The 62,572-nt window shown below is 38.8% G+C and overlaps 5 protein-coding genes across 7 annotated transcripts; 2 read left to right on the forward strand and 3 right to left on the reverse strand.

Moving 5' to 3' along the window:
• Positions 1-16,122: 16,122 nt before the first annotated feature.
• LOC148997311 (uncharacterized) lies at positions 16,123-17,266 on the forward strand. The gene is given in 4 exon segments (XM_089119761.1): positions 16,123-16,340; positions 16,510-16,576; positions 16,810-16,987; positions 16,989-17,266. Coding segments are annotated over 4 exon segments (741 nt in total).
• An 85-nt stretch (positions 17,267-17,351) lies between these two features.
• Positions 17,352-19,469, reverse strand: LOC148997312 (uncharacterized). The gene is made up of 5 exons (XM_089119018.1): positions 19,376-19,469; positions 18,873-19,122; positions 18,536-18,707; positions 18,230-18,378; positions 17,352-18,158 (listed from the first exon to the last, which is right to left on the reverse strand). The coding sequence occupies exons 2-5, from the start codon at positions 19,105-19,107 to the stop codon at positions 17,983-17,985; spliced, it is 732 nt and encodes a 243-aa protein (XP_088975144.1). The 5' UTR covers positions 19,108-19,122; positions 19,376-19,469; the 3' UTR covers positions 17,352-17,982.
• A 638-nt stretch (positions 19,470-20,107) lies between these two features.
• On the reverse strand, positions 20,108-23,282 carry LOC148997313 (uncharacterized). Its single transcript, XM_089119016.1, has 4 exons — positions 22,333-23,282; positions 20,850-20,946; positions 20,556-20,733; positions 20,108-20,377 (listed from the first exon to the last, which is right to left on the reverse strand). Coding segments are annotated over exons 1-4 (375 nt in total). The 5' UTR covers positions 22,432-23,282; the 3' UTR covers positions 20,108-20,376.
• A 19-nt stretch (positions 23,283-23,301) lies between these two features.
• Positions 23,302-31,233, forward strand: LOC120487703 (uncharacterized). Of its 3 annotated transcripts, XM_089118975.1 has the most exons (7): positions 23,302-23,650; positions 25,451-25,499; positions 28,345-29,137; positions 29,282-29,431; positions 29,706-29,867; positions 29,950-30,039; positions 30,460-31,233. In XM_089118975.1, exons 3-7 carry the CDS (start codon positions 28,361-28,363, stop codon positions 30,787-30,789), a joined length of 1,509 nt encoding a protein of 502 aa, XP_088975101.1. In that variant the 5' UTR covers positions 23,302-23,650; positions 25,451-25,499; positions 28,345-28,360; the 3' UTR covers positions 30,790-31,233. The 3 variants fall into 3 exon arrangements, with proteins under 3 accessions (XP_088975101.1, XP_088975106.1, XP_088975095.1); XM_089118980.1 differs by lacking the exon at positions 23,302-23,650 and having other exon boundaries at positions 23,992-25,499; XM_089118969.1 differs by lacking the exons at positions 23,302-23,650; positions 25,451-25,499 and adding an exon at positions 26,627-28,119.
• A 14,246-nt stretch (positions 31,234-45,479) lies between these two features.
• Positions 45,480-60,721, reverse strand: LOC120463009 (GTPase IMAP family member 8). The gene is made up of 3 exons (XM_089119765.1): positions 60,454-60,721; positions 47,056-47,649; positions 45,480-46,720 (listed from the first exon to the last, which is right to left on the reverse strand). The coding sequence occupies exons 1-3, from the start codon at positions 60,719-60,721 to the stop codon at positions 45,480-45,482; spliced, it is 2,103 nt and encodes a 700-aa protein (XP_088975891.1).
• Between the last annotated feature and the right edge of the window lie 1,851 nt (positions 60,722-62,572).

Here is a 62,572-nt window from a genome sequence, read left to right on the forward strand (position 1 = left end):
ACATAACCGTGACGTAACTGTGACGTCGGCGCAAAAGGGGTCTATAGACGAATCCGGCGAAACTACCGGAAGTAAGCGGGGCGCCATTGCTGAGCTGTTGCTGGGTAGCGTTGCGCCATTGCCTCCTATTGTTTTAGTTGCAACTTGCGTCCACTGGAATAAACAGCTCGCGATTTACGACTGTCACTAACGTTACAACGTCACCCCTTGTATAATGTCGAGTGGGTAAACAGTTTCCGTTATAAATTGTTTTAATGGTGGCAGTAAAATTTCAATTTTCAAGAGAAAACACTGTGAATACCCCGGGTCGACTGCCCCTGTCTGGTGCCGTACGGTTTACAGATTTCCTGGGCGAGTACAAGACGCGGACATTCGCGTATAATAACAATTATTTAATGACATAAGTAAAAAAATATAATAAATATGTGATATAGTGATCAGCAAAATCTCCTCTCTTGTTATTTTTTCTATTCAATTAACATGCTATGGTCATTAAATGGCTTTCCTGAGCTGAATGTAACGTTATGTGACATAATTGTTCTCCTGCTGTTATATTGACCTCTTTCCATGGTTTAAGTTTAAAAACAGTAGTTGGTCGATATTATGTATACTTTCTAGCTGTAACGTTACCTTACCCATGCCCGTTGCAATGTAAAAATGAGATAAATAATGGACACAAATGAAAAACATGAAATTGTTTATTTGATTTCATTTATTTATTTATTGTTGCCAAATGGACAGATCTTTTTTTAGTTTCCTCGGTAGCAAACGTTAGCCTAGCTAGCTTGCCAAGCTATTTTCATAAATAATCTGTAAGATCGTTTGTACCTTCATCTGTGACTGGAGGCCAATGTCTAACATCATCAACCCAACAAGTCTGCCTGGCTGTAGCTGTCATCAAGGGTGCGTTATCACCTTATCTCCGAGGTTTGTTTACATACCGGTGCATATGTCTATGCCGGTGTAACAGCTCAGTAATGGCGTCGCCACAAGATGGCAGCCTACACAAGAACGCTCGTCGGATTCGTCTATACCCAGACAGCAAACTGACATTGAATCAACGTGGAAACGACGTCTCTCATGACATTGAAACAACGTTGATTTGCTCATCGAATTAACGTTGAACCAACGTCAGACGCGGCATTCTTCAAAGCTAAATGAAATCGAAAATTGGTTTGCTTTCATAACGTTGAAACAACGCGTTGATTTCAAGTTGATTTTCCGTTAGTTTTGAAAGAATGACGCATCTGACGTTGGTTCAACGTTAATTCGATGAGCAAAACAATGTCAGATCAACGTTGTTTCGATGTCATTTTCCACGTTGATTCAATGTCAGTTTGCTATCTGGGTAGAGTTCAAGTACCACTTGACAAACAGTCTCTCCATTCTACTGTTTATTATTCTAAAGACTGATCCATCACCATATGCCGAACCTTCACGTTACAATAGCTTCATCTAAAATGCTAAATACAACATATTTCAAAATCTTTATTTGCCTTGAAAACATTTTAAACCACGTTTGGAATATGATGCAAATAGTGGATGGTGTTTCAAAGTTTATATAAAAATGTAATATTAATAAATTAAATGGTGTCATCTACGTTGAGAGTACTTGTTATGCTAATGCACCTGCTGCAGGAGCTTTCTGTTCAAAAATAGATATTTTTTTAAATAATTCACATGTAAAGTTCCAATAATAGTTTTTTTTTCTTTCTAACAAGACTTAATGCGTGTATATCGGGGATAACTTAGGCGTCACTGACTAAGCATTTTGCCTAAAGAAAGGCTATGGTTCAATTCAAACAAAAGAATAACGATAAAAGAATATTGAAGATTGGGTCTCACCATGTGTAAGGTTGGTCGATTTAAATGAATAGAACATGAGTGGGCCAGTTCTCCTCACCAAACATTAGTCAGAGACTGTAAATATGTATTTAGGGCAATAAAATATTTGATGAGAAACTTGTTTGCGTTTTCTAAAACTTCTCGAAATCCTCCACTGACATAAACTAAAAGACATAAATCTCACAATGACTTCATAAAATGCATAATTTTAGAGATATCATTCTCAGATTCAAAATGAAGTATGACAACAAGTCTGGCTACACTTTAGTTGTGGTTATAAGTTGATATCCTAAATTCAAATAATATTTTTATACATTTAATAAATATATTCTTAATATTTGTTGGTTTTGTTTTTATGTTTGAGCTTATATATCTTAATATTAATAACAGTCTGGTTAATTTTGAGTCTTAAAATGTAAACTCTAAAGGTTTGGCTTTCTAGTGTGTGTTATGTTTCTATTCAGAATGACTTATGAGAAGCTTGCAGAAATTGGGGCCGATGAGCTGCATTTTCTAAATAAATATAAATCTCACAATTTTAAAATAAATCAAATATTTTAATAACCATTTTGCATTACAGTTAAAATTTGTACATCAATGTTACTTTAAAAATGAAACACAATAAACATTCACACAAGTAAAGGGCAAAATACAATATATAAAATTAGATATAAAAATTTGTAACATTTTTGCATTAAAATATCCCCAAATCACAACGGCAATGTAATATATTTTGTTAAATTGGTTACTTACAATATCCCAAATGTTTCCAACAACTATTTGTAAACCTACCCCGGGTACCCCGCCCTTTAATTTCTTTCAGGGCTTTTCAGTCTAAGGCGCGGGCCAGATATTATTGCTAGCGGGCCAGTTTTGGATGTATTTAAGTTGATATTACTTGCCAAGCTCTGATTTGTGAGAGACGCACGCATAGACGGATTTGTGCTCATTTTTATTTGGACTCTCACTCTTTCACATCATTAATTTTTGCATAGAGATTAGTAGTGCTGTGTTTCGATTCAAATTCTCAAGTTCCAATTCTCAAGATCTTGAATCGATTATCATTATTCGATTCGATCCGATCTGATCCGATCTTCGAAATTTAGGTATTTGTTTTTGAAAAAAGCATTTTTTCCCACCTGTTACCTGAATTACAGGTCTGTAGTTATGCAACATATTGATACTATATATGTTGCATAACTACAGTGGTGTAATAATTTATTATAGACATTCAACTGCAAATTAATGTAGTAGCCTATTGATTGTTGTAAAGAACAATACTCCTTCCGTGTTGATACAACTGCTTTCACTAACTTGCACTGGTGTAGACGACAGAGGACGCAGAGGTATAGGCTATCAGCAGGAGGATTTCAACCGCAGGAACCGTGATATTAACGTTTTTTATAAGGCTATACCCTTCTTGTTTTGAACTTCATGCATGTGTATTGAATGTTAGACAAGTTCATAATGATAACCAGACTGTTTATCGTGGTGATGTGTAGCCTAGGCTTCGCACAGAGAGTGAATGAGAGAGATCGGCAGAGCGCGTGCGATTACCTGCGTCTGTCTCTGAAGTCGTATTCGTGGAAAGCTTGCCGTGCCGTGTCAAAGAAACGCGAAATAGTTGTCGAGTCATCCTTTTAACGTTCACGTTACGGGTATTTACCATAAATGCGCGTCAGCAGCAGCGCTGATCAGCATCCCACAGCACGAGGAAACCGCGGGGAAATAAAATCAGTAAGTCACGCATTGAATTAATGCCATTTGCCCTTACGACGTATTGCTGCTCAGCTGAGCCTTAAGTGGAACTCAAAGTTAAAAATTAACACATTGAAATTGTTTCATTACATCTATTTTAATGAATCTGCTTTTTTGAACGTGTTCGTTGAATGAACAGTTTAATGAATCAAAGTCCATTGTCGTAACAATGTGCGTGCTGAGTGAAAGCTTTCAATTCGCACATAGGGATCACTCGCGGCAAGTTTATAGCTGTGTCCCAATGTGAAGGCTGCATCCTCCGAAGTCCGTATTTGAAGGACGGTTGGCCGTATTTGAAAACCGATTGCGTCACAGCCGCGCGACGAAGTACGTCCCAATTCAAAGGCTGCATCCGCGTAGTCCGCATTTAAAGGCCGATTGCGTCATCTCGGTGGGATGAAGGCTGTCCCAATTCAGTTATGCATCCTCCGAAGGCCGTATTCGAAGGCCGGTTGCGTCATTGCAGCGCGACGAAGGCTTACCTAATTCAAAAGCGACGCCAAATGCACCCTTCATTTCCCCGTGAAAGGAACGATACTTAAAGGGCATATTGCAGGTAGATAGCAGACGGGTGTGGGCCACTTCAGGCAATGATTCGGCACTGGTGGCCTTCTTATGGCCCGGACCAAATGTGTCTGAGCCTGAAGTGGCCCACATGTAAAATGGCAAATATGGGCCAAAAAATGTAAATCACATGTGGGCCATTTTAGGCAAAGATGCGGCACTCGTGGCAATGTGTAATCTGAATCTTAGCCTAAAGTGGCCCATTTGATAGATAATAAATATGGCCCAAATATGACAAACCAAATGCGGGCCACTTATGGCAAAAATGTGGCACAAATGACTATGACTAATCTGGATGTAAACCAAATATGGCCCACAGATGTTTCAGCAAATGTGGCCCACTTATCTTAAAACATATCTGGGCCTGGTTTGGCAAATATATGGCTCAGTGGCACTGGCTCATCTATATGTTAGCCAAAAGTGGCCCACATATAATGTTGTAAATGTGGCCCAGTTATTTAAAACATATCTGGGCCAGTTTTGGCAAAGATATGGAACAGTGGCAGTGGCTCATCTTGAAGTGAGCCAAAACTGGCCCACATTTGACGTTGCAAATGTGGCCCAGTTATGTTGTAGCACATCTAGATCAGGTTTGGCAAAGATATGGCTGAGTGACCACTGGCTCAACGCGATGTGAGCCAAAAGTGGCCCACATATAGGGTTGCAAATGTGGCCCAATTATCTTGTAACATATCTGGGCCAGTTTTGGCAAATATATGGCACAGTGGCACCAGCTCATCTGGATGTGAGCCAAAAGTGGCCCACATGTATTGTGGCAAATGTGGCCCAATTATCTTATAACACATCTGGGCCAGATTTGGCAAAGATATGACTCATCGAGAACTGACTCATCTGGATGCAAGCCAAACGTGGCCCACATATAATGTTGCAAATGTGGCCCAGTAATCTCAAAACATATCTGGGCCGGATTTGGCAAAGGTATGGCTGAGTGACCACTGGCTCATCTGGATGTGAGCCAAAAGTGGCCCACATATAAAGTGGAAAATGTGGCCCAACTATCTTATAACACATCTGGGCCAGATTTGGCAAATGTATGGCTCATCGAGAACTGGCTCATCTGAATGTAAGCCAAAAGTGGCCCACATATGATGTTGCAAATCTGGCCCAGTTATCTCAAAACATATCTGGGCCAGATTTGGCAACGATATGGCTGAGTGACCACTGGCTCATCTGGATGTGAGCCAAAAGTGGCCCACATATAATGTGGAAAATGTGGCCCAATTATTTTATAACACATCTGGGCCACGTTTGGCAAAGATATGGCTCATCGAGAACTGGCTCCTCTGAATGTAAGCCAAAAGTGGCCCACATATAAATGTTGCAAATGTGGCCCAGTTATCTCAAAACATATCTGGGCCAGATTTGGCAAAGATATGGCTAAGTGACCACTGGCTTATCTGGATGTGAGCCAAAAGTGGCCCACATATAATGTGGAAAATGTGGCCCAGTTATCTTATAACACATCTGGGCCACGTTTGACAAAGATATGGCTCACCGAGCACTGGTACATCCTGAAGTAAGCCAAAAGTGGCCCACATATAATATTGCAAATGTGGCCCTGTTATTTCAAAACATATCTGAGCCAGGTTTGGCAAAGATATGGCTGAGTGACCACTGGCTCATCTGGATGTGAGCCAAAAGTGGCCCACATATAATGTTGCAAATGTGGCCCCGTTATCTCAAAACATATCTGGGCCAGATTTGGCAAAGGTATGGCTGAGTGACCACTGGCTTATCTGGATGTGAGCCAAAAGTGGCCCACATATAATGTGGAAAATGTGGCCCAGTTATCTTATAACACATCTGGGCCACGTTTGACAAAGATATGGCTCATCAAGCACTGGTACATCCTGAAGTAAGCCAAAAGTGGGCCACATATAATATTGCAAATGTGGCCCTGTTATTTCAAAACATATCTGAGCCAGGTTTGGCAAAGATATGGCTGAGTGAACACTGGCTTATCTGAATGTGAGCCAAAAGTGGCCCACATATAATGTGGAAAATGTGACCCAGTTATCTTATAACACATCTGGGCCACGTTTGACAAAGATATGGCTCATCGAGCACTGGTACATCCTGAAGTAAGCCAAAAGTGGCCCACATATAATATTGCAAATGTGGCCCAGTTATTTCAAAACATATCTGGGCCAGGTTTGGCAAAGATATGGCTGAGTGACCACTGGCTCATCTGGATGTGAGCCAAAAGTGGCCCACATATAATGTTGCAAATGTGGCCCCGTTATCTCAAAACATATCTGGGCCAGATTTGGCAAAGGTATGGCTGAGTGATCACTGGCTTATCTGGATGTGAGCCAAAAGTGGCCCACATATAATGTGGAAAATGTGGCCCAGTTATCTTATAACACATCTGGGCCACGTTTGACAAAGATATGGCTCATCGAGCACTGGTACATCCTGAAGTAAGCCAAAAGTGGCCCACATACAATATTGCAAATGTGGCCCAGTTATTTCAAAACATATCTGGGCCAGGTTTGGCAAAGGTATGGCTGAGTGACCACTGGCTCATCTGGATGTGAGCCAAAAGTGGCCCACATATAATGTTGCAAATGTGGCCCCAATATCTCAAAACATATCTGGGCCAGATTTGGCAAAGGTATGGCTGAGTGAACACTGGCTTATCTGGATGTGAGCCAAAAGTGGCCCACATATAATGTGGAAAATGTGGCCCAGTTATCTTATAACACATCTGGGCCACGTTTGACAAAGATATGGCTCATCGAGCACTGGTACATCCTGAAGTAAGCCAAAAGTGGCCCACATATAATATTGCAAATGTGGCCCAGTTATTTCAAAACATATCTGGGCCAGGTTTGGCAAAGATATGGCTGAGTGACCACTGGCTCATCTGGATGTGAGCCAAAAGTGGCCCACATATAATATTGCAAATGTGGCCCTGTTATTTCAAAACATATCTGAGCCTAGTTTGGCAAAGATATGGCTGAGTGACCACTGGCTCATCTGAATGTGAGCCAAAAGTGGCCCACATATAATGTGGAAAATGGGACCCAGTTATCTTATAACACATCTGGGCCACGTTTGACAAAGATATGGCTCATCGAGCACTGGTGCATCCTGAAGTAAGCCAAAAGTGGCCCACATATAATATTGCAAATGTGGCCCAGTTATTTCAAAACATATCTGGGCCAGGTTTGGCAAAGATATGGCTGAGTGACCACTGGCTCATCTGGATGTGAGCCAAAAGTGGCCAACATATAATGTTGCAAATGTGGCCCAGTTATCCCAAAACATATCTGGGCCGGATTTGGCAAAGATATGGCTAAGTGACCATTGGCTCATCTGGATGTGAGCCAAAAGTGGCCCACATATAATGTGGCAAATGTGGCCCAATTATCTTCTAACACATCTGGGCCACGTTTGGCAAAAATATGGTTAAGTGACCATTGTCTCATCTGGATGTGAGCCAAAAGTGGCCCAGATACAATACTGAAAATGTGGCCCAGTTATCTTAAAACAATTCTGGGCCTGTTTTGGCAAAGATATGGCACAGTTGGCACTGGCTCACCTAGAAGTGATTCAAAAGTGGCCCACATATAATGTTGCAAATGTGCCCCAGTTATCTCATAACACATCAGGGCCAGGTTTGGCAAATATATGGCTCAGTGACCACTGGCTCATATGGATGTGAGCCAAAAGTGGCCCACATGTAATGTTAAAAATGTGGCCCATTTATCTTAAAATGTATTTGGGCCAGTTTTGGCAAAAGTATGGTTTTTGCCCCCCAAAAACCTACGTAAACCGACATGTAAACCTACGTGACAAGTCTGGCTTTTCAACACTTCTGACAATGGCTAATTTAGCTTCAAAGGGCAGAATTTTAAACTGCCTTGAAATTTTTTTAACAACAATTAACAATATTTTTTGGTATAGATGCAGCAGACACGGCTGTGTCTCGTGTTAACCAATGCATTTTTTTTTTATGTGACCGGTGTGTTTATTAAATTGTTTTTAATGGGAGTGCTGCATTTTTAAAACGCCGTAACGACTTGCTGAGTGTTTTTAATTCTTTTTATTTGGCTATAAAGTGCTGAACACATTTTTTTTTACAGATTTACGAGAGTCATCAACGGTCATCACTGTCACTTGTTACCAGACTGTCCAATCACAATGGACCACACATACCACACTGACCAACTGTCAAAACATTCTTTCTGTACAACATCAAATAGCAGAGTAGATGGAAAAATAATATTTCTGGTCTCCGAACATACGTGTCTATATGACATTCATACTATACAAACATTTTTAGCATTATACAAATTATCAGGGAAATCAGTAAAAAGTAAACTGTGCCACGGATATTCTGTATAGCAACAAAGTGTCTCAACAAAACAACATGACATCATGACTTCTGCACTGCCAAAACATAATCGCTTACAGCTAGGCCTTTTCAGATTGCCATAGCATTTTCAGCTAGCTAAAAACGCTTTGGTGGACACATGGCCTTAGATAGGCTGGATGTAAGGCCACATAAATGACAATTGCTCACATATGTTTTGGAGGTAGAGTGTTTAGAAAATTGTGTAAGTTCAAACTTATAAAGAGCTGTTTATGGTTTTGGGATGTGCAAGAAGATACTTAATTGCTATTTGTGCAAAGCTTAGGGCACAATGATTTTGCCAAGTACATGTCCCTGTATCAACATAATTTTGTTGATCAAGGCACATAATTCCTGTTCATAAAAATAGTCCTATCCCTAACCCTATCCCTAAAGTAGGAGGGACATTTTAATAACACTTATCTAGAAGCATGGTTGGCATAACTTCAAACTTCAATTCTAATTTGTCGATATGAATGCTGTTCCAGGATCAATAAAGATGCTGAGCCAGGAACATGTTGTAGCCTACTTTGGCTATTTTTATAACAAACGTACAGGACTTGTACAATATTCAAATATTTAAAATAGCTATAATCAAATAAAATAAAAATTCAGTATTGAAAATATAAAAAAAATATTGTAATATTTTAAAACAAAATAAACGTATTTAAATACATAAATGAAAATTTAATTACATTTTTGGCTTAATATAAATTTATACAAAAGTCATTTTTAGTCTATAAATGATCTTTCTTAAAGATAAAACAATATCTATAATTTTAACATTATAATTAATGAAATACAATTAAATGACTGACAATTAGTGAAGCTCTTATAAGAAAATATTATTATTTTGACAATAAACTTTTTCAATTTTTATTTTTATTTTTTATTTTTTTTTGCTTCAGCTTAGGCCTACTTATTTATTAGAGATAAGATCTCTATTTTCTTTGTAACAAAATATTTACTGCATGTGAAGTTGTCTTTGAAAAAAAAAATCAAACTGACGATTCGGGGCTTTAAATTTAAACGTAGCTGTAAAATTTGAAAAAGGCGCTGGAAACCAACGTCAGTTAGAGGGAGAAAAAAAAAATCAAACCGACGATTGGGCCTTTAAATTTAAACCTAGCCGTGAAGCGCGAAAAAGGAGCTCGAAACCAAGCCAGAGGATTGTTGTCAGTTTGAGGGAGGACGAATACTGCAAACAATCACCAAGGTAAGATATAATCGATACATTTATATTTTCTAGGGCTAGGCGATTGCTTCATACCTATTGTTGTATGAGTTAATGGAATAACTTCTATACTTGAAGTAAGACCATTTTGGCAGTATAACTCTAAGCTAGAACTATTATGGTTCTCGAATGCGAAATGAACAAGTATCGATTGAATAGGGGCGCCAAAAGTATTTACATTTGCTATAGGCTACACTACCGGTCAAATGTTTTAGATCGGTAATGTTTTTAAAAGAAGTCTTTTCTGCTTACCAAGGCTGCAATTATTTGATAAAAAAAATACAACCCCCCCCCAAAAAAAATCAGTAATATTATGAAATATTATTACAATTTAAAACAGCGGTTTTCTATGTGAATATATATTGAAGTGTAATTTATTATCGAAGCTGAATTTACAGCATCATTACTCCAGTCTTCAGTATCACATGATCCTACAAAAATTATTATAATATGATGCTCAAGAAACATTTATGATTATTATCCATGTTGAAAACAGTTTTTTACATTTTTATTTCAGGATTCTTTGATGAATAGAAAGTTCAAAAGAACAGAATTATTCTGAAATGGAAAGCTTTTGTAACATATCACTACCATTCAAAAGTATGGGGTCAGTAAGATTTTATTTTTTTTATTTTTTGGGGGAAAGAAATTTAAAAAATACTATTATTCATCAAGGATGAGTTAAATTGATCTAAAGTTACAGTAAAGACATTTCTAATGTTAGAAAAGATTATATTTTAAATAAATCATAGAAGTCATCATAGAAGTTTGGGGGGGAAATGATACACGACTGTTTTCAACATTGAAAATAATCATTTATGTTTTTTGAGCATAAATCAGCATATTAGAATGATTTCTGAAGGATCATGTGTGATGTGACACTGAAAACTGATCTGTAATCAGCGACAGTAATGATGTTGAAAATTCAGCTTTCAAATTATATTTTAATATATATTAAAATAGAAAACAGTCATTTCAAAATTGTCATTATATTTCACAATATTTCTGTTTGTCATTTTGTTTTTTCATCAAATGAAGCAGCCTTGGTGAGCAGAAGAGACTTCATTTAACTGATCTAAAACTTTTGACCGGTAGTGTCTGTGCTAAAATGAGTTTTTCTGCTTTGTTTTTATTTATTTATTTTTTATTTACTGTTTTGAGTCAGGATGCTTTTCACCTTAATAACATATGTCGATGTGATTTGCTACAGAAAATTGCTGGTGGTATATTTAAACTCCTCTGAAACAAGAAAACAAATACATGTTCCTAGTCACCCTGGTTTGCTAAAAAAAGGTTAAACTTGTGCCTTTTTGGCAAAAACAAACAAAAGAAACAAAAAGTGTCCTTGTCCGAAATGTGTCCTTGTTGCCTTGGGCCAAAATGTTCTTTAGAGTGGCACTGGCAAAGTATGCACTTGGTCAATGCTTGTATTCCTGCTAATTGTGTCCTAAGATCTTAAAAGTTGTCATCCTTGCATTTACAATGTTATATATTTTTAGGAACTGTCAGAACCAATAGACTGACAGCTACGGCCACCGATCAAGAAATTGAAACATTTATTAAAAAATGGCTTCATCTGTCAAGTGACCGAGACGGAGGGAGAAGAGAAAGCAAGAAACGAAGGAGGTCCCAAGACACCTGTAAGTCAGCTACATTGTGTTTTTGCCATGTGTATAATACCATGGTCTGTCTGAATACTTGATTATGGCCCTAGAATATTTTAGTTTTATTTTTTTCCCAAATTCTGTTTTTTCCATTTTCATTTTTGCTAATTCCGTTTTTCATTTTCCATGTTTGAGAATTCAGTTTTTTTTTACCCTTACCTGTTATTTTAGTCATAAAAAGAGGGTGCTTGTAATGTTAATAATTAAAATGTACACAAATAAAATAGGAATGACCTTTTAACATTTATTGAGGTAACAGACATTGACTCTTACTCTTCAGCAGAAATACTTCATGATGCAACATAACACTAAACTCTAAGTTTAAGTAACAATAAAATATGGTTATGAGCTTTAAAATGTCCAGTAAAAAAATTATATATAATATAATTATACAAATCAAAAGTTGTAATTGTTAACATTAGTTAATGCACTGTGAACTAACATGAACAAACAGTGAATGACTGAAACATTAAAAAAGGGGTAACACTTTACAATAAGGTTCATTAGTTAACAATAGTTAATGTATTAACTAACATGAACTAATCATGAGCAATACATTTGTAACAGTATTTGTTAATCTTCGTTGATGTTAGTTAATAAAAAATAAAGCTGTTCATTCTTTGTTCATGTTAGTTCACAGCACATTAACTAATGTTAACAAGATTTTAATAAAGTATTAGTAAATATTGAAATTAACGTTTACAAACATTAATAAATGCTGTATAAGCGATGTTCATCATTAGTTCATTAGTTAACTAATGTAGTTAACTAATATTAACTAATGAACCTTATTGTAAAGTGTTACCAAAAATGGTTAATAAATAATGCACTTCATGTTAGTTAATACTAGTTAATACATTAATTAATGTTCACAATTAAGGCCTTGAGTAGGGTTAGGTATCGATAATCGAGTATCGATTGGAACCGAGACTAACTTTTCATTTTTCCCGGAGTTGTTCAAAAGTTAAAATTTCGATTCCTACTTTCGATATTCACAGTCCGCCGAGCGGAAGAAGAAACCGCTGAACAACATCAACGAAGAAGCGTCTACCGGAAGTGTTGGCATAACCACGCGAGTCGAACATGAGTACCTTACGTCGGCGATCCAACTTTTTTGACCCTGCCTCTTAAAAGAATCGAGAATCGTTAGGAACCGGAATCTAAACAAGGAATCGGAATCAGAATCGTTCAAATTCAAACGATACCCAACCCTAGCCTTGAGGCCTCATTATACTTCTGCGTCAGACCTACGCCGAAGCTTCTATGCTGTAGGCAACGCATTGGTTTTCATTTATACTTTAGCGTCATTGTCCGCGTTGACGTGCAATTACTCTTGTAGAGGGAGCATGTGAAATCCGAGGTAGCAGTCCTGGCAGACAAATCACAGCTCTTGCATTTCTTTAGAGTTGACACGTTGTTACACTTCATTTGTTTTTTTTATGGCTGACATGCGGCATTGCTATGGCTTAATTGTGGCCCAAATCTGGCAAACAGGAGCGGACCGCCCAAGTGCCATCATTCCATGCGGTATGTGGGCCAGATGAAAGTCTCAACTGTGGGCCGGATCTGGGCCACAGCAATTTTGGTGCGTGGGCCAGATTTGGGCCAGTTCTGCTTCATTCATTTTTTTTATGGCTGACATGTGGCATTGCTATGGCTTAATTGTGGCCCAAATCTGGCAAACAGGAGCGGTCCGCCCAAGTGCCATCATTCCACGCGGTATGTGGGCCAGATGAAAGTGTCAACTGTGGGCCGGATCTGGGCCACAGCAATTTTGCTATCTGGGGAGGACCCAACGAGTCAATGCATAGAAAAACAATGTAGGAACTAGATTTTCTTTAAAATATATGTATAAACACGCTACAGAAGCTTCTGCAGTCGTTTTTGTGAGAAAATTTTACTTCCGCGTCTGAAAATGGGCGTGGCGGGCGTGACGCAATGAGCGGGAGAGCGGTCGATTCACACAACAGGAAAACAATGGATCGCATGACATTTCGGACGCTGAGGAAATACTCGTATGACGGATCAAGCCATAAAGTTATGAGCCTGCTATGCTAAAGAGATCAGGGACAGGCCAGGATAATGTCAGACAGAATGGTCAGAGAAAAATTGAGCTGTGTTGTGAGGAGAACCAGTGGAGAACAGGACAGGTGCCTTTTAGGTGAGAGACGTGCTTATAGGCTATACACGTTTGCTAACGATACACTGTGCTCACAATATTGTACAGATTCTATAACAGGCCAGCAGACATTAGTATGTTTAGGGTAGATTTATATACTATTAAATGTATAAAAACTTTACTTGAGTATATTTCTATACTAAAAGCATAGCCTATACTCGGGTAAATTTTTAATACATATTTTTCACCTTGGTTATAACATAAACAGAACATTAAAGGTTTGAGTATTTAAACAACCAATTTTGTTTTTCAATTACAAGTTTTATTTAGGGCATGACATGACTAGTTACCTATATAACACTATTTGATGCCATTGGTAGTATACCACGATCAATATTCTTGCTTCGGCATAACGTTACCATGTTGAACTCCATCATATCGCCGGGATGCTAATCATTTGATCTGAAGTGAACGCTACACACGACCGCGTTTCCCGAGCCGATGCAGAAGAGAAATCCCGTCTCTTCACCTGCTCAACCCGCACCAGGATGAAAGAAAGCCTATAGCACCGTCCCTTTTCTTGTAATGTAAACTTGTGGACTCAACCTTGAAGTCCTGACAGGCTGGAGTTTTTGCAATCTCCACAAACACAATAATTTACCATGACGATGATAAATTAAAATGCAAAAACTAACGATAGCACACTGACTGACGAGCGCTCTCACTGAACACCAGCCTGCTCTCACTGAGCCGAGGCTGCGGCTCCCTGCTATGACGTCAAATGACGCGATGTTGAAAAAAAAGCCGTTTTTACTAGCAGTCCAAGAAACGCTCACTTTATCTTCTAAATTAGTGTCCTTATGTTGTTTTAAAACATTTTAAATCCTGCATTAACTTTTCATATGGTATTTTCATACAAGGTTATCTATAAATTTCGATTTTTTTTTTTACCTGCAATATGCTCTTTAAATGGACACTTCGCGGACTATCCTACCCGATCCTACCCCATAAATCATTGCGCGGGTGACGACAGCATTTTTATTTAAAAAAAGGGTGGCCGAGAGTTCAGTGGTGGACGGCAAATTCACATTTAAATGTAAAAGTATTATGTTTTTATTTACTCAAATAGCCAGAGAAACCAGTGTTAAGAGCCAAAAGTTTTTTTTTTTTTTTTTTTGTTTTTTTTTCTTATTATTATTCATCTTAACTCATTCGTCAGCATTGCATGGTTTTGTCAAGTGGAAATGCGAAAACGGCTTTTATAGCCTTGTATTGCATTTCTTGTACATTGTATTTCTTTATTATTCATTATTTCATTATTTTATGCAACTTTAAATGTGTACACAAAAGAGAATTCATGGCTCTGGATATTTGTTTATTTTTGTAAGGGTCTGTGAGTGTTTGCAAGGTTGATACATTTAAACTATAAAATACTTTTGTTTTGTGTCGTTTAATGTAAAATGTGTAGTGTTGTGGTCCTGTGAGGGAAAAGGTTAGGCTACTTCACATTTGTACATGAATACTATCGCAGTATGAAGTTCCTTACATTCTCCCACTGGTTATTTTAAAAATTAAAGTAACAAATTGTTGGTCCATTGTCACAATATTAACAAATTGTTGCTAACTTCAACTTCGTCCCATATCAAAGTGCGCACCTGAAGCGCTCGGACCGCTCTAGCCTGCGGAGGATTGTTCTTGTCGCCTAGCAACTGTGACTGACAGCTGACGACGACGAGCGGGAGTACGTTTGCACTGGACTTTTTATATTTGGTTTAAAATATTCAAATAGGATTGACAGCCTGTATAAATATATTCACCATGGTCCATTTAGACAATAAAAAGAAAACCCTACAAAATCGTATGGTACGATTAACATTTGAATAGGCTATTGGCTATATATGTGCCTATGTTTTATCATTATTATTTTTTAGGCTATTTCATTACAATATTTACGTAGGTTAACACCCAATATTTGAACAGTTTACAGTGTAATCTGGCTATTCAGGACGCAGCCTCTAGCATTAAACCAGCTCTGGCCAACTCTTGAGCCGAAAATACATGACTCGAAATATTTTTTTAGTGGTTATGTGAATTGAAATTATGTGATTTTATATATATTGCCCCTCATTTAAAGACAGGACAATATAAAACATAAAATTTCCAGTAAAATATAAAACAACAAAATGACAATAGCCTTTCTCCATAGCTGTTTACTCAGTTTCATTAAATGAATGATCAGGGTGGCAGCTGTACTCTCGCTCCGTTGCTTGGCGCCAGGAGCAGTAATAGGGAACACCTGGTTGCGCAATTAGGAAATCCCACGAAGGCTACATGAAGCGTCCTTCGAAGGCCAAATAGACTGCATCCTTCGAAGTCTACAGCCTTCGAAGTACGCAGCCAAAGGGTAACTAAACCCCTGGTCAAAGCCTGACTCCACCCACTGGCAAAATTTGAAAAATGCTGAAAAAGTGGGGGACGAGCCGAGGGCGGGGCTGAGCGGGGGGCGTGCACATGAGACCCGCAGTGACGGATTAATTGACAGCTGCTGTCAGACTCTAAAATGGAGAGTCACTGGAGTGACGCAAGTAGCTTTGCCACGGAGCAATCATTTGAAGTTGAGGACTTTTCTCCCCCACCTTCACCTGAAGTGGAGGAGGGTGAATTGTCTGTGGACACAGGTCCGGAGCCATATCAATTCGAGCCGCTGGCTCAAACTGCGGTCTTAACTCCCGCATCGCGATCGGCATCCGAAGCAGGAATGGGGCCAGTGTCTGAATGGTAAAAATTAGCATTAGGGCTATATTAGGCTAATGCTCATTACAAATGCTAACGGAACTATCAAAAAATTAAAACCAATTCATTTAGGTATGATGTAGTGTTAATAATTAAGTGAAAAACATATATTGCAAGTCTCCCTCTACAATTACAAATGATGCTGTCTCAACAGGTGCACCTGTGGGCACTGCAGCTCACTGTCCCTGGTAGAGAATGTCTGTTGTCGGGAAATACCCCAGGTATAGCTATGTAAGCTGTATCATATACTTGATTATTTATGGTTTGCTTTATCAATAAAATGAAACACTATAATTTCACATATTGTCTTTCAATATTTTAAGTTCAATGTCATACATTTCAAGTTCAAGCATTTTAAGGACCTTGTACGAACCCTGGAAAAAAATACAACCTCCACATAAATAGTAAATAAATCATCCTAACAAAGTAGTAATAAACAATTCTCATGTTGTAGGTAGTACACAGGTGTGACCAGATTGGTGGAGTGGGCTGTGTAACGGCACATCCAGGCTTTGAGCCTGTAGCTCTGAACCCATATGTGTTACAAGCTGTATATGGCACTTACGTACAGTTATATGGTGAGATGGAAGAGACAGTTACAAACAGGTTAGTTCCAGGAATAAAGGTTAAATTTTATATAAAAAAATAAATGTATATATAAATATATATATATATATATAAAAATTGAATACTTAATTAAAAACCAATGTATCCTCCACTTCAACATACATGTGCACTACCTGTCTTTCAGCGCTTATAGACACCTTGCATATCGTAATGTCGTTAGGTGGTGTTGGGGGTACCTTGGCCAACACATTCGGGTGGTCATACCTTCTTGCGTTGTGACACGGATCAGGGAAGAGTTTCCTGAAGAAGGACCATACAGAGGTTTCCTTCCCCCACTGCATTGAATTATTTATATATATATATATATATATATATATATATATACAGTAAAAAATGAATTCTAAAGAAGCATTTTTAACTGGAGTAACACACTACACACACACACACACACAAAAAACAAAAACAAAAAAAAACTCAAAATGAATATGTAATGTAAGGGGTATACAGTCAAAGACCCAGAACCAGATATGAAGACCCGGAGTCAGAATTATAATTAAAGAAATAATACTGAAGATAGTTTGCAGTTTCATTCATCAAGGCAAGGCAAGCTTATTTATATAGCACATTTCATACACAATGGTCATTCAAAGTGCTTTACATAGAGGGAATTAAAATAATCAAAATAAATAAGAAAAATTAAAACAGTTTAGAATAAAAATAAACCGTTATCTGAGAATTGTTTTCATGATTATCGAATGTAAATAGTTTTATCTCTAAAAACAGTTTAGCCTATAACGCTAGTATATCGGGCATAGAGTAATGACTAGGGGTGTAACGGTACACAAAAACCACGGTTCGGTATGTACCTCGGTTTTAAAGTCACGGTTCGGAACGTTTTCGATACAGCAGAAAGAAAGAAAGAAATACCAAGAAATTTCCTATTTCTTAAAAGAAAAAATATTTTTTTCTTAACCTTAACAAAGTAAAATCTCAGAGTGCTTTTTCTTGAATGTTGTAGATGACAGACAGGTGTGTCCAAGCTGTCAGAGTGGGTATAACCTCATGTGTTCTTAAAGAACCTTGACCTGTGTCTGCTCACTGCCTCCTCCTTGTCGGGCCGAATAAACTGAGCACACAGCTTTTCTGGTACAGCCATTTGTCCAGAGAAGTCCAGGTACGGCTGAGGGTCTTCCACCACATGGTGGAACAGCAGCTCCATTAATTTGTCAATGTAGCCTTCAGAAAGAGAATTATTATAATATATATTATATTTTTTTTCTGAGATAACTCAGACAAGTATAAGTTACCTGTGGTAGGATTGCTCTTCAGAGCTCTCACTGTAAATTCTCCATGCTTGAATTTCGAGAAAACTATTGAGTATCGCAGATCACCAGCTGCAGTGGATGCCTGTGATCTGCCTGCATTTTCATTATAATGCATCGCAGCAAGCTGTAGTCTGAAAGGGAAAAAATACATTAATCAATATTATAATGAAACGATCTCTAACATGACTTAAGTTGACTATAATAAGGTACAAATGTTTTTTTACAGGTTACAAAATTTTAGTGTATTTAGTAAGCAGCACTAAATGCATAATCCATTATCTTGTTTACCTGCACAACATTCCTTTGAAGGAGAACACCACATTTTTAGGTGAGAACTTCAGAATGAGGCTGTGGAAACACTCGATTCCAGAGGTGTGGTATTCCGGACTAATTTTGAGCATGTCTTTAAGAAGACGTGGTGACAACAAAATTGCTGTGAATTTTTCACATGCTGCTGTGCCTAAACAAAAGACTTAAAGTTCTTAATACAACAGTTGATCACAGTGTTTTATCATTTGGATTAACTTTGACTTGATGTAATGAAGATAGTTCAATATAAATCTAGAGAGTGAGTGACGCAACTACAAAATAAAATACATTAGTGTTACAGCTTATCTGTACTTACTTGGTTTGAGCCAGTGTCTTGTCTGATCACCAACCAGAGGCTCGTAAAGACAGGAAGGAAACAGGGTGTTTTCGTGGCAGTGGATGTTCTGAATATGGTTTGCTACAGAGCTCCACTTGGCCACTACCTCCTCCCCAGATGTTGATGTGGTCGCAGACCAATAAAGGTGATTGACCACACTCTTTCTCCACAGCCCCACGTCCTGCAGTCCCTTACCCTTACTAAGGGCATCCATTTTTTTGACCAAGCCCTGAACACAAACAATAATAAAAACAATTACTGTAATCAGTGGTTTCCCACTGCACTTTATAGACCAAGGTGGTGGACTAACATTTAGTATAGGCTATATGATAAATATAAAAGGTTGTGATATATTAACCTTTTTGGGGCATCTTAAAAAGTTCACTTTGTGCAATCTTCCAGCGTAATTGTCTACCACTTTAACTGAAAAATGTTCTGTTAAAAAATACTGGTACTGTTTTCGTTCTATTCAAAATACTAACCTTTTCCCATATGCCAAGGGTCAAAGTAGTGTCTAATGTCCTTTTTTCGCTCCCTCATGAACTTCTGTACCCCTGTGTGACGATCAGTCACCAAAGACTGGACCACAACACCTCTTTCCTCAAGAAGAGACAGGCTTCTTTCAAATCCCTCCTTCTCCATTCTCTGGCTGTTTCCTACTTCATTGCTCTGCAAACACAAATACTTAAATCAATGCACAGTATGTAGTAAACCACATAATAAAATGTTTTCATTGTGTAGTTGTTTACCTGGACTAGTTGGATGTCTATAACCCTATTGGCTTTGAGGTCCATCATGGTGTAGCTGCCGTATTTTGCTGAATGTCCTACAATTGTGTTATTTGCACAAAGCCAACATCAATATATATATAAATTCATCGTTATTTGCACAAAGCCAACATCAATATATATATATATAATATTATATAATATAATTAAAGAGTTATTTATTACCAGGTGAATCAGCTCTCATGTCCCCACCAAGAGTCACAGCCCCATCAGCAATGGCATTTTCAATAATGCTATCCTGCTCAATCTTCCACTGCCAGTTTATGGTTGGGATAAGGAGTTTGGCCTGCTTGTGGAAGCACGGCTCAGAGATCCCCTGGATTTTGAAGGCATCCAAGAACTAAAAGAAAAAATACATCTTCATATAATAACCTGAGGGGTGACATGCAAATATGACAGCGCTATGTTATTATCTCTCACCTTCGATATCTGGCAAAACGATGAGCCAGTGAACAGAAAAGCTGCACAGAGCTGTAGGTTTCCCGCTGGTATATTGTTTACCATTGGCTGGCTCGACCAATCACTGGAGTACTCACAGTAATCGCATTGCTGTTTGACACGGAGAAGTGTCCCAATGGTTGTTTGTGAAACAACAAACTCCGGGTGCAGACAGGGCATCTTCTAAAAAGCTCCAACAGTTTATCTTCATAAACGATGTACTTAGTCACTTTGTGGGGTAATACTTCATTAAAGACTCTGTAAAAAAAAAAAGTTAAAACAAATTTAAATAAAAGCATAAATAATCATAATTTGGTTATGTAATGTGTATCACAAATAACTTAATGACAATCAATCAAAAGTATTTAAAAAATAGCTAAATTAGACCATTTAAATATAGCCTAACTGAAAAACCTAACGGGACTAAACACATTACCATGTACAGTTTATGGTGCTCTCACTTCCATCTTGATGGTAGCTGGAGTCATCAGTGGACACCTCACATCTTTTCCTCTTTATTGGTGTCGAGGTTGCCCCGGGACACTCTGTGAAAGGCTCCATCAGTGTGCCTGTGTCACACGACACACTCCTGTTAGGCATTCTGGCCTGGGTGGCTGCACAAATTAATAATAGATTTATTATCAATAAGCAGCAAAAATACAAAACAAAATTATATAATCTTGACTATATGATGAGACATACAAAAGCTCCATATAGTATTCAAAATCACCTTTGCTTCTCCTCATGGGCTTCACGTTAGCCTGCACACCTGCAGATCTGGAGATGACTGGTTCAGTCTGGCACCCAATTTCTCTGGTCATTTTATGCTAAAAAAATGTTTTTTATATTCAGTCATTTTGAGGTAATTTTTCCAGGATTATTATTACTATTACGTTCAGTATATTTTGCTGCTATGTGGAAAAAAATATCCAGTAAATTGTGATTAAAAATATATGCTCACTCAGGGTTTCTGCAGGTATCTTCAAATGAAATTTAATGCCTTTTTAATGCCTTTTTAATGCCATTTAAAAAAAAATAATGCCATACACGACCCATGACTAACCACGGATATTTATATATATATATATATATATACACTCACACACAATTGTTTTTTTTTATTATTGCTCCACAAACGTTGGTGACTACAGCATCTGTTGTCGTCGTAACGTTACTTGTAGATTTGTCGGTCACACCAAAGTAATTAGGCATTGTTGATTGCTGTTTGACTCTTAGCGCCGATTTGTGGCCGTCACACTGCATGTATGATTTTACGGCGCCGACGCCCATTCTCCCCATCTTAAATCCTTTTTTTGCAAACGCGGCAAAATCCTTCATAATGTTTACCAGCAACGGGCTGCAACCATGTCTTGAAATCTTCATTTTCCAGCCACTTCATTATAGCTATATCTATCGGTTCATCCTACCTCGTCGTAAAATCCTACTGAGCGTTTCTGCTTCGCGTCTGTGACTAAGTTACATAAAATATTTCTGTGTAACTTTGCCGAATTTTCTTATTAGGCCATGTTACGGTGATTTTACAGTGCAAAGTAACGTTACCTCTTCAGATTGTCCTATGAAATAAACGATAGGATGATTTTACGTTGCAAAATGCCTTATCAGATTGTCCTACCAGTATGAAATAAACGAGTAGAATGATTTTACGTTAATGTTTTCATGAAAAAAATGCTAATATGAATTTGCTTTTTATGAATGTGAGAGTAAACAGTTCTCATTACTGCTATATATCTTTGTATAGTAATAATTGACAAAAATAGTGAAAAACTTACCTCACATGAAGAAGATCTCGCGCAAGTAGTAAAATATTATGGGCGTGTTCAGCGTGACAAAAATGACGTATTTTTGATATGCGCATGCGCAGTAAGCCTTGGTAGGACAATCTGACGGGTAGGATGGAATGTCAGAACACCTGTTGGAAGCAATTACCAAAATGGTTCCGCGTGTTTATCATACTAACCTATTTTTTACATTCGATACTAACGTACATTTTGCGAGCGCAAATACAAATTATTAATTATGAAGGCTATATTCAAATAAATTTGTATAAAATTCTCTTTAAAACTATAAAAAAAATAATGCCTGTAAGAATCAAATTTAATGCTTTTTAATGCCTTTTAAGGCCTTAATTTTCGCAAAATCCATTTAATGACTTTTAATGCTTTTTAATGCCCCGCGGAAACCCTGTCACTCACATCATGACGCCGCTGCGGTGGTGGAGTCCATGCAGGACGAGCAGCGTTTGGCACTGCGTCGCTTCTCAGCGCGAGCTGTGTGGAGAAGCCCACCTCCATTGCGTTGGAGAAGCAATCCCGCGTAAAATGCAGGTCGTAAAATGCAGGTTGCACACTCGAGCGATAGGCGGGAACTCCCGGTCTTCCAGGCCAAGTGCATGCAACCACTGGCGCCTAATTTCCAAGTCTAGAGGAAAGTTATGCAGTCCAGAGGTGCTGTTGCAACCAGCAACACAACACCTACGTACCATCCTGACCACTGTACTAAATACAGATAAAGCTAATGCTAAAAATCTATGCTATTCTAACTGATGCAATACTCTGCTACTAACTAACTATGCTTCTAACAATATACTAACAACTATGCTAATTAACTACCTGGCTATACGAAATAATCTAAATAACTATATAAATGCTATGCTAACTAGATGCTAATATATGCTATCCTGATCATTCTCAATACTCATAAATCCAACTCCTGACTCGCTACAGTAGTTTTCTTCTTCTTCTTCTTTCGTTTTTTGGCGCGTTGCAATCTTAGTGCATATCGCCACCTACCTTTGCTGTTATGCAGTCACGATTTCTTATGATCAGACTTTTCTTATTTTATTATTTCTTTACTTCTTCCTCAAATATCCATCCTTATTTAATCATTTGATGCTTCATCTCATTCCATTTCCCATAGCCCACCTGTCGCTGCGTGTTCAGCTCCTACAGACAGGACTATAAAATCTGGAAAAGATCAAAGCATCCTTATTCTATATTTAAATCCTTTCACTTAATCCAGTACTATATATATATTCTATTAGTATTCTATATCCTACTCTATCTTTATTAAACTCATAACCCAACAAATATGCCAAATCCTTATTAACTTTCCCTCTTCCATTTAAATAGGTTATCAAATCCTTTCTTTCCTCTTCATACACTATAAAAAATGATCTGATGAAAAAGTTATGATAACTTATATATGTCATTCAATCAGACATAAAATAATGTGTCATGAAATTTCAACTCAGTTGTTTGAGTTTTCAATCTTCCAATTTAGTTTCATAAGTTACTTCAATGAATCACAAATTCCAGGTGCCTGAATGAACTTATCATTTTAATTTGAGTGGGGTACAAGTCTTTGCGCATGTGTGGGGGTGGGGGAAGGGACTACCGACGAAGCCACGAGACGAACTTTACGCGCCGAGCAATCAAACTTAAACAACCACCAGGTTCCTCATTTCTGTCAGACAAGACGACGAATCGGTTGGAGTGAACAAGTGCATTATTGGTAAGTGTTCGTGTTTTTTATTTATTAAGAATATGTGTTGATGAAGCCAATAACATTAGATACCTTTTAATATGTAAAAACTGCGATGTCATTTAAGCGAGGCACATTTCAGCGACTGTTAACGGTAGAACACATTTGCTAGCAGTTCAGTATTTTCGTTTAGTCAGAGACGGTTTATAGTTTTATCTGAGACAATAAACGTTACCAGTTTTCATTGTAAACTTCGTAAAATGTTGTAGAAAATGCCATTTCTGATATAAGTTAACGCATCTGCTCACCAAGGCCGCATATATTTGATTAAAAATACCAACACAAACAGTGATATTGTAAAATATTTTACCGCTATTTTCAATTTAAATACATTTTAAAATTTGTTCCTGAGGTCAAACAAGCTTTAGATTTCAGAACCTAGATCTTTTAGATTTTTAGAACAACTTTGATAATAATAAAAGAATATTTCTTGAGCATCAAATCGTCATATTATACTGATAGTGCTGGGTGGTATACCGGTTCATACTGAAAGCCGGTGTATATTTTTATGATATTCATTTTTTAATAAACCGCCATACCGATGTATTTATTTACACAACTTTCGGAACCTACGTTGCCCTGCGCGACACTATTTCAGAAGGACCCTTTATCAATGTTGCATTTCTGAGCAGCGACGGTGAGGAGGGGGTAAATCAAAAATCTGTGCTCTGGTAACTGTCTACGGTGTTACGTTACAGGTAAGGGGGATGCTGCAGAACTATGGCGTTATTTTCCTGTTAAATGTCGAGAGAGCACTATTTTAGCGCGAAAGTAAATTAATATAATGCGCGAATCTGTCTGCTTGCACGTGGAATATCGCGCCCATGCTCTCAGATACACGCTGCTCTGGTTAGAATGTCAGTTTTCTCTGGGCTCGCTTAAAGAATCCTGCACTTAAAACGTGTTCAGTGCAATCGCGAATCTCTCCTCTTCCCCAGATAACAATTTTAGGGTTCGTAACGTTCCCATTAAGTTATTAAAACGTTTTTTCTGAATGTTCTAAGAATATTCAAAACGTCCATTTTTTAAAACATTGTATTAACTATATTTCTTGGTTATTATAACGTTCAATATAAACGTTGTATTAACGTTCTTGCTTGGTTATACGATTAGGTTGTACTGGGTGCTATTCTATTCTACAATATTAAATAATGACTGTAAAATAAGACAATTTATTGCAGTAATTCCCTTGAAAATCCTTTAAAAACCAGATTATGCATGGAAAAAAGTCATAAACTGGAAAACTGTCTTCATTTTGAGAGAAAAAAACAACAAAAAACGTGATCTTAATTTTGTCAAACCGCCATGTGACACTGAAGACTAATGATGCACAAAATTCAGCTCTGATCACAGGAATAAATTACTGTTTAAAATATATTGAAATAGAAAACAGCTGTTTTAAATTGGAATAATATTTCACAGTATTACTGTTTTGTTTGTATTTTTAATCAAATAAATGCAGCCTTTGGTGAGCAGAAGATAATTCTTTTAAAAACCTAAAAAAATTTACTGACCCCAAACCTTTGAATGGTTGTGTATGTTCATGGCCAGTGCTGCAAAATAATTTTAGATTATTAGCAGCCGCTCGTTTGCTGCAAGCTCATTATTGTTTCTTATTACAGAACATTGTTTGTGCTAGCTAGTGGTAAACAGCAATGCAACAATTCATACATCCAATTTGTTAGACTTGACTAGAAATGTGCTATTGTTCATTTTTGCAATTCACATCACTTAGCAGCTAAAACTTTTCTTCTGTTTTGTGTGTTTCAGGTGTTTTATGAATTCACAGGCTCAGCTACTCATTTGATGAAGTGGACTTGTAAGTTTTGCAATTTTGCCTCGTACATTCAAAAGACTATAGTGAATCATTACAAAGGAAAAGCATGGACGTGGAAGAACAGGTTTTAGTTGTATTTACCCAAATTGTCTTACCGTCTTTCAATCCCATGTGGAACTTTTAAAACATTTGACGGAACACAAACAAGGAACCAGTCCTGTTGTTAAACTTCGTTGTGAACTTTGTACTTTTTCAGCGCCAAGCAATATCAAACATTATTTTCTTCATTTAAAGAGACATTTGATAAAAAGAGAGACTGTGAATTGCCCATTTGTGGGGTGCTGTTTTACATCTAGAGTAGCCTCGACCTTTACTGCTCACAGAAGCCGATATCATCAGTCTTCTACATTCAATAATTTCAAACCTGAACTTATTATTCATTGTCAAAGTCAAGCTTCTGTCAATGATGAACAGGATAACTTTGATTTAGAGTCACCAGATGTTTCAGTGACTGAACCTGACTCTCAGCCTACACAGAAGTCAGTTGAGCGCAGATTTGCATCCCTTTTCCTTCGACTGCAAGCCGTCCTTCATGTGTCAAAGTCTGCGATTCAAGAAATTGTGGATGATTTGTTTGATATTGGAAAATGTGCTGGACAAATAACCAGGGAGTCAATTGAGAATGTTTTGGGGAAGCATAATTGCACATCTGAGGAATGTTTGACATCCTTGACTGAACTATTTCAAAGTGCTAACCCACTTAATTTCCTTTCAAGAGAAGGATCTTTAGGCACAGACTACAAAAGACAGTTATTTTTTAAAAAGAACTTTTGTGTCATTGAACCTGTCGAATATCTTTTGAACAGACAAGAAAAGTTTCATACTGTTGTCTATATTCCTATTCTAAAGTTACTTTCAGATCTTCTTAAAAAAGAAGAGGTACTGCAAGCACTGGGGAAAAACAAACCTGTTGAACAGTCTGGCATCTACAAGTCTTTTCTGGATGGTGACTTGTATAAATCGAACGGAATCCTCTCAGGTCAAGAACTAAGTGTTGCTATTACTTTGTATATTGATTACTTTGAAATCTGCAATCCCTTGGGCACATCAAAAAAAAAAAAAACATAAGGTCTGTGGTGTGTATTGGGTTATTGGCAATTTACCATCTCAGCATTGTCCTCAATCTACCTAGCTTTACTGTGCAAGGCAGAGCATGTCAGGATTTATGGTTATGATCGTGTTTTGAATCCTCTGATTGAAGATATTAAATCTCTTGAAACAGTAGGTGTGTTTGTAGAGAAACTAGGGTGTAATGTTAAAGGCACCATCTTGTTCGTTGCTGCTGACAACTTGGCAGCACATTCCTTAGGTGGATTCCAAGAGTCTTTTAATGTAGAAAAGTTTTGTAGGTTTTGTCTAGCCAATCGTCAAGACATACAAACGTGTGATGTTAGAACTGGGAACTTTGTTTTAAGGTCACCAGAATCATTTGATGAAGCTGTAAATGTCTTGAAGCAGAGGGACCTTGCATCTGTTGATGGTGTGAAACGAGACTGCCCTCTCAACAGCCTGACAGGTTTTCATGCATGCAAAGGCTTTCCACCTGATTTTTTGCACGATGTTCTGGAAGGGATTGTGCCTGTAGAACTAAGTCTGTGCCTTGCAGATTTGATTTCAAAGAAGTATTTCACATTAGAAGAACTTAATAGTGAAATACAGAGCTTCCCTTTTAAATTCTCGGATAAGAAAAATTGTCCTCAGAAAATTCCTTCAACTTTTCAAAAGAGTGGAACTGTAGGTGGAAACGGCCACGAAAGTTGGAGTCTTGTGCGTTTCCTTTCCCTCATCATCGGCCACCGTGTTCCAGAAGGGGATCCAACATGGGAAGTAATCCTTGAGTTGAAAGACTTGGTTGAGCTCTTAGTAACTCCATATCACACTGAAGACTCACTGTGTTATTTGCAGTCCAAAATATCGGATCATAGACAGTTACTACTGACAGTTTTCCCGGATTACAAATTGCGCCCCAAACATCACTTTATTGAACATTATCCTTGCCTTATTCAAAGATTTGGACCCTTAATAGAGTGTTGGACAATCAGGTTTGAGGCTAAGCATTCTTTCTTTAAGAAGGTAGTGCATGATGCCAATAACTTTAAAAACATTCTGCTTACCCTTGCCTCAAGACACCAACTTATGCTGGCATATTATTTTGAAATGCCCAGCATTTTCAAGCCTGAGATTGAGACAGCAAAAGTGACTGATGTGTGCCTGGGAGTCTTAGATGGTGGTCTTAGATTAGCAATCTTGAATAGATTCAATGATATTGACACAGTTGGACTGACCCCTAATGTCTTCTTAAACGGAACACAGTATTCAAAGGGAATGATACTTTCTGTTGGAAGTACAAGTGGACTACCGAACTTCGCAAGGATTTTGGAAATATGCATTGTGCAGCCTGGTCATGTTTGTTTCTTCGTTGAACCTTATTCGACTTACTATGTGGAGCATTTGAGGAGTTACCATCTTGTGAAGAAAAGTCCTGCCGAGTGTCTCTTGGTGAAACCAGAGGATCTCAATGACTACATGCCACTTGTGTCATACCCTGTCCAGGGTCGCCTGTTAACCACTCCTAGAACATTCTTGCTGAATTAAGGCTGCTGTAAGTTTGTGTTTTTCTACTCTGATGTAAAAGTATTAACCCTCTTGCAATGTTTCCCAAATCTTTCAAGGAACAACTCAGGTGTTTGTTGTCCTGCAAAATATAATTTAACAGCCTGATACAAAAGAATTTACCCTCTTTGAGGTGTTTTCCAAATCTTTTCATTATTAACCATTTGTTTCTATGTATACAATGAATTAAACATTTTTTCTTCTCCAATTTCAGGCCGAAGTGATCCACGATGCTGCTGCGAGTTGTCCTCTCGGAGATGGATATCAGACGCCTTTCCATCGAAATCACCCCCCCTAGTGTTGATGCACTGTGCCAGGTGTTGCGTGCAAACCTTGGCCTGAGAGGTGGATTTATTTTACAATTTGAGGACCCTGCGTTCAAGGATCAGCTGACCAATTTGACCGACATCCGAGACCTTCCTGAGGATAGAGCAACATTGAAAGTGTTGTTCACAACTGATGCAGCTTGCTCGGATTCCACATTGGATACAGCCAGCCTTCCATCTCTCAGTAGTGGGGAATCTGACTCTCAGCTCTGGCCTGAGCCCTTCCCAATTCCAGAGTTCTCGCATGATGTTGAACTCACACTGCAAGAAGCAAATGGAAGATATGCAAAAGATGGATCTGTGCTGATGATTCCTAAAGGTATGAAAACTGATATCCTGGACACACTTGCAGACAGCATGTCAAAGATTAGTCCTTATCCTGAGAGGCAACACTATGAAAATGTTGCCAAAGCGCTTGTGGAGAAGCATCCCAGTCTAAAAGAGCCAGGGTCTGGAAAAGGTTGGTACGGCTGGTTCCACAGCCTGAAGTTTAAGCTCGGAAACTATAGACAAAAGTTAAGTGCAGCTGGATGCCCGGAGGTGAGGGTCAACAAAAGAAAAGGAGAAGAAGCCAAGGGACCACGGATGAAGAAGTCAAAGAAGGGCGAGGTCCACTACTGTCCAGATCCCCCTGAAGGACTGAGTGATGAAGACATGGAAGAAAAGCGGAGGATGATGGAGGTACATCATACACGCACATCATACCTGTTTATTACTGCATACATACCTGCCTATATAATACTAACTACCTACACTTTGCTTTTGTTTCTGTGAAGCCTAATATTTTGTCTTAGTATGTGTCCTTTCTGCTTGTGTAATCTGCAGGTGGAAGTGCTGAAAAAAGACCTAGATCATCAGCAGATAGATAACCTGATGTCTGACACGTTCTCCAAGCGCAGAAAGGAGATCGTAGGGGATCAACCTCTCATTGGGGATGTCATGGCTAGATGGCCGGCCATGTTCTGTGAGAGACAGGTATAACAATAGAAAACACTCAGCCTAAGATTAATCACTTAATCCAATGACTGGATATCAATGTATGAGCTTCTCTCCAGGAAGTAAAAGGGCAATTTCAGCTTTTTTTTTTTTGTCCGAAAGGTGGCATGAATGAACATACAGATAAGTGAGAGGATTGTGTTTAGTATTACTGAGTGGATGACAGTCTTTGACAACAAGACAACCTTAGCTTACTAAATTTTGACTTTGAATTTTTTTCCCTGTAATTTCTTAACTTTTTTTGTCTCCTCAGGTTCGGGCAGAGTTCAAAAGAGTCGTAAGCACAGACCTTCTCGAATCGTTTCTCGACGGACTTGATGACCTGGCACCAAGACTGCTGGAAGTGTACGAAGCTGCGACAAAGTCGGCAAAGAAGCCTGCACTGAAAGCCATTTTGGACTGTCTGAAGAAAGACGTGAGTAGACCAGCTGAGAATTGTAAAATTGGGCACCAAATGTTTGCAATAAAATCTCACTGCTTAGTGTTTTTTATTGTAGGACACAAACGAAAGGAGAAGGACTGCTGCTCTGCTGGGTCTGCCACACTACCTAAGAGAAGAGCCATCAGACATCATCAGGATGTGTGATGTAAGACATTTTTCTGTCATCCATAACAGCCCATATACGAACCCACCCACCTACATATAAACTTACACACACACACACCCTTTAACACAGAGATTGGATTAGATGCACTCATAGGTGTTGGTAAAGTCCTGTTACAGCAAAATAGTGATGATGCAGGGAGAAAGGAGGGGTAGAATAGTGATGGGCAGAGGACCAAATGCAACATACACTTCCCCAGATCTGAGAGGACACTGAAGTTTTCACCCTGGCAGTAACCTTCCAACATTGCACCTATAAACATGCACACTCACAACTGAAAGCCCAAGAAGACTATTTTATTTGCCTGAAAACAAGGTTTATGATCACTGAGACTTGAGTAGCTTTGCAGAGCATCTACATCTTGACCCAAACATTCACAGTATTTTTTTTCTGCTTTTCAAGGCCCATGGTGAGACTCTTGCTGAAGCCATGGAGGGGATGCAACTTGGCCTGTTGATAGGCTACGAAGGTGACAACCAGGATGCCTTTCCACATGAGATCTTCAATGTGGCTGTTGTGGTTGAGGAGACTGTTGTGCTTCACAACTTCAAGGATGTGCCATCGAGCTTTGCCATGCTTTTGGGGATTATCTACTGTGTGAACCTTGAGTATCCACAAGCCATGAAGTATTCTTTTGAATTCCTTCAGAGGGTAGTGATGAAGATCAAACCAGATCAAGCTTCTGCCAGAGTCCACGGCATTCGAAACAAGCTCCTGAGGTATAATTTGTAAACAATGCTACACCTGAGAATGGTTTGGAATTCTTTTCTTTTTTTCTTCTTTTTCCATTTGTTTCTGTTGAAATGCAAGCCAAAGTTGAAGGCAAAAGCAAGCAAACAGGAGAGGAGCCCTGTTTTTTGTTGTTGTTGTTTTTTTTGGACTTGATCCATTTGCTTTTGTTGGACTGAATACAATTAATGCTGAATATTGTTCAAATAATATACTAAGTATACTGTATTCAGGATTCAAATATTTGAAAACAACCAGCTGAAGTTGGCAGTCTGAAGTTTTAGTTTGTTTGTGTTTGGGGTTCAGGACCGCTTTTGGTATAATTCAGCTGGATCTGTGAGATTGTTAAAGGATTGGTTCACTTAAAAAAAAAAACTTTTGGTGATAATTTACTCAACCCCATGTCATCCAAGGTGTCCTTGTCTTTCTTTCTTTAGCCGAAAATAAATGAAGACATAGACATCTTAGATGACATGGGGGTGAGTAAATTATCAGCAAAAGTTTTTTTTTTTTTTAAGTGAACTAGAAAAAAGGTTTATTTAAATGGATACTCCACTTTTTTTGGAAATAGGCTCATTTTACAACTCCCCCAGAGTTAAACAGTTGAGTTTTACCGTTTTTGAATCCATTCAGCCAATTTTCTGATTTTTAGAAGAATATCAGTAACCAGACAGTTTCTGGTCTAATTGACTTTCATAGTATATTTTTTTCCTACTATGGAAGTCAATGAGACCAGAAACTGTCTGGTTACTGATATTCTTCTAAATATCAGAAAATCATCTGAATGGATTCGAAAACGGTGAAACTCAACTGTTTAACTCTGGGGGAGTTGTAAAATGAGCCTATTTCCAAAAAAAGTGGAGTATCCATTTAAATGTTAACATTCAAAACCTGTTCAGTATTTTCGTGTTGTGTAAGGAAAAAAAGCTAATGCTTTCAAAGTAATGTATTTTCTATTGGGTGACTATAAATAGTGTTTAGTACATCTTTGGGTGACCTAATGGGGATATGACAAGCAGAGGTTTGTGCTCGCACTTGTAGAAGATGATCTTCTATTCATCTTAGCCTCATGTTACCCACACCCAACTGAAATTTGGTACCTAAAAAGTTGTTGATTGCATATTGAAAATGTTTGAGATGAAGTGTTTGTATAGCTTTTATTGGCTTAACATTGGTTTTAATAAAAAAAATGTTTTGTACTCAAATTTGTGTGTTTTATATTAATTATTAAGTTAAAACAAGGCATTCTTTTAGATTATCTTAACTTGATACCCTAATTCAAATAAATTACTAAGTTCAACCCACTAATGGGGATAAGTGAACAGAATGCTCATTAATGAGTTCACTTTATTTTGAACTTGCATAGCAAAGTTGAAATAACAATAAATGTTAAGTCATGTTGACTCGCAGAAGGCAATTCACAGCTTAACAAGAATCAAAATAATGAGTTAAAACAATTTATTAATCCATTTTGTTTTTACTTGAAATTTTGAGGCAGCTGCTTAACTTATGATTTTAAGTAGAACCAAGTAGATATTTTTTACAGTGTACCTTTTACAATCATATAACACATGCTCCACTGTTTTTTTCTCCCCACAATTCTCACATAAACCAGTCTCATGAGCTCCAATTATAAAGAGTGTTGCGTTCGATCTTGAGTGACCAAGTCTCATCCTAGTCAATATGACTTCTTCGTTTCTATTTCTTCCTTTTATACTTTTCTTAGATTCTACCATTTTTTTAATATTATATAAATACCGCCCTTTATTATCTGTATTCCAGTTTTCCTGCCACTCTTTGATAATATTTTCCTAAATAATAGTTTTAACTTCACTTTTACTTAATGGAATATTAAAATCTATTTCTTCCCTTTTTAAAGCATTTTTTGCTAATTCATCAGCAAATTCATTACCAGCTATGCGCTGGTACCCAACAGAACCCAATTTCTACCCCTTTTCTTTGTATTCGCCATAATAATGATAATATTTCACTCATCAAATCTTCTCTGGCCGTACAATGAGTAACTAGTGATGTTAATACAGAAGCAGAATCAGAGCATATTCTGTCTGGTCTTACCTCCTCTACCCATGTTAATCCTATTATAATAGCAACCATTTCCACCGTATATATTGACAGTTTAGATGTTAGTCGTTTCGATATCGGTATTTTAAACTCTGAAATATACACTCCTATTCCCGTAATTCCTGTTCTTGGATCTTTAGATCCATCAGTGTAAATGTGCATACTTGCATAGAATCTTTCCTGTATGTACTTTTTAACTTTATATTCCAACATACCCATTTCCTCCCATTCCCGTTTCTTATCTAATATTCCTAAATCAATTCTAACCTCAGGTATAATCCATTTCGGAACCTCTCCCCATATAGGAGACATACTACATTCAATATTTGCAATCTTATATTTCTCTGTTAACTTATTTATCTTCCATCCATATCCTCCTCTCTCGGTATTACAGTATTCCCAACAATTATTTAAAATATCTTTAGCTATATTTTCTCCAGTGTAACTCTTTAAAGATGTCCAAAATACCAAAGCCAATTTCTCTCTCCTTAATTTCAATGGCATTTCATTCGCTTCTACTAATAATGCATTAACCGGTGTTGTTTTAATTGCTCCTAAACATATTCTAAGTGCTCTATATTGAATTCTATCTATACTTTTTAATAATGTTTCTGAAGCTGACCCATAAATTATGCTACCATAATCAATTGTTGATCTGATCAAGGCTTGATATATTGTTAGCATTGAGTCTCTTTCTGCTCCCCATTCTTTCCCAGCTATTGCCCTCATCACATTTAAGATCCTCCTGCATTTTTTATCAATTTCCTCAATATGTTTTTTCCATGTATATCTCCCATAACCACATTCCCAAATATTTAAATGTTTTAACTTGTTCTAAAGGTTTCCCATATAAAACTAATTCAATTTCCTTAAAATCTTTTTTCCTGCTAAATATCATGAAACATGATTTACTAGTAGACATTTTAAAACTCCATTCTATACTCCAATCTTCCACCTTTTTAATAGCCATTTGAATCCCTGAAATCACTTGTTTTGTATTTCTTCCTCTCTTCCAAATAGCCCCATCATCAGCATACAATGCACATCCCACACCATATCCCAAATTATCAAAAATATCATTAATCATAATGTTAAAAAGAATTGGACTTATAACACTCCCTTGAGGAATGCCATTTTCTGCCGTATAATTTAATGATTGACAGGCTCCCACTTGAACTACAAATGTTCTTTCATACAAAAATTGACATAACCAATTATACATATTTCCATCTATTCCTATCCTTGATGCTTTAATTAACAACCCTTCTCTCCATACCGTATCATACGCTTTTTCTATATCAAAATACACTACTGCCATGATTTCTTTCATAGTTATCGTCTTCTCTACTTCATTACTGAACTTGATTAATGCATCCATTGTTGATCTCTTGCCTCTAAATCCACATTGGAACTTACTAAATGTGTCCGTGTCGTATTATATTTTTCCAGCTTAAAATGGCGACAGGAGAACTAACTTTCACTTTCTGTGTCGTCTTCTCCTTCTCTTTCTATGGCGGTTGGCAACCAGCTTTTTGGTGCATTACCGCCACCATCTGGACTGGAGTGTGGATCAATGGGTCAAACTCATACTCTGCAACCTGGTCTGACTCTGACTACACTTTTTTAAATTATTTTAATTAACCCAGTTATCTTTAAAAAAGAAAACAAAAAATAAAAACAAATTTCACCAGACCCTCTTTGCATTGTTTCCTGTAAGTTTAGGGTAATCCCATTCTCACCTGATTGTGATATCAGCCTTTGCCTATAGCTTGATGTTATTTAGGACAATTCATAATTACATGTTCTACTGTCTCTTGACTATCGCAGTAATCACATTTTCCATCAACATGCTTATTCATTATAAATAACGTTCGTTTTAACCCTGTATGTCCTAATCTCATTCTAGACACCACATCTTCTTCTTGCCTTCTCCTGTATGTATTCCTGCTCTTTCCCACTTTTCCTTGGATTCTATACAAGTATCTCCCAATCTGTTCATTGTCCCAAAGAAACTGCCATTTTTCATTAATTTTAGTTTTAATTATACTTTTAACTTCAGCTTTGCTGTATTTGATATCCATCTCTGTATAATCCTTCTCTGCTGCTTTCTTCGCACATTTGTCTGCCAACTCATTACCTCCTACACCTATATGAGCTGGCACCCATATAAATGTAGTACTAATACCAGACTTCCGCAGATTGTTAGCTAAATGGATTATTTCAAACACTAAATCCTGTCTAGACTCCGAGTGAAGATGCTTGAGACTTAACAATACTGAACTGGAGTCTGACGCAATCACAGCTTGCTTAGGTTTATTGCTCTCTATCCACATCATTTCTGCTGTATATACTGCTAAATCATCATTAATTCTTTTAGCATATTCAATATTTAGTTGAGGGATAACATAAGCAATTCCCATTTTCTTATCTTTCAGCTTTGATGCATCAGTATATAAAATAAGTCCTTCTTTATATTTGCTATCTATGTAATTCTGAGCCCTGTAATGATCCAACCCCAATAATCCTAAATCAACTGGAACTTCTGACAACAGCCAAGGAGGAACAGTTGGAAATAATGAAGCATGATGCACCTGTCATTCTAGGACGATCTGCATGTCAAAAATGGGCATGATTAAAAGACTGTCTGAAACTGAAAAGAGCAAAGACATTCTCCAGGATTGTGGCGATCTATATGAAGGACTAGGCTGTTGACCAGGAGAACACCACATACAAACTGATCCAAATGTCAGAGCAGTTGTGCATGCGCCAAGAAGGAGACCTGTAGCTCTGCGAGAGAAAGTGCTTGAACAACTACAGAGAATGGAGCAGATGGGGGTCATCGTAAAGCAAACTAAGCCGACTGAATGGGTCGACAGCATTGAACCTGTAGTTATCCAAGAAAACGCACATTTGTGTGGATCCTAAAGATCTGAATCTGGCAATAAAAAGACAGCATTATCCAGTGCTGACAGCAGAATAATGTGCCCTTTAAAGGTTCCCTGTGAAATAGCGACCCCTGCTGACCGGTTACTCCCAAATGAAAACCATATATTTTTCCCCCATTGACTCTTCCAAAAAGAAATATACGAATTAGAAGCATGAGTACGGAAGCCTGAACCGCAACCTAAAAAAAAAAAAAGTCAGTAAAAAAAAAAAATCTTAAAAAAAAAAAAAAAAAATCTGTAAAAAATTTGAAAATAATTGTCAAATGTACGGCAAGAGGAGAGACATTTTGTCCTGGCCAGGTGTGTCGACACACACTGAGATCAGTCTCCAGATGTCTACAAGACTCATCCTGTGACATACATTCTCCAACTCATCTGAAGAACTGTTTCTTGAGGCCGTCTATCCAGATTTCCATCCATAACTGTATTAAAATCACCTCCACATATAATCTTGGCACTAGGAAAAGTTGTAATCAGCTGGCTAATTTTATCCTCTACTGTTGTAAATAATAACTTGTTGTCTTTTTTGTTGTTACACGCATAAATGTTAATAATAATGAATTGGGAATGATCTGCATCACCAACCAGTATTACCCATCTCCCACTTGAATCTGATAAATGTTTAAAGTTTCCCTGTAAAATAGCGACCCCTGCTGACCGGTTACTCCCAAATGAAAACGTCTCGGGTTATGACTATAACCCTTGTTCCCTGAGAAGGGAACGAGACACTGCGTCGATAAAATCGACTCTTTGGGGACGCTCCCTAAGCGTGCGCCTCTGAAGTATGAATGAAACTAATCCAATCCTGATTGGTGTTGCGTCGTGACGTAACATGTGACGGCATACCCGGAAGTATAAAAGTGACGCTGTCACAACACACACTAGCCTCGAGATGAAGCAAGACGCTCAAGGGTCTGAAAAGGGGGCGTGGCAACACGACGCAGTGTCTCGTTCCCTTCTCAGGGAACAAGGGTTATAGTCATAACCCGAGACGTTCCCTATCGAGGGAACTCAACACTGCGTCGATAAAATCGACTCTTTGGGGAACGAGTACCCACTAGGCCACGCACCGAACAGACCCGCCCCAGAGTGAAACTGATTAGGCACTCAGCAAGGGCCGAGTACGTGTGCACCGGGCGTACTGGGAAGGCTGAGACTGTAAAACCTGATGAAAGTATGCGGGGTAGCCCAGCCGGCTGCCTCACAAATCTCCTGCAGAGGTACTCCCGACAGAAGGGCCCTAGAGGAAGCCATGCCTCTAGTCGAGTGAGCCCTTAAGGCCAAAGGTGAAGGAACCCCACGCACCTTGTAAGCCTCAGTAATAGCCTGGACAATCCAGTTACTTATAGTTTGTTTGGTCGCCGGGAGCCCCCTCTTAGGTGACCCAAAGCATACTAACAACTGGTCAGATCTTCTCCAAGAAGCAGACTTTTCCAAGTATACACTCAAAGCTCTGACGGGGCAGAGCAAGTGAAGCCTCTCTTCTCCCGCCGACACATGAGGTGGAGGATGGAATGCCTGAAGGACTACAGAGCGAGCCGTACTCGAAGGAACTTTAGGCACGTAGCCCGGACTCGGGTGCAAAAAGGCCTTTACTTTGCCAGGGGCAAACTCCAAGCAAGCTGGCGTTACCGCCAGGGCCTGGAGATCTCCCACCCTCTTAAGAGAGGTAATCGCTAAGAGAAAGACCATTTTCAACGTTAAGTCCTTAGGCGAAGCCGACTCTAAAGGTTCGAAGGGAGCGAGGGACAACCCTTCCAGAACTATTGCCAGATCCCAGGCAGGCACCCTGGACCTGATCGCCGGCCTCATCCTCCAAGCACCACGGAGAAACCTAATGACCAACTGGTGCCTCCCCAGAGGTCCACCATCTACTGGCGCGTGGAAAGCCGAAACGGCAGCCACGTACACCTTAAGAGTGGACGGGGAGAGACCCGCAGAGAAACGATCCTGAAGGAATTCCAGAACTGAAGCCACTGGGCAGTTTACTGGATCCAACCTTCGTTCTCCACACCAAGTGTGAAACACCTTCCACTTGAGGCCATATAATCTCCTGGTAGATGGGGCCCTAGAGCTAAGTATGGTTTCAACCACCTCAGCTGATAAGCCAGCATTTAGGTACTGAACCCCCTCAGAGGCCAGACCCACAGCTTCCACAACTCTGGGCGAGGGTGGAAGATTGTGCCCTCCGCCTGAGACAATAGATCCCTCCTCAGAGGAATCGGCCATGGCGGAGCTATGAGGAGTGATATTATATCCGAGAACCATACTCGTGTCGGCCATCTCGGGGCAACCAGAAGTAGACTGATGCCCTCTTGACGGACCCTCTCCAGGACCCCTGGGAGCAGAGCGATCGGGGGGAAAGCATACAGGCGAAGCCTCGGCCAAGCCTGTACCATGGCATCCAACCCCAGTGGGGCTGGATGTGAGAGGGAGAACCAAAGTGGACAGTGGGACGTCTCTCGAGACGCAAACAGATCCACTTCCATCGGTCCGAACCTCTCCCATATCGACTTCACCACATCCGGATGAAGTCTCCATTCCCCGGGCCTCAGCCCCTGCCTCGACAGGATGTCTGCTCCCCGATTCTGAACCCCTGGGATATACATTGCCCTTATTGACAATATCTTTCCCTGGGACCAAAGGATAATCTGATGCGCCAGTTTGCACAGAGGGCGCGATCTGAGTCCCCCCTGTCGGTTCAGATAGGCCACCACTGACGTATTGTCTGTCCGTATAAGGACGTGGCGACCCTCGATGTCTGGGAGGAAGCTCCTCAAAGCCTTGAATACCGCCATCATCTCCAGGCAATTTATATGCCAAGTGCGATGATGGTCCTGCCACAGACCCCTGGTAAAGCGGCCGTCCATGACCGCGCCCCAGCCCGTAAGGGAGGCGTCTGTCGAAACGGTTTCCCGGCGACATGACACCCCCAACACTGGCCCTTGGGATAGGAACCAAGGCTTCTTCCATATTTGCAGAGACTGAAGGCACTTGCGCGTTACTCTGATCATACGGAACGGATTTCCTTTGGGTGAGAACCCCTTGGTCTTCAACCACCACTGGAGGGGCCTCATGTGAAGGAGGCCCAGAGGAATAATGTTGGATGCCGCTGCCATGAGGCCCAGCATCCTTTGAAAGTGTTTCACAGTGACGGCCTGACCTAGCCTCACCCTGGACACCATCGCCAGAATTGACTCGATACGTGCGGGAGACATACGTGCCTGCATTGTAATCGAGTTCCACACGACTCCCAAAAAGGTCGTGCCCTGGGACGGTTCTAGCACACTCTTCTTCAAATTGAGTCTTAACCCCAATTTTTGAATATGGCCAAGAACGACATCTCGATGCCGAACTGCCATCTCCCGAGACTGGGCCAAAATAAGCCAGTCGTCGAGATAATTCAATACGCGAATCCCCTGAAGTCTCAGTGGAGCAAGGGCCACGTCCATACACTTGGTAAATGTGCGGGGAGAGAGTGCTAGGCCGAACGGAAGAACCCGATATTGGTATGCTTCGCCCCCGAAAGCGAACCTCAGGTACCTCCTGTGACAAGGAAGGATGGAGATGTGAAAATAGGCGTCTTTCAGATCTATCGTGACAAACCAGTCCTCGGATCTGATTTGACTCACGATTGTTGGAATGGTCAACATTCTGAATTTGAACCTTCTCAGAGACCGGTTCAACACCCTGAGATCCAAAATTGGTCTTAACCCCCCATCCTTCTTTGGAACTATAAAGTACCGGCTGTAAAACCCGGACTCCCTGTCTACCGGAAGAACACGTTCTATGGCTCCTTTCGACAGCAGAGTCTGTACTCCTTGTTCCAACACCTGAGCCTGCTCTGGGACCACCGCAGTGAGCACCACCCCAGAGAACTTGGGGGGGCGGTGCGCGAACTGCAGTCTGTACCCAACTCGTATTATCTGCAGGACCCATGGAGATATGTTGGGAAGATGATACCATCCCTCTACAAAATCTGCTAAGGGTACCAGCCTCTCGAGGCTGGCCTCTGGTGTCTTTTCGCTGGAAATTGATGCGGCCCGAAGCGCTGTTAACGGCGGACCTGCATCTTTTCCTAGAGGGCCCCGTTGTGAGAACAACCTCGGTTGTCTCACTGCGGAGGGGGCAGCCCTCTGAAGTCCTGCCTTGGCTAGGACCTCTTTTCCGAAGTCCTCTTAGCCTGAATGACGTCCCTCAGGTCGCCCCTCTGGCTGGAGGACTTCGGTTTTTGGGAGCGTTTCCTCTGTTGCCAAGACCCCGGAGGGGGGGCTCTAGAGGAAACGCTCTCCTTCTGCTCTGCCCTGTGGGAGGAGCTGGCTGATGGCTGGGGCTGATTGCTTTGCCCCCCCCTACTAGATTTGGCCTTCGCTTTCCGGGGGAGGTACTGCTGGAACGCCGCAGATTGTTTTCTCGACTCCTGAAACCTGTCGACAACCGAATTAACGGCGTCGCCGAACAGGCCAGAAGCCGAAAGCGGCGCATCCAGCAGGAAGGACCTATCCTTTTCTTTAATACCGGATAAGTTCAGCCACAGATGCCTCTCCGTGGCCACCATGGCCGCCATAGAGCGGCCAATAGCGCTGGCCGCTTCCCTAGTGGCCCGGAGAGACAAATCTGCGGCCTTCCTCAACTCCGCGACATCTTCAGGAGTAGGCCCCTCCCCCTCATCCAAATCTTTCAGGAGGTCGGCCTGGTATGCCTGCAAAATCGCCATTGAGTGCAGACACGAACCAGCCCGACCCGCCGCCATGTAAGCCCTGCCCACCAATGCAGATGTCTCTCTGCAGGGCTTACTAGGCAACGCCGGGGTCTTTAGGGAAGACGCCGATTCGGGAGAGAGATAGCTCGCTAAAGCCTCCTCCACCTTCGGCATCTTCCCATATCCCATATCTCGAGCCCCCATAACATTGCTGTAATCTATTACATTGGGACTCGAAATACGGGACGAATGCGGTCTTTCCCACGTTCTCGAGATCTCTTTATGGAGATCAGGGAAAAACGGCAGACCCCGGCGGTGAGGCTGTGACCTGCGCTGCAGGTAACGCTCGTCCATTTTACTGGTGACTTGCGTTTCCTGCTCATGTTGTGGCCAGCTGATGTTTAGTCTGGCCACAGCGCGTGTCACAACCTCCACCAGCTCCTCATAACCCAGGCCGCGTGATGGCGTGCTGAGATCACGGTCGTCCGCATCGATGCTGAGCACGTCCCCTTCCTCAGAAGTAGACAGCTCAAGCACCGGGACCTGATCGCGGGTAGGAGAAACCGCAGCGCGGGCTCCCACACCACTCTCAGAGGCTGCGGGACCAGCCGATGGCGAGCGAGAAAATGCCTCAGCATTCTCACTCTCCTCCGCCAGATCCCGCTGCGAACCCCAGGATCTCAGTCGCCGCATCGCCTCGACATATGCGGGACCGGAACCCTGGGGAACGCGAGCCTGACCGTGCTCGTCAAAGCACGCCAGCCGGGAGCGCAGCACTCTAATAGGCAAAGCCTCACACATTTCACAAGCAGCCCCCTCGAGAGCTGCCCGTGCGTGCTGCACTCCCAAACAATACACACATAGAGAGTGTGCGTCCCCACCCGTGATGAAACGAGGGCAGGGATGCACACACCTCTTGAATTGTTCACTGGCCATACTTTCTTTCAATAATAAGACAAACAACACCAAATAAGACAGACAGTTTCAACATAAAGCGCTTGCTGAAGAGCGAAAGCTAGTGTGTGTTGTGACAGCGTCACTTTTATACTTCCGGGTATGCCGTCACATGTTACGTCACGACGCAACACCAATCAGGATTGGATTAGTTTCATTCATACTTCAGAGGCGCACGCTTAGGGAGCGTCCCCAAAGAGTCGATTTTATCGACGCAGTGTTGAGTTCCCTCGATAGGGAACCATATATTTCTCCCCCATTGACTCTTCCAAAAAGAAATATCCGAATTAGAAGCACGAGTCTCCTGTGTAAAATAAAAATCAGCACCTTTGTTTTGAAAAAATAAAAATAAACATTTCCTTTTCAATGGGTCTCTAACAGCTCTGGCATTTACAGAAAAAACAGATACAGACATAAAAACTCAGAAACTGTATGAACTTCTTTACAAAAACTGCAGCAATAACTGCTCTAATGTAATCATGAGCTGCTTCAATGTCCCTTATAGACCCCTTTTGTGCCGACGTCACAGTTACGTCACGGCGCTAGCTGGAGGCAAAACAAGTGAAAACTGGAGGCCCCCAATTTTTCTCACTTTCAAGAAGATGTTAAGATTTATATCAGAACTTTATCTATAATTCTAACTCCGGGTCTTCATTCTTCATATCTAGTTCTGGGTCTTTGACTGTAAACCCCTTACACTACAGTTCTAAAATCAGAATTGCGAAATATAAACTCGCAAATGTGAGAGAAAAAAGGTCAGAATTGTAAGATAAATAATCTCAATTCGCTTTTTTATTCATTATTCTGTGGAGGAAACAATCTTCCTTACAGAAGACACTTGATGTGATGAAATAAATTTCCAGTTTTGTTTGAACAAATGTTGTATTTATTTTATGTACACTGTTAGACCTTACCAGGTTTTTTTTACAGTAAAATACTGGCAACACTGTTGCCAGTTATTTACTGTAGAAATGCACTAAAACTCGAGTTAACTAAAAAATACAACTTATTAGTTTTAGTGCATTTTTACAGTAAATAACTGGCAACAGTGTTGCCAGTTATTTACTGTAAAAATGGACTAAAACTCGAGTTAACTAACTTCACTTGCAGAAACCAACTTAAAAGAATCAACTAAATGTATAATGCATTAATAATGTGAGCAAGGTGAGCTTGTGAACTTATTTAATTAGAAACAACAAAAATTAACTTTTGTAAATAAAGAGATTTCCACCGGATTCTACGACTAACACAGACAATGCCTTTTAAATAAAGCAACATGCAGCATATATCATCAATGTTTGTAGATCTTCTCCTGGACTGAAGCTCAGGCTCTACTCTTCAGCACAACGGTGACCCAAAAAACAAGATTTTACAGTAAACTACTGGCAACAGTGTTGCCAATATAAACCTGTTTTATAACTTACAGTTTATTACTGTTAAAATACATTTTGTGGGAGTGTCTTTTTATCTTTACTGTTAACCCTTTCAACTCCACAGGAAAATCCACACTACAAAGAGTAAAAAGTAACATTGATGCAGTGTTGCAGTGAGATAATTAAGGGAATATGTAAGAGATTGTTGAGCATTAGTGATGAACACCTGCTGTTAACAAGCAGAATCACTGAAGGAAAGAGGAACATCAAGAACAGAAAATAGAGAAACACAAGAACTACAACTGACTTCAGCCATTACACATTATTACACTTATTATTAACCAGTATGGCTTTATTTCTGTCATACATCTATAGAAGATGTTGTTGAGATGTTTAATTAAAAATGTTTGGTTTGAAGTTACCATTATAGAGATCAGTGTTTGCTTTAGTTGAGATGCTGATGCTGTAACATGAGATTTTCTTTTGACGCTGTGAGCTGTGTTTTTGCAAGTCACACTTGTGGAGACACACAGTTTAGTAATGATTTGATTTGTCAAAACATGACAATCATCATATTCTCTGTTCATTTACAAAATAATTCATTTTTACTCATTCAGAGTTTAATCCTCAACCAAAAGTGTTACATTACCCCCACCATGAAACCACAGCAATTAATTACGACTAGTTTTTTTCAACATATCCTACATAAACCAAAACAACGCTACAGTCTTGTAGAAACACCAAGATATCAAAATTTAGCACATTAATCTCAATAATGGTGGCAATTTTTTTTATTCATGCAGCAGTGCATGCTGGGAGTTTTATAAAATCCTGGAACCCAGCATGCACTGCTGCATGAAACTTTTGAATGTTACCGTTGTTGAGATGAATATTATAATTGTTGATGTCTGTGTGTGTGTCTGACTCAAACAGGATATTATTTAAATATTTTATATGATTACAATATTATTCAGATGACATGATTAACCAACACATTGACTTCATGTTGTAGATTCACAGATTTATTTTATAATTATAATTTAATGTAAGTTTCAAATTAAATACCAATATATATTCACAGAGTATAAACAGGAAAGATCTGAAAATCAGACATATCCAGAATGATTGTGATATTATCTTAAACGCCAATAACACCAGATCAACTTCCTCTTGACTTTTTCTAGCTACAACAAATGTGTTTTATAACTCACTGTTACAGCAGTCAGAGAGAGATAAATGTCACAAGTCCAGGGATAAGAGACCTACTAAAGCAAATACTGATCTCCATTATGGTGACAAAAAACTTTATTATTAATTAAATCTCTGTTAATTCTCAACAAGAACTTTTGTACATGTATGAAATAAATAATGTTAAACTGGTTTGTAAACAGTTTTCACACTCAGTGTTGCTAGAAGTCAGTTGTAGATCTTGTGTTTCTCTTTTTCAGTTCTTGTTTCTCTGTCCTTCAGTGATTCTGCTTATCAGGTGTTCATCAGTGTCTCAATTCACTCACTTCTTTTCATTCAAGTGGACTATATTAGTGAACTAATGTAGGGAATAGTAAATGAGGATATAGGGTGTGATTAGGAACACAGTCTCTGAGTGTTGACTTTGAGAGCTGTTAATTCACAGTATATTCCTGTAGGCTAGTTTTGTTTTCTACGGTATATTACTGTTTTAATGGAGAATGATATGATAGTGTCAGAATTTGGCCTGTTGCCAGTATTTTACTGTAAAAAACCTGGTAAGGTCTAACAGTGTATGCAGTGTACTCGACACTCAAACTAATGGGATATTTTGTATGGATAATAAGTGTATCTTGTTTTGAATGTTTCTACATCTTTAGTGCATTTCAAGTATATTTATACAGCACTTTTCACAATATAGATTGCATCAAAGCCGCTTCACAGAATTTATCGACAACTCTTTCCTGTGTGTATAGACTATAGAGGCATAGGCCTACTACTAAGGTGGAACTTGTTTTGCTTTTTTAAGCCTCAATTCTCTCTTAAAAGTTGTTCTGATAAAAAAAAATCTTTCTTATAGTCACTCACAGACATCAAGAATCAGTGTATGAATCTCAACAATGGTGACAAACAATAAGGAAAAAGAAATTACTCAAACATTTCAGATCATAATTTATTCATACTGCATAATTTATTCATATACTGATTATGTCAAACCATAATCAACACCACCTGATCACCTTTTTCTCTTAGTTTATTTGACAATTGTAACTCGGTTACAGCAGCCAAACTAAATCTAATATTAATAGTTTAAGGGTCAAGAGGCCAACTAAAGCAAACAATGATCACCATAATGGTGACTTCGAAAATGAGATTTTCTTCTTCAGTGATTCTGCTTGTTAACATCAGGTGTCTTCAATGATGGTCAATTATCATTCAATTAATCACTTAATTAGGCTGTGACTGGAAGTCAGTTGTAGTTCTTGTGTTTTTCTTTCCTTCAGTGAATCTGCTTGTTAACAGCAGGGCAGGTGTTTATCACTAATACTCAATCATCACCCAATTAGTCACTTAATTATCTCAATAACTTTAACACTGCTTCAGTGTTACTTTAACACTATGTAGAATATATATATATATATATATATATATATATATATATATTACAATTTATCTGATTTCACACTTGATTTTTTTCCAAGACTTGAAAAGATCAAGAGTCATATTCACAATGTCTTCTAAACCACCAACAGCTCCTCCAGCAGCTCGTCCAGCAACTGGAACATAGTAAACCCAGTTACGAGCTCGTTTTAATCTGTATGGTAGTTTTGCTTCAGCTTCTTCTAAAGCTTTAGACACTTTTCTTGCAAGGACACGCTCTGCTTGTTCTCTAGTTTCAAATTGAATTTTCTCCTGAAGTTTTAGTTTTTCTTTCTCATGTTGTTCTCCCAGGTATTTTATGAAGTTATCTTGCTGTTCTCCCAAAGCCTTTTCTTTTCTTTTATTCTCTTCTTCAAACAGTTTCTTCTGCTCCTCCAGTTTTTTCTGTAGCTCTTTTTGTAGGTTTTCATCTTTTTCTTTCTTGATCTCCTCTTCTTTCTTTTTGAATTCTTCTTCCCTTTTTCTCAGTTCGTTGTGCATCTCTTGTCTTTCTCTCTCTTTTTCTTCCTTCATTTGTTCTATTTCAGCTTCATATTTGGTTTTCAGCTCTTCTTCTTTTCTCTTGTTCTCTTGTTCTTTCTCTTTCAGTATTCTCTCTTGTTCCTCTTTGAGGTTCTTCTCCACCAGCTGGAACATCTCATTGGTGTAGAAACTGCCTCCATTTACTGCCACCATTCGGTCAATCTTCTCAAGAAGATCAGAAACCTGTGTCTGATCTTCAGTCTCTTTGTTATTGAACACATGGTATCTATTACCACACTGTCGGATGAGGCTCTTTAAACTATCATCGTCTTCGATAAATTCTTGAATTGTTGTTCCTTTAAGGTCATCTCCTCTGGTGAACAGCACCATGGTGTACATTCTGGATTCATCACCAAATGTTTCCTGGATCATCTTCACTGCATCTTTCTTCTCTTGAGTGAATCGTCCCAGTTGAATCACCAGCAGAAACACATGTGGTCCGGGTGCTGCCATTGAGACGCACTTCACAATCTCCTTCCTGGTCTCAATATTATCAACGCCAGCATCAAACAGGCCTGGAGTGTCGATCACAGTGATCCGTCTTCTGTTGATCTCAGCTGTTTCTTTCTCACACTCTCGGGTCACTGAGCGTGAAGCCAGTTTTGATTTAAAAGCTGTTTTCCTCAGTATGGTGTTTCCCGTTGCACTCTTCCCAACACCCGTCTTTCCCATCAAAACAATCCTCACACCAAAATCATCATCATCATCATTATCAGTGTGTGTTAAACCTGCCAAGAGAAAAACCAAAACAGCTATTGTAGTGATATTCTTCAAAAATGATTTAACACCAAAGCATCTTCTCATGTGATATTAAAAGGATTTTTTGTGACATAATAAAAATTGAATGGACCGTGAACAAATCATAAATATATCTTACAATTGAAAACATTACAAAAAAAACACACTGCAGTTTCAGTGTCACATATATTTTACTTAATTGATAAAAGATATTATGCCATATGGGCATGTTTTAAAATTAACATGAGGAATAAAAATTACATTGTAAAATGATTTATGAAATTGTGACATTGGCAGTATAAATAACACACTTTCGAACACATACCAGCTGTTTTCATCATAGATCTTCTCAGTTCCTCTATTTCTGCTCTGTGTTTATTTTTCTCCAGTTCTACTCGAGCCTGAAGGTACATGAAGGTGGTGTAGAAACTTCTGTTGTTCTCTTCTACCATGTTCTCCACATCCTGAAGTAGAGCTGGAACCTGTGAGCTGTTCTCCAGGACAAAACGATGACCTCCAAATGTTTTAAGAGACATCTCAGTAGCTGATTTACATAGACTTTTACTACTAATCAGTGTACTAGTTATGCGCTTCTCTTGCATTATGAGAACCATGAGATGGTTCTTGATTCTTGAGCCGAATATGCTCTGGGTCGCCTCCATTTCTGCTTTGTCTTCATTATTGAGTGTAGCATCAGGAATAATGAGGAGAAAAACATGAACTCCAGGATCACAGAGAGTCACACAGCGGAGAGTCTGACGCATCACTTCCTCCTCTGAGAGATGATTGACAGCTGGAAGCTGCACCAGACTGATCACACATCCATTAAGCTCCACTTCTTTCTTCTCGCTTATAAGTTTTGAAACAGAGTTCTTCAGTCTTTCATCACTTCCACACAGCACCAAGTTCACCTTCTGTCCTTTAAAAACGATCACCAAGTTTGTTACTACACAGCAAAACTTCAGTGTTAAATCAACACTGATCAGAGCTCACATGGTCCCACTCGAAGTGTTAACACTGAAGCAGTGTTATAGTTAATGAGATAATGAACTGATTAATTAAGTGATGGTTGAGATGATTGAGTATTAGTGATGAACACCTAGCAGAATCACTGAAGGAGAAAATCACAAGAACTACAACTGACTTTAGTCATATAGCCTTCAATCCTCACTCACTTATTCACTTAATTATCTCACTAACTTTAACACTGCTTCAGAGTTCATTTAAGAGTTTAATTGGGTCGCTTAAAATGACTCAATTCCATGATACTGAAGTTACATTAATAAATTATGTTTGTTTAACGTTTGGGTTGTTTAACAGCTTGTGGAGCTGAAGGTTAAGGTTAACAGCTTGTGGAGCTGAAGGTTCCCAGTTATGTGGAACCTGTTGACATTAGTGTTAATTTCGTTAACGAAAACTAAACGAAAATATTTTCATCAACGCACATTTTTCACCGAACGAAAACTAGACGAGACGAGACTAAAATCCCCACTAATAAACAATAACTGGGAGTAAATCAGAAATAATTTTCGTAGACTAATAAAGACGAGACGAAAATGCAGTTCGGTAAATAAAGACTGGGCTAAAATCTATGGACATTTTAGTTCACGAACAAAGACGAGACGAAAATTACATATTATTATATGATATGGTTTTGTCAAATACTGTCTCCTCCTCCGCCTCCTCCTCGTCAGCTCTTCCGCCACACACACCCACGTTCAAACCTGGAGCGGGCGGGCACAGTCAGTCAGAGTAGCCTACACAACACGGAGCAGACAGGAGCTGGATTCACGGTGAGGCGGCGGCGACAGGTTAAAAGTAAAACATGCTTTGCACGGGGCTCGTGAGAAAGAAGAGACGTGATATATGGACACATTTTGTTACAATGATAAACTAACTAATGATGGCTAACTTTCATAGCATTTAGTATCCAGGCTAGCTATGTTACGTTAGCTTCTTAGCACGTAGCGACCGTAGCCACTTGTTGATAGAATTGTATGTGAAGTTAAATTTATGCTAACTTAGATATGTTATACTGGCCGGGCAACTATAGTTTCAGTTAAATTTGATTAAAGCAGACAGACGCTTTAAAAAGATTTCATACGTTCTAGCAAGCTATGCCTTGTTTCACCTTAAATACTGTACCTTTATATACCATGTGAACTAGCTGGCAGGAAAGCACTTTTGTTGTATCAGTTGGAGTTTTTTTTTTTTTTTCACAACATTGACCTCAAATCTGTTTATTTTTTTATTCTATGTGAACTAGCTTTAAACAGCCAGCACTTGTGTTAAGTTCATAATACACTTTATTTTATTTATTTGTTTCCTTTGTCAGGTGTATTTTATTTGTTTTAATGCAAGCATTTGTGTTTGTGTCTTTGAACCTTAACAATGTTCAAAATAAATATGAAAATATTGTCAGTACATCTTCCATGTCTGCATGTGTTCCTTAAAATTGTGTTTATCAAAAAGATGAAAGAAAATGTTGAAATGTGAAATAATTTTAGGAAATGTTTAATATTATCTGCTGACAACAAAGTAAAAGGTTAAAATGATGTCCTGACTAAAACTAGACTAAAATGTTGACAGTTTTTTTTGACTAAAACTAAACGAATAAAATTATGTTTTCTTGGACTAAAATAAAGACTAAAATGCTCGACTTATAGTCGACTAAAACTAGACTAAATAAAAATGGGATGATGTCGACTAAATGTGATAAAAACTAACAAGCGATGCTGAAACTGGACTAAAACTGAAACTAAATTTAAAAATGGCTGGTAAAATTAACACTAACTGTCAGGAGAAATAAAGTTTTTACTTCTTCATCCAGTAAATGGATGCATGACATTAGATTTCTAGAGAATTTAGATTTACATGATAAGGATTGAAGTAGCAAGCACCAAGGATGTCTGTGTGAAATAGATGGAACTGCATGTGAGAAATGTGTTTGGGGATTGTATGCAAACAATAGTGTACTGGTTAAATAATGAAGGAACTGGCATGTAGAGAAAGAAAGGAGAGGATAGAGAAGGAACTGGCATGTAGAGAAAGATTGAGAAGAAATATAGTAGAAAAAACTATATGTATTTTCCTAATAACTGAGGAGGGACTAAGTAATACAGCAAATTCTTGCTTATTTAGCCTGGTTTCCAGATTCTAGATGATGGGTTTTTATTTAAATAAGTGTTGTTGATAATAATGACAAATTAAAGACAGTCTGTGTTATGAAGGAATTTTGGATCAGGGAATCATTTCCCTGGATAAGTATGTCTAAAGTTAAACGAAAACTTTGAAAAACAACTAAACGTATTTTGAGCATTTATGTGCCATTTACCATTTAATTAGCTCTGTGTTCCATTCCTGATGGGGACAGACTGCTTCGGGGGTGCACAGTAAATTGAAGTTTTGCAAGATAACAGTGACGAAAACAATGGTCAGATTCTTGTGATGACACACTTATAAGCAGGGCCATTTAACAAGTAGCTGTGGATGCAAGATGAGAAGGAATTTTTGTGATAAAATGACAGAAATTTCCGGTGTTTGTGTGTGTTTAAATAGAGATCACTGTTTAAGTGACGATATTAACATTTTCGTCTGAGAAAGAACAGGAGATAAAAATAAGGTCATAAGATTGAAGACTTAATGAATTTATTTTGAAGGAAAGAACTATACAAAGAGTACTGGTCGTTGTAAAATTAGAGATAAGAAAATGAATTGCAAAATACTTTTAAAAAAGTATTGCTAATTGCAGATTGGTAAACTTCTAGAAAAGAAAACATGGAAGTCAGATATTAAACTTTGGCTATTAAGAACCTCATAACTAAAATTTAGATGATATTTGAAGCATTACTATTTTTATAAAAGATAAAATAGGCTAAGCAAGCCATGTTACAGGTTTAACAGTTGATAAATGTAAAATGTGTAAAAAGCTTGGTAGTGTTGAACAAGAAAAAAAGAGAAGCTGATGTTTTGATTTTAGAAGATAAAACTTGTGATTTGGCTGAAACAATTTGCTTATCTGAATATGATGTGTGTTGGGGCGCACGAGAGTGACCAGCACGAGAAACTCAAGTAGAAATTTGTAATGTCTAAATTCTCTTATAAAATTGGGCTTTATTAAAAATACAAGTAATAAATGCAAAAAGATGCCTTAAGCTGGGCTGCAGATAAAATTCTGAGTTTGAGAGAAGCGGGAAGTACCAGTTCTGAATAACTCAAGAGTCTATCTGTCTCTCTTTTAATGTCAGCTAGAAGCTGTTATGAGCATGTTATAATTGATAATAAGCTATTTATGGTAAAATACAGTGTTTTCAGTTGAAAATCATAGACCCAGGAATGTCAGAATAATTCATTGCCAAAAAGAGGGCAATTTTTATTTGTAAATGTTTTAGAAGTAAAATTGAATGACTTTAAAGAAGTCTTTAAAATAATAATACAGATCCTAAACGAAAGAAGTTTAAGTGAAAAAAAATCTTAACTAGGTTATTCTTGAACCAGTTATATTTTTGTCTAGATCTTAATACGCACCATGAAGCAGAACCGATGACCCAGACTACAGATGAAGTACACTGAATGTACACAGTTTTGATCAAAATTCACTGTGTTTAATCTAAGCAGCGAGGTTGCTGCTTTTAAGATGGTTAATGGATTTAAGTGATTTAATACTGTTGTTATTGTTTTGGGATACTTCTACTGTGATGATTCTTGAATGTCTTCTCACCAACACCCAAGAGAAAAGTCATAACTGTCAAATTAGAGAAAAGTCTCTTTGATAATTCTGCCTAATTGGATGGAGCTGTAACCAGTATGCATGAGGTGTCATCCCAACGACGGGTACGATCTTCGATAGCCCTAGAAGACAACCTAAGGCAGGGTTTCACCGCTACTGGGCACCTGCCCACCAGGAAAGGGAGGTGTAATCTGTGCGAAGGGAGTGGATGTGATGCCACTTTGGGCAAAGGGCATCAGAGAGGGGACTCAGAGGACTGTGATACAGTTTAGTCTGCTTCAACCAAGAGTCCACTCCCAAATATACTTTAGAATGAACTCATCCTCCAAAATGGCTTAATTATCATTGAGATAAATGAAGTGAAGTTATTTTGTTTCAACACATTTGGAATTCAACACATTCTAAACAAATGGTAGTCAATTGTAGAAATGGGGCCGGTGTAAGACACAGGGAACCTTATCAGACAGTGGGGTGTCTCAAACATCATTAACATACAGACCACAGGTGGATGCATCTGATGTGGAGACATTGACAAACATTTTCAAGAAAAATGCAGATTTTAGGGTCTTGGGACAAAGGCATGGTGGTGGCTTAAGATGAAGACAACTAAAAGTCTGAATGACAAAGATCAAAGGTTAGTGTAAGGAATTTACCCTGTCTAAATTACAGTCTTAGGAGGCTGTTGAAAAGATTATTCGTTTGTTCGAGAGAGAGAGAGACTGCTTGAAGGAGAAAGGGTTGGTACTTTATGTTTTCATTCAGACAAAGAAGCTGAAGCAATTTAATGATAATGAATCAAAACCAACACAGCTGACTTTTCTAGAATCAAATGAATAATGAACAAACATGTTTTGAAACTATAGTTAAGAGGCCATAGAAAATAATTAGATAAAAGCTATATGATTATGCAGGGTTTAAAATATCATTTAAACTGTAAAATCTTTTTAGAGAAAAGATAACAATAAGAAATATGAGCATTCATATTTAGATGTATTTGATGGTGATTGCACTTTATGTCTTGATAAGAGTGAGTTTAGAGGAGTTGCTCTGTCTGAATAGTGTGTGTCTGGAAAAGAGTGTTTTATCACTACTGATGAGTTAAGGCGAATGACAAATTCAAGAGAGGATGATAATTTTGAGTCAAACTGACAATCAAGCTTGTCTGCTGGTCATGGATTTTGGTCATTTATGATGAACAATTAGAAATGAATTACTGTCCGAATCAGTTTGAGTACTGGTGGAAGTTGGAATTGTAAAGTTAAATGAATATCAGTCATGGGTTGGGATAAACAAAAGGATTAGATTTTATGGCAAGAACAAAGTGACATATTGGCTAAGATATCGAATTATCAAGAGAGTCCTTAACATTTATGATTATTGTAAACAAAGGAAAAATGATGACTGACATTGACAAGTCTGTACAGCATGACCTGACTTGACAGAAAATAGAATGTAAGACTGAAGGCTATTAGCCTTCAAATGCTCTGATGAGAGGACACCATTGTGTTAATTTGATGCAAGAATGGATTCCTGCATAAAAAAGGGGGATGTAATGGTAACAGTGGCCAAAAATGATATGGTTTACTAGAGGACAAAAATGCCCTAATACAATTGTTGTATAACAAATTGCAGGACTGATTCGACGGGAAGCGCCAGGGCAAAAAGAAACTATACTTAAACTCAAAATTAGTTTTTCTCTACAGAGCAAAGCAGATTTTGATACAGGAATGTGTCCAATGGAATAATGACTGGTGGATGTGGTTGTTTCCTTGGTGGAAAACTCTGCTATTTTCAATATAGCTAGAGTGAGACCAGATAGAGGAACATGGAATGCGCATGTGATTACAATGCGCTTCACGATTGCATTAACAATGAAAATGCTTTGCTCACAACAGGATTCAGTAACTCTAAACTTTGCACTGTTATCATGCTTCTTAACAAAAACATTGGTGTGGGAAGATTTTGAGCCAGATCACATCTCATACTCACATTCTCATGCTGGCTCCCTGTTACAACAACAGGACCAAATTTTACATCACAATTGTAAAACTCCCCCATCTTTGTTTTGAGGCATGATTAATTTACACATAGCCACAGCTAAATGCAGCCACACAGATAACACCATTTGATAACTGTTTGTTTTGTTTTACTTTGAGTTTACTTTATTATTTGTTTTGTTTACATTGAAGAATGCTGTACGCTTTTGTTGTTTGTTGTACTATATGCTCTTTTAAATCACAGAATCCCTGCTTCCTAAAAGTTCATATCCAGTGCATGTCTTGGAAAAGGGACAGCTCCCAGATTGGAGTCCAACTGTCTGATTTGTTTGGTCCAAGATCCAGTGTATAGGTGTGAAGTGTGCGATGGAAGCCTAATAAAGCAAGACTGAAAGGAAAACAAAGACTGACCAACTGGTATTACAACAAGCATGGGCGAAAAGTCTGAAGATGACATCTAGACAACAGAAAGCATGTCTTTATGGACTGTGCCACCTTAGGACTCCATGCGTGTGGCCACAAAGAAATTTTAAATAAGGGATTTTTATTTTATTTTATTTTCATTGTTCTTTTTCTTTATTCCTACTATGCTTCAACCTATGTCTGAGATGACTGAGGGTCTGATTTTATGTCAGAAATGCGGTAACAGTGTTTACCCATTTAGCCCGGTTTTAGACAAAGTGTTTAACTATTTGCTTAACTTTTTTTTATTTGTTTATTTATTTTTTACATTTAAAACTCTTTATTATCAGAGAATGATAAAGAGGAGGAATTGTTATAGAAAATTTCAATGTTTTTAATATTCTTTTCTTTGTACTTTTATTTTCCTTTTCGTTCCACATTATGAGGTTTGTTCCTTTTCAATTAAAACGTGTTTCTCCCCTTTTACTCTGTATTTACATAGCAGGAACTCTCTCACACATACAGCCAAAGATATGCTAAAGGCTTTTGTTTATAGACAAGGGAACCACCGCATTATAAAGCCTTTTGATCTCATCAACTTTTGCTCTCACAGGAGTGAGGGCAGTAAAACACCATGGGGCGAGGGGCAGGAAGACCATTATAATAAACCTGCTTTATCTGGTTTTACGGGGTAAACGGAAACTTACAAGAAGGACTCGGGGGGGAGAAAGGTGTATAAAAGCTGTCTGTTCTATATGTCATTTAGGTCTGTGTTCCTATCGCGAGGTAGCTGTCGCGGTATTTTTGTGAACAAGCCTCCTTCAAAAGAATAAACATCTTTTGAAGTACAATTTGAATCTAATGTCTCTTACTATGATGCTGTTTGTTTGTTAAACTGTTTTTGCCACAACAATAGACACAGAAGAACCTGTATCCACAACGAATTGTACTGTGGTGCCAGATGAAGCAGGAGTATTGACAGTCACATTGCAATGCAGTTTCTTTGGCACTTCGGCAGAGTTCTCTAGATACAGCACTGTGACGTCATGTACTTGTACCTCGCGCACATCATTCGCTGAGGCTGAACGACACACACGAGCAAAATGTCCCTTCTTGTTGCATAATTTACAAAACAGCTTTGTAGCTGGACACTGTGCAGAGTTAGCTAAGTGTCTGTCTGAACCGCATCTGAAACATGACTTACAGGCTGACGAAGCGGAGGCAGCAGTCGGACGTGACCAGGGTTTCCCGCTTGCGTGTTGTGATTTGACTTGTACAGCTTGCACCGGAGCATCTCTATCGGCCGTCATTCTCTTTGCATGCTCAGCCGCGGCTTCTAATTGTGTTGCAAGGGTAGTTGCTTTCTGTAATGTCAGGTCCGGCTCGAGTAACAGTCTCTGTCTAATATCATCACTGTGCAAATGTTCCAGCAATTGCTCGCGGATCATATCATCCCCTTTATCACCGAAGTCACAGTTAACGGAAAGTGCATGCAAAGCAGCAACATACTGTTGTATGTTTTCGTGCGAGGCTTGAACTCTCTTTCTGAACGTATGCCGTTCCACGACAACATTAATTTTAGGCATGAAGTGTTTTTTCAAAGCATCAACGGCAGAATTGTATGTCTCACAATGCGTAAAAGATCCGTTGGCCCTCTGCGCCCTAACAGTGAAGTAATGTTGCCCTTCTCCTAGCAACAGGCCATGCATCACCCACTGCGTTGATTACCGTCAAATAGTTTTCAAACATGCGCAACCACATGTCGAATGGCATGGTAGGCTCTCCCGGGCAAGCCAGAAACATTGACGGTGCAGATACATGCACGGACATGGTTGGTCAGTAGCTTTATATCAAACTTAGTATCCTCGTCGCCAATTTGTTAAGTTCTGGATGAGTAGTAAGCACGACATGTATATCTTCAATGATGCTCTTTTATTTCAATCTTAACTTTACATGTGTTGACCGTAACTTCCCATGACCGTAACTTCACATGACTAACACTCTACCTCTCTTCTTCTTCTACCCACTTGTCTAACCTCTTACAACACAGCGCCTCTAAAGGTAGCATTATGAATTACAGCAAAGGACACAACAAAATGCCAATTTATTAACACCAAAAACCCCTTGCATTACTGAGTCATTGCTGATATAGTATACCTCGTCTTACAATAATTGAATGCATCTTGTTCCATGCATCATAAAATAAAATGGTTGCTATGTCTTACAGTAAATATTAAACAAATGACAAAAAAGTATTGCCATGGTGTGCTTTGTCAATAAAATCCATATAAAGCTAGCTTACTATCTTTTTGTATTTTTTTTTTTTTTGCTCAAACTTTTTTATTAATCCAAATGATATTACAACACAATAGATTACAAATTATTAACACTTTTCTTTTTTCACATAAAAAAACTAAACATAAAAATAAATAAATAAATAAAAAAATAAAAAATAAATAAAATAAAAAAATAAATAAACAAATAAAAATTATTTTAAAAAAAAAGGGGGGAAATTTTTTTTTATCTATATATACACACACACACATATATATACATACACATATAAGAAAATGGCATACATGAGTGCGCACAGACACATTTAATCACGTTAACCAGGAGGTAGAGTTTTAAGAGATTTAAAGTAGGCTATAAAGGGATGCCATTTACTGAAGAAGTTGCTCTTACGAGAACATCTAACTTTTTCCAGTTTCAGAAAGAACATAGTATCCACTAACCATTGGGAGGTTGCTGGAGGCTTATTAGATTTCCAGTGGAGCAAAATACGGCGTCTAGCTAACAAGGAGGTAAAAGATATAACATCAAGTTGTTTGGAATTAAACTGAGACCAGATTTTTGGTACACCAAAGATTGCTATGGTGGGGCAAACATCTATTGTAATTTTAAGCACTTTAGACATGGTTGTAAAATAACTGACCCAATAATTTTGCAACATAGGACAAGTAAAAAACATATGACTCAAATTGCACAAAGGTGCATGACATCTGTCACATCTGTCTTCAACACTGGGAAATATTTCCGATAGCCTGGCCTTAGAAAAATGAATTCTGTATAGTACTTTAAATTGTATGAGGCCAAGACGTGCACAAATTGTACTAGAGCGTATTCTGTCCAGAGCGCCTGCCCACCAATCCTCTTCAAAACTTTCCCCTAACTCCCCCTCCCACGCTCTTTTAATTCTGTCAAAAGAACAATCACTTAAACCTAAAAGACAACCATACATTTTTGAAATTTGTGACTTGTGATACGGATTGAGTTGCAGAAACTCTTCCCAAACTAGCAACGGGGGCAGAGATGGGAACCTAGAAAATAAGGTAGCAGAACAGTGTCTGATCTGCAAGAAACAATACACATGGGACTCTAACAACTCCAAATCAGAGGATAATTGTACATAACTACAAAATGTACCATCTCTATACAGGTCTCGGAAACATCTCAAGCCTTTTACGTGCCACTGCTTAAATACAGGATCAGAAAGAGATGGAGGAAATATATGATTTTCCAATAGTGGCATCAATGTTGAGGCAGAACAGCCCGATCTCATGAAAGTTCGTGTCTATGGCACGAATGTCATTTCTCGTGGCATTTATACGCCAAAAACAGTTTTTGCGTGTATTTGGCACGCGATTTTCGCGTACATATGATACGCACTTTTTTGCGTATAATACGCACGAACTCCCCACCCCCCTCCCCCCTAAACCTAACCCAGGGTTTTTTAGTGCGTACCATATACACGAAAAAAACACTTTTGGCGTATAAATGCCACGAGAAATGACACTCGTGGTATAGATACGCATCTTCATGAGACTGTGTTGGGCAGAATTGAATTTAAAATGTCGCCTAAATTGGCACCAGATACGGAGTGTGGATACAACAATTGGATTATGAGTCAATGACGCCGAAGAGACATTACAGGATAAGGGTGAAGTAAGCAAAGCCAATGGAGAGGTAGATATACACGAATTTGCTTCCAATCTGCACCATGTTGTAGTGGACGAACTAAGCCAAAATGTTATCTTGTGAATATTTACTGACCAATAGTAAAACATAAAATTAGGTAAGGAGAGTCCACCATTCAGATGACATTTTTGAAGCAATGATTTCCGAATTCGGGGCACTTTACCACCCCACAAAAAGTCAGACACAATCTGGTCAATAGATTTAAAAAACTTTTTAGGAAGAAACAAAGGAATGCACTGAAAAACGAAAAGAAACTTAGGCAACACATTCATTTTTACTGCATTAATCCGGCCTATCAAAGATAGAGGCAGATTACTCCACCGCTGAAAATCAGACTTGGCTTGTTCTAGCAGAGGGGTGAAATTACCAGATACAAGAGAGGACATCGAATGAGTGATATTGATACCAAGGTATCTGAATCCTGATCTGCTTAATTTAAACGGAACATCTGACTGCAAAAGGCCCTTAGCCAATGCATTAATCGGGAAACACTCACTTTTGTGGAGATTTATTTTGTATCCAGAGAAAGAGCCAAATTTTTGCAACATGGACAAAATAACTGGAAAATTTGGAATTGGATTGGAAACATATAATAATAGATCATCTGCATAAAGTGATAATTTAATTTCAATGCCTGACCTCACCACTCCCTGCAATAACGGAGAGGACCTCAAAGCAATTGACAGCGGTTCAATGGCTAGGGCAAAAAGCAAAGGGGAAAGTGGGCACCCTTGTCGTGTTCCACGCCCAAGCCTAAAATAGGTGGATCTATTGTCATTAGTGTGTACACTCGCCTGAGGCGAAGCATATAAAAGACGTATCCAATTTGTAAATGTATGTCCAAATCCAAATTTTTGAAGCACAGTGAAAAGATACTCCCACTCTACACGATCAAATGCTTTTTCAGCATCAAGAGAAATAACAACCTCAGGTGTCTTGGCAGAGTGTTTAAGATTAATTATATTTAAAAGAGTACGGACATTAAAAAATAACTGTCTACCCCTAATGAACCCTGTTTGCTCCTCAGATATAATCTTTGGAAGTATGTTTTCAATACGAGATGCCAACACTTTGGCCAGGATCTTGGCATCCACATTCTGTAAGGAAATGGGCCTGTAAGAACTACATAGCTTAGGATCCTTATCTCTTTTAAGCAACAGAATTATGGACGCTTGTGTAAGTGTTTCTGGTAGGAAACCACGCTCTAAAGATTCCGTATACACTGTAAGAAATAATAGGGATAATTTGTTCTGAAATTTTTTAAAAAACTCGACAGGAAACCCATCGGGCCCAGGGGCTTTATTACCTTGCATCCTTTTAATTGCCTGATTAATTTCGTTTGTGTCAATTGGTGCTTCAACATCACCAGCGACAGCTGAATCAATCGTGGTGAAATTTAAGTTCTGTAAAAAGACAGTCATATCATGGGCATCAGACGGAGATTCAGAAGTATATAGCAAAGAATAAAAAGACTTAAAAGTGGCATTAATACCTTCAGGTTCAGATATTAAATTACCAGATAAGTCCTGAATCTGTGGAATCAAACGGCTAGCTGCTTGACGTCTTAACTTATGAGCCAAGAGGCGACCAGCTTTATCACCATGTTCATAATAAGTACTACGGGAATGCAAAAGGAGCCGCTCAGCCTCTTCAGTCAGAACTAAATCAAGTTCAGCTTGTAAATCGAGACGTTGTTTAAATTTATCTTGTGAAGGGGAATTGGCAAGCAGCTGATCAATTTGACAAATATTTGAAGTGAGTTCACGTATCCTCATGTTACGAACTCTTCTTGAGTGTGCAGAGTAAGAAATAATCTGTCCCCGAAGGTAAGCCTTAAGTGTTTCCCAAAGCAATGAGTAAGTAACTACCCCATCTTGATTTGTAGCCAAAAAATTGTCAATGGAATTTGAAATAAAATCAATGAATTTTTCATCAGATAACAGAAGAGTATTCAACCTCCATAGCGATGAATATCTAGGCTGCACAGCAAACTGTATATCAACACTAAGAGGGGCATGGTCAGATATAACAATTATCTTTTTGTATTTAGCTAGCTAGCTGAATATAATTTCAAGAATGTAGCTAGGCTAACGTTACTCCTTTATCAAACGTATAATTTATCATTTATCATTATGAAAATAATCTGCATTTCTTTCCCTTTACCCCCTGCCTTGTCAACAAAATTATTCTAGTCGTGACTTCTAGTGTTTAATCCTAGGTACGAGAGACATCTTGAAAAAGTCAGTCAAAAAAAAGTTTGATGCAATATCTGCATCAAATGTTTTATTTAGCCAAGTTACAAGTCAAGCGCATACTCGAATCCTTGGTACTCGGCTGAGGGGAAAAGATCCCTGATGTAGTTCACAGCACAGGATGGGATCGGAATCCTATTCCTCCTTCCCAAATGCCCCCTCGCCCAAAGAGTGAACTGCCGGTATGCCGTTAACCTAAACAGTCTATGAAAAGTATATAACTAGTTAGCCTAGCCTAACGTTAGCCCAATTCGAAACATACACTGTAACGGTACATACATACCTGCTACTTATGGGGCGCTCCAGCGTCTCAGCTCGTACATCCCTTAGAGAAAGCATAGCTACCTCCAATACGTCTCTCTCACCGCACAGCATCCAAAATGAACGGTGCATGGTGATGCATTTTTCCCCCATTAACACATGTTCCAAGTTGACCTCTCTACAACAGATTGACTCAGGTGCAGTCTCCATGCTCCGGCAGCTCCCACACCCACACCAGTCACTTCGCCCCAATCGATCCTGTGCTGTATGTGGAGCCTGAAACTGATCCTCAATGTGGTGGTGGTAGTCAGAAACTACTGGACTGTCCCTCACAGGTTCAAATGCGTAACCAACGCCGTTGAACATACTCATTTTCGCCTGTGTATATAGGACCTGCAGCTGTTGCCTATGCACCTTCGCGGGTCCTACCATGCCAGTGAGGTCATCGAATTTGCCAGCGCTCTTATGCTAACAAGCGTGTTTTTTGTGTTGCTTAAAAAAAGGCTATATTAACATTTTTAATTAAAATTTTTTTGTGTAATTTACTTTTAATTGTCATAAACAACACGTTATCAACGTCGATTTTTTTCAGTTCAGTTCATCTTTAAACGTGAGTATTGTCAATCGTTATTTAGCGAATCGTTCGCCTGGATGCCAGCCTGAACTCCGCCCACAATATTTTTTGGTCAGGAAGTTCGGTCTGGACTCGATCCATTGAAGAGTAATTATGATCAGACAAAAAATGATCGGGCCAATCAAATTGCCAGGGCGATGATGGACAGATGATCTGCAGGGACGTAATCATCACGTTATCAAAGATCGCTTAACTGGTTTCCCTCAAAGATAATCTCTAATGATAGTTTTTGTATTTTTTTGGGAGATTATGAGGAAGCTCGAGAACTGGTGACTTTTTTGAATGACCTGGTTGACGACTTATAATTTACTTCTGATATTCATCATTCTAGAGTACACTTCCTGGATATGTGGGTACAGAAGAACGAAGAGAGGTTGATTACAAAAGAGGCCGATCGCAACACACTTTTACTCGCTACCAGCTTTGATCTGACTTTAAAAAAAAAGGTCTGCAGGAGTCAGATCTGTAGATTAAGCCGGATTTGTTATTCTGATTCTGATTTTATTGAGAAACCGAACATTATGAAAAATAGAATAGAGGTTACCCTTCAGAATGGGTTGATGAAGCATTTAACACAGCCTTCAAAAAGACCAGGTCTGAGTTGTTAAAAAAGAAGACAAAAAAGGCAAGAAAGTTTTCTTTCACTTGTATTACGACCCATTCACCTAATTCTTACACGATAAAATCTATTTTTAAAAAACATCGGCACCTGCTGTCTTCTGATCCAGAGTTGAGTGAAATTTTTCAACATCCTCCTTTGATTGTTTATAAACGTGCTAGAAATCTAAAAGATCGCTTGGTTGGTACATGGCTCATTTTCAAAGTGTTACTCCGCGTCCATCTCAAATTTTGCTTAGTCCAACACAGAATGGTAATTATCGTTGTGGTAATTTCCACTCAGGAAAGGGTTAACTGACCCAAACCCATCTGTGAAAGTTTTCACAAATCAGAATAACCAAGTTAACCACTCAGGAAAAGGTTAACTGACCCAAACTGACCTCTGGAAGGTTTTCACAAATCAGGCTCAATCTAAAACAAGTGTTTTTGTAATCCAGCGGTGTGTGTGTTTATTATAAATTGTTATTATACATTGTTAAACATGAAAAAATGCATATTTTCCATATTCCTGTCTACCGGACTTAACGAATGGTTTACAGACACGAACTTTGCTGTGAAAAAATTCACAAATCTTGCATGTCAAGATGACACTGGGTTCAGACTTCTAAGTGACCGACTTTTGGAGCTATACCCAATTAAAAATTAAAATTCAGAAAAAAAATTTACAATTTCGGACCGGAGTAACACCGTTACACGAATTCACAAATCATAAATAACGAAATGAGATATCATTTGCATGTCCACGACACCGCACTGCGGGACCACAGCGAAATGAAATCTGAAAATCAAACCGCAAACTATCTTTACTCCGGTCCCCAACTTTATTTTTCGTCAGTTTACAACAAAGTCAAACATAGCGCTCCAGCAAGAAACTTTACATAATTTTGTTCTTATCTTTCATGTAGCATTTTATGAACGGAAAACCTACCCATGAGTTTCCCGATCCCGTAAATGCTGTACAAGGGCCTAAC

Source organism: Pimephales promelas, chromosome 2, assembly GCF_988280905.1.
Source record: "Pimephales promelas chromosome 2, fPimPro1.hap1.1, whole genome shotgun sequence".
In the NCBI taxonomy this organism is placed as follows: Eukaryota; Metazoa; Chordata; class Actinopteri; order Cypriniformes; family Leuciscidae; genus Pimephales; species Pimephales promelas.

Bases quoted from the DNA above. Each gene is read 5' to 3' on its own strand.
- LOC148997312 (XM_089119018.1), bottom strand. From the start codon at position 19,107: ATGGATGCCCTTAGTAAGGGTAAGGGACTGCAGGACGTGGGGCTGTGG. The intron at 18,708-18,872 runs GTAAGTACAGAT...TCTTTTGTTTAG, and splicing joins AAGACACTGGCTCAAACCAA to GCACAGCAGCATGTGAAAAA. The intron at 18,159-18,229 runs GTAACTTATACT...CTCTTTCTGAAG, and splicing joins GAAGAGCAATCCTACCACAG to GCTACATTGACAAATTAATG.
- LOC148997313 (XM_089119016.1), bottom strand. From the start codon at position 22,431: ATGGAGGTGGGCTTCTCCACACAGCTCGCGCTGAGAAGCGACGCAGTG. The intron at 20,947-22,332 runs GTGAGTGACAGG...ACATTTTTTTAG, and splicing joins CACCGCAGCGGCGTCATGAT to CATAAAATGACCAGAGAAAT. The intron at 20,734-20,849 runs GTGATTTTGAAT...TAATTTGTGCAG, and splicing joins GCCCATGAGGAGAAGCAAAG to CCACCCAGGCCAGAATGCCT.
- LOC120487703 (XM_089118975.1), top strand. From the start codon at position 28,361: ATGCTGCTGCGAGTTGTCCTCTCGGAGATGGATATCAGACGCCTTTCC. The intron at 29,138-29,281 runs GTACATCATACA...TGTAATCTGCAG, and splicing joins AAAAGCGGAGGATGATGGAG to GTGGAAGTGCTGAAAAAAGA. The intron at 29,432-29,705 runs GTATAACAATAG...TTGTCTCCTCAG, and splicing joins CCATGTTCTGTGAGAGACAG to GTTCGGGCAGAGTTCAAAAG.
- LOC120463009 (XM_089119765.1), bottom strand. From the start codon at position 60,721: ATGAGTATGTTCAACGGCGTTGGTTACGCATTTGAACCTGTGAGGGAC. The intron at 47,650-60,453 runs GTGAGAGAGACG...TCGTTTTTAAAG, and splicing joins TTCATTTTGGATGCTGTGCG to GACAGAAGGTGAACTTGGTG. The intron at 46,721-47,055 runs GTATGTGTTCGA...TTCTCTTGGCAG, and splicing joins ATCTATGATGAAAACAGCTG to GTTTAACACACACTGATAAT.